Source organism: Salmo salar, chromosome 02, assembly GCF_965601325.2.
Source record: "Salmo salar chromosome 02, fSalSal1, whole genome shotgun sequence".
Lineage (NCBI taxonomy): Eukaryota > Metazoa > Chordata > Actinopteri > Salmoniformes > Salmonidae > Salmo > Salmo salar.
In genome coordinates this window covers 89,142,350-89,203,297 of record NC_138292.1, presented here as the reverse complement: position 1 = coordinate 89,203,297, position 60,948 = coordinate 89,142,350, and the positions used below count along the sequence as shown (strand labels likewise).

The window sequence follows — 60,948 nt, the reverse complement described above, 5'->3', positions numbered from 1 at the left end:
TCTCCCACTTAAAAAGATGAGAGAGGCCTGTAAGTTTCATCATAGGTACCACTTCAACTATGACAGACAAAATTAGATATTTTTTCTCCAGAAAATCACATTGTAGGATTTTTTATGAATTTATTTGCAAATTATGGTGGAAAATAAGTATTTGGTCAATAACAAAAGTTTATCTCAATACTTTGTTATACACCCTTTGTTGGCAATGACACAGGTCAACTGTTTTCTGTAAGTCTTCACAAGGTTTTTGCACACTGTTGCTGGTATTTTGGCCCATTCCTCCATGCAGATCTCCTCTAGAGCAGTGATGTTTTGGGGCTGTCGCTGGGCAACAGACTTTCAACTCCCTCCAAAGATTTTCTATGGGGTTGAGATCTGGAGACTGGCTAGGCCACTCCAGGACCTTGAAATGCTTCTTACGAAGCCACTCCTTCGTTGCCCGGGCGGTGTGTTTGGGATCATTGTCATGCTGAAAGACCCAGCCACGTTTCATCTTCAATGCCCTTGCTGATGGAAGGAGGTTTTCACTCAAAATCTCACGATACATGGCCCCATTCATTCTTTCCTTTACACGGATTAGTCGTCCTGGTCCCTTTGCAGAAAAACAGCCCCAAAGCATGATGTTTCCACCCCCATGCTTCACAGTAGGTATGGTGTTCTTTGGATGCAACTCAGCATTCTTTGTCCTCCAAACACGACAAGTTGAGTTTTTACCAAAAAGTTATATTTTGGTTTCATCTGACCATATGACATTCTCCCAATCCTCTTCTGGATCATCCAAATGCTCTCTAGCAAACTTCAGACGGGCCTGGACATGTACTGGCTTAAGCAGGGGGACACGTCTGGCACTGCAGGATTTGAGTCCCTGGTGGCGTAGTGTGTTACTGATGGTAGGCTTTGTTACTTTGGTCCCAGCTCTCTGCAGGTCATTCACTAGGTCCCCCCGTGTGGTTCTGGGATTTTTGCTCACCGTTCTTGTGATCATTTTGACCCCACGGGGTGAGATCTTGCGTGGAGCCCCAGATCGAGGGAGATTATCAGTGGTCTTGTATGTCTTCCATTTCCTAATAATTGCTCCCACAGTTGATTTCTTCAAACCAAGCTGCTTACCTATTGCAGATTCAGTCTTCCCAGTCTGGTGCAGGTCTACAATTTTGTTTCTGGTGTCCTTTGACAGCTCTTTGGTCTTGGCCATAGTGGAGTTTGGAGTGTGACTGTTTGAGGTTGTGGACAGGTGTCTTTTATACTGATAACAAATTCAAACAGGTGCCATTAATACAGTTAACGAGTGGAGGACAGAGGAGCTTCTTAAAGAAGAAGTTACAGGTCTGTGAGAGCCAGAAATCTTGCTTGTTTGTAGGTGACCAAATACTTATTTTCCACCATAATTTGCAAATAAATTCATTAAAAATCCTACAATGTGATTTTCTGGATTTTTTTTCTCATTTTGTCTGTCATAGTTGACGTGTACCTATGATGAAAATTACAGGCCTCTCTCATCTTTTTAAGTGGGAGAACTTGCACAATTGGTGGCTGACTAAATACTTTTTTGCCCCACTGTAGCTACATTTTGAAGTGTTGCATTTTGATTCAAGTGGGTCACCAACGTGGTAAGTGTAACACAGCTCTTTTTGTGTTAGTCACTTTTTGTTAAATCACTGTTAAATCACATAAATAGTACTCATCCATTTGAATACTATTACCATCCACGTCACCAACGTGTTAAGTGTAACTCAACACAACACAACTTTCAATTCAGAGCCTGGGTTTTTCCATGATGCTAATATCCATATCATTTTCAAATCAATTGATAAAGGGGCAAACATTTTGGCTTCTACATTGTGACATTATTAAAATACTCCTAGTACAATGTTAAAACATTCTATATTTTGACATTAATTCATTGATATCATGAAACAACTCCATGTATTTTCTGATATTTGATCTGAGATCTTTTATAAGATTATCTCTCTGGTCACAGCTAAGAGGTTTCTCTCCTGTGTGTGTTCTCTGGTGTTGTACCAGGCTGTTTGACTGAGTAAAACTCTTCCCACATCGATTAGAGCTATACGATTTCTATTCTGTGTGTGTTCTCTGGTGTACTGTCAGAAGGCTTGATGTAACAAAATTCTTCCCACATTGATCACAGCTAAAATACTTCTCTCCTGTGTGTGTTCTCTGGTGTATCTTCAGATGGCTAGATTGAACAAAACTCTTCCCACATTGATCACAGCTATAGGGTTTCTCTCCTGTGTGTGTTCTCTGGTGTGATATCAGGTTGCTTAGCTGAGTAAAACTCTTCCCACATTGAGTACAGCTAAAAGGTTTCTCTCCTGTGTGTATTCTCTGGTGTAGAGTCAGATTTCTAAATGCAGTAAAACTCTTCCCACATTCATCACAGCTATAGGGTTTCTCTCCTGTGTGTGTTCTCTGGTGTGATATCAGGATGCCTAGCTGAGTAAAACTCTTCCCACATTGAGTACAGCTATAAGGTTTCTCACCTGTGTGTGTTCTCTGGTGTGCTATCAGGCTGCTTAGCTGAGAAAAACTCTTCCCACATTGATCACAGCTATAAGGTTTCTCTCCTGTGTGTGTTCTCTGGTGTGATATCAGGCTGGTTGAATGACCAAAACTCTTCCCACATTGATCACAGCTAAAAGGTTTCTCTCCTGTGTGTGTTCTCTGGTGTATCTTCAGATGGCTATATTGAACAAAACTCTTCCCACATTGATCACAGCCGTAAGGTTTCTCTCCTGTGTGTGTTCTCTGATGAATTTTAATGCCTGATGAGGTGAATCTCTTCCCACAGTCAGAGCAGCAGTGAGTTCTCTTCCCTGTGGGTTTCTGCAGGTGTTTCTTGAGGTGTTCTGATCTGGAGAGACTCTTCTCTGCCTCGTCAGCATCATGAGGTTGTTGAGGCTCCCCAGAGGATCCTCGATAGTCCCGTCTCTCTCCTGTGTGAACAACAAAGTCAGACAGATGGTTAATGGCCCAAAACAGCGGAAATCCACTGTAAAAGGTGATGCCAACAGCGTTGCCATGATGTTGTACAACAATTGACGTCTGTAATGAATGTTAAAGTTATTTGACAATTGTCTTAAAATGAGCAACAATAGTCATATTTAGTCTTGTTTTCACATTATTAGTAACATCCATGATTGCAGGCTAGAAATAAGTTAAAGTTGTTGAAACCCTAAGCAGTGTGGCAGACGACTTTTGGTCTCCAATATAGGCCCCTTTCTGTGTTTGCTAAAATTGCGGCACGAGGGCAATTTGGTTGTAGAAACTCCTCCCTGCTAATGAGGAAACCGATAGTTATGGATGTACTATATCTGGTAATAAGGAAACAACTAGTTATGGATGTAGTATATCTGGTAATGGGGAAACCACTAGTTATGGATGTAGTATATCTGGTAATGAGGAAACCACTAATTATGGATGTAGTATATCTGGTAATGAGGAAACAACTAGTTATGGATGTAGTATATCTGGTAATGAGGAAACACCTAGTTATGGATGTAGTATATCTGGTAATGAGGAAACCACTTGTTATGGATGTAGTATATCTGGTAATGAGGAAACCACTAGTTATGGATGTAGTATATCTGGTAATGAGGAAACCACTAGTTATGGATGTAGTATATCTGCATGGAGCAAAAATGGTGAGCAAAGATTTTAGTTTTTCACAATGCATTCAGAATATGACAGCGCAAGATCAGGAGTGCTACTCAAGGAAACTCACATTAAGTTCTGTGTCTATTCACTAATTCACCACTGTGGGGGAAAACTCAGGGGAGTTCTCATAGGCTGACAGGAAATATTGCCTCCTTTTCCAGGTTGCTTATGAGTGCATTTCACATTACTTTGGATTATAATTGTAAGGCTCGCTTGAATCACCTGCTTAATATGTTTGTGTTATTGTCGCAAATCAACAGCTTTATACTTAAAAAACACTTCAACCAGTAAAATGCTCTTTGGCTAGCTTTGCCATCAGCCTGACAATGAGGATTTGTACACCAAGTGTTTGCCAAATTGGCCCATAACTTCACCTAACAATAACATAGACCTACTGTAGGACCCATAACTTCACCTAACAACAACACAGATCTACAGTAGGACCCATAACTTCACCTAACAACAACACAGACCTACTGTAGGACCCATAACTTCACCTAACAACAACACAGACCTACTGTAGGACCCATAACTTCACCTAACAACATAGACCTACTGAAGGACCCATAGCTTCACCTAACAACAACACAGACCTAGGACTATATATTTAATATTTCAGGTGAAACATGGAAACTAAAATGTATTTGTCATGACATTTCATAACCTGATCACCAGATAATTTTGTGAATAATCCCACTAGGCTACTCTGTAATGTGTTGTCATTCTAAATGTCCTGAATAAAGGAAAATAGCTCTGTGTGTTGTACAATAGCCTATCCATCAAGGAACAGTTCTCTACACATTATGAGCTAAGTATCTCTGTGTCCAGACAGACTAATGAGACCCTACAGTAAATCAAGCAGACAATAACACATTATAAACACCAATTTGTTAGGTAGGGCTAGGGGGCAGTATTGACACGGCTGGATAAAAAACATACCCGATTTAATCTGGTTACCACTCCTACCCAGTAACTAGAATATGCATATACTTATTACATATGGATAGAAAACACCCTAAAGTTTCTAAAACGGTTTGAATGGTGTCTGTGAGTATAATAGAACTCAAATGGCAGGTCAAAACCTGAGAGATTCCTTTACAGGAAGTGGCCTGTCTGACCATTTCTTGAACTTCTTTTCCATCTCTATCTTTTACTAAGGATCTCTGCTCTTCCCACGTCTTCCATAGGCTCTCAGAGCCCGGGAAAAAACAGAATGTCGTCATTCCAGCCCCAGGCTGAAACACATTATCGCCTTTCTCAAGTGGCCGATCAAGGGACTCTGGGCTTATGCGCATGACCCGACCGCCCCCGCCTTTGTGATTTTTTCCTCTGTTTGCCGAAAAGGAGATTCCCTGTCGGAATATTATCGCTTTTCTACGAGAAAAATGGCGTAAAAATTGATTTTAAACAGCGGTTGACATGCTTCGAAGTACGGTAATGGAATATTTAGAATTTTATTGTCACGAATTGCGCCATGCGCGCGACACTTCTTTACCATTTCGGAGAGTGTCTGGAACGCACGAACAAAACGCCGCTATTCGGATATAACGATGGATTATTTTGGACCAAACCAACATTTGTTATTGAAGTAGCAGTCCTGGGAGTGCATTCTGACGAAGACAACAAAAGGTAATCAAACTTTTATAATAGTAAATATGATTATGGTGAGTGCTAAACTTGCCGGGTGTCTAAATAGCGAGCCCGTGATGCCTGGGCTATGTACTTAGAATATTGCAAAATGTGCTTTCACCAAAAAGCTATTTTAAAATCGGACATATCGAGTGCATAGAGGAGGTCTGTATCTATAATTCTTAAAATAATTGTTATGCTTTTTGTGAACGTTTATCGTGAGTAATTTAGTAAAATGTTAGCGAATTCCCCGGAAGTTTGCATAGATCAGGTATGCTAGTTCTGAACGTCACATGCTAATGTAAAAAGCTGGTTTTTGATGTAAATATGAACTTTATTGAACAAAACATGCATGTATTGTATAACATAATGTCCTAGGGTTGTCATCTGATGAAGATCATCAAAGGTGAGTGCTGCATTTAGCTGTCTTCTGGGTTTTGGTGACATTATATGCTGGCTTGAAAAATGGGTGTCTGATTATTTCTGGCTTGGTACTCTGCTGACATAATCTAATGTTTTGCTTTCGTTGTAAAGCCTTTTTGAAATCGGACAGTGTGGTTAGATTAACGAGAGTCTTGTCTTTAAAAAGCTGTAAAATAGTCATATGTTTGAGAAATTGAAGTAATAGGATTTTTAAGGTTTTGAAAATCGCGCCACAGGCTTAAAGTGGCTGTTACGTAGGTGGGACGAATTCGTCCCGCCTAGCCCAGAGAGGATAACTGTCTTTACCAGAGTAATGAATGAAGAAGCACTTTGGTTGTTGTTGCATGTCGTGATGTTTGTCACGTGACTGTCATTCAGAAAATTATTTCCTGGATCAGCTGATGATAGTTGAACATGTGACTAACTAAACAGCTACAGTATTATGTGTAATTATTGAAGATTCGCGTTAATGACAGTATCCATTTGGGTGTTTCAATAAAGTTAAAGTGACTCTTGGTTAGAACCACTGGATTTAGCAAACTGAAATGATTTAGGATTTATTTATTTTCCCACAGGGAACAGTAATTATAGTCATAAAGTTACACTCCCTTTCAGTCGGTCAACTTCAGAACAACATACTATGGGGAAATACAATCATTACCCATGCCGACCCAAATGGATACTAAATGAAACAGCCTATGGCAGACCACCCAGACCTGACCTCTTCAAGACGCGTCAGTTTTGTCAATTTATTCATTGTCTTTTGTTTGAAACACTCCTGTCAATGTTGAGTAAAGACGCACACCTGATTACACATATAGAAGTAGGACTAGTCTACCTGGCCTGTGTGCAAATGTAGGCCTATAAATGTGCCCATTTGGGGATGTCTGATAGTATTTCTGATTGTCTTAATGCACCACCACTAATGAGTTGTGGAGCTTCTCAAAGTAATTTTTTTCTTCACCTCAAACAGCAAGTAAACAAAGTCTAATCAAAATCAACTGCGAATGACAATAGTTCCTCAAAGTATTTTCGTAAAATATTTACAGCTCTGTCCCTTTCGATAACCACTCAGCATGAAAGGGAAACATGTAATGCTCTGATCCTGTGGAAATGTCATAAAATACCTGATTACTTTTTATCCTTTGCACAAATAGCCTACAGCTGTGTCTGTCCAGAACTCACTGGAGCAGGAAACTGAGGGCCTAGAATATTTAGTAAAAAGATTTAGTTAAAAAAAATCACACATTAGTTCAACAACTGCAGAGTTTATGTCCCTGTTTTATAAGATAGTACTCACTGTATTTACTGGTGTTAATCAGATCAATGTCCCTGTTTTATAAGATAGTACTCAGTGTATTTACTGGTGTTAATCAGATCAATGTCCCTGTTTTATTAGATAGTACTCACTGTATTTACTGGTGTTAATCAGATCAATGTCCCTGTTTTATTAGATAGTAATCACTGTACTTACTGGTGTTAATCAGTTCTCCAGTCTTCTCATCTTCGTCCTCCTCTAGTGTGACAGTAATCTCCCCCTCTTCATCCTTCATTCCAAAAACGTCTTCATCTTCTTTCACTTCATCCTCCACTCCAAAGACTGCATCTTCCTCCTCTTCTTTCACTGTAACATCCTCCTCCTCTTTCACTCTGAAAGCGTCTTCCTCTTCTTTCTCTGTAACGTCTTTCTCTTCTTCTTTCACGGTAACAGTCTCACCCTCTACTTGTTTTTGTATTGTAACAGCCTCCTCTTCCTCCTCCTCTTTGACGAGAGCTTCTTTCTCCGACCAACAGACCTCCTCTTCTTTAACAGGAGGATAGTAGCTTAGTGAACTCATGGTCGGGGATGTTAGCTAGTTAGCATTAGCGACTAGACTAGTTCTAACTTAACCAGCCAGCTAGCTGACTTACAACGTAAATATTACATCAAATGGGGTAGCTAGTTGTTTCCACATAAGTATGTTTAAATCTTAGTGGCAATTAAACCACGAAATTGCCTAAAGAACTTGAATGTTCCGACTTTGTTGGCTAGCGATCTACCGAGGTGGCTGCAGTTGTTGAAGAAGCGTTCCGTCCACTAGATTATACGTCACACTAGAAACATCGCCTGAAAGACACATATCGCCACCTGCTGTCTGGAGGGAAGAAACGCAGTTGAGGAGGGACAACTTTTGTTCTTCTTCATTGAATTATAATATTATAAAGCAGTTTAGGGAAACGTTTTTTCCTCTACATTAAATAAGAATATTATATCAACACGTACAAAGAGCAACAAGTGTTGTTTGATTAGTTCCGATTTTTCATGAGAATTTAAAACAAACTCTACATCTACTCCACATCTGTATTTCTGATTCAGTCAAATAACTAAATATCAAAATAAGCACCTAGTTATTGATACCCTTGATAAATATTAGCTAAAATTAATGTATAAAATAAATAAATTAACTTTTCCCACTACCAGGATATTTTAGCCCAAAACCTGGTTACCTCTGCTAGGAGGCTGAAACTTGGCCATAAGTGGATGTTTCAGCAAGACACATCAACATCAACGAAGAAATGGTTAATTGGGCATAAAATCAACATTTTTTTATGGCCATCTCAGTCTTCGGACTTGAACTCCATTGAAAACCTGTGGTTTGAATTGAACAGGGCAGTCCATAAGACAGACTAAATAAAACAAAGACCTGGAGAGATTCTGTATGGAGGAATGGTCTAAGATCCCATTTAATGTATTCTATAATGTCATAAAACATTTCAGTGTCGTTATCCTCCCAAGGGGAGGGTGCTGGAGTATTGAAAACATGGGCGGCAATAATTCAGACCCCAACCTTTTGAGAATTACATGTTAAACTTAATCTCTTTCTCTGAGCAATTGTATTAGTATAAAATAATATAATTTCCCTTTATTTTTCACATACAATGTAGATCAGTAATTGAATTCTTTATTTTATAGAGTCGTTTTTGCTCATCTTTATCAAGGGTGTCAACAATTTTGCCCCCCACTGTACCTCCATATTGCTGCTACATGGTGTAACAATACATCATGTAGATGTATATAATGAACAGACTAGGTCTTTACTGCTCCTACATGGTGTAACAATACATCATGTAGATGTATATAATGAACAGACTAGGTCTATACTGCTCCTACATGGTGTAACAATACATCATGTAGATGTATATAATGAACAGACTAGGTCTATACTGCTCCTACATGGTGTAACAATACATCATGTAGATGTATATAATGAACAGAATAGGTCTATACTGCTCCTACATTTACATTTACATTTTAGTCATTTAGCAGACGCTCTTATCCAGAGCGACTTACAAATTGGTGCATTCACCTTATAATATCCAGTGGAACAACCACTTTACAATAGTGCATCTAAATCTTTTAAGGGGGGGGTTAGAAGGATTACTTTATCCTATCCCAGGTATTCCTTGAAGAGGTGGGGTTTCAGGTGTCTCCGGAAGGTGGTGATTGACTCCGCTGTCCTGGCGTCGTGAGGGAGCTTGTTCCACCATTGGGGTGCCAGAGCACATGGTGTAGCAATACATCATGTAGATATATACTACCGTTCAAAAGTTTGTGGTCACTTATAAATGTCCTTGTTTTTTAAAGAAAGCACATTTTTCATCCATTCAAATAATAATAAAATTTATCAGAAATACAGTGTAGACATTGTTAATGTTGTAAAAAATATTTAAAAAATAAATTAAACAAATTCACCTTTATTTAACCAGGTGGCCAGTTGAGAACAAGTTCTCATTTCCAACTGCGACCTGGCCAAGATAAAGCAAAGCAGTGCGACACAAACAACAACTTGTTCTTTAACAAAGCTTTTGTAACCAGTGATGTTGCATAACAATCAGGCAGTAGAACAACAATAATCATCACCCTCTTGACCAATCTTCCCTCCCCTTAACATTGGGGTGATTCAGACCCTGTCAGAGTACCAGGTGGACATTGGGGTGATTCAGACCCTGTCAGAGTACCAGGTGGACATTCCTGCCAGTGTACCAGGTGGACATTGGGTTTGATTCAGACCCTGCCAGGTGGACATTGGGTTTGATTCAGACCCTGCCAGTGTACCAGGTGGACATTGGGTTTAATTCAGACCCTGCCAGTGTACCAGGTGGACATTGGGTTGATTCAGACCCTGTCAGTGTACCAGGTGGACATTGGGTTTGATTCAGACCCTGCCAGTGTGCTAGGTGGACATTGGGTTTGATTCAGACCCTGCCAGTGTACCAGGTGGACATTGGGTTTGATCCAGACCCTGTCAGTGTACCAGGTGGACATTGGGTTTGAACAAGACCCTGTCAGTGTACCAGGTGGACATTGGGTGTGATTCAGACCCTGCCAGCATGGCCAGAATTGTGTTCCTAGGTCAGTAACTTATAACCACAGAACCACCCCAGACCTTTCAATCATGCATGACTAAAAACACCTAAGTATTAGATTTACTGCCATGGTCTAGTTTCTCATCGCCTCAGACACCATTCACAATGCTGGCAAAGGTACGAGTAAAACATTACATATTTTTTCCTAACCATTCACAATGCTGGCAAAGGTACGAGTAAAACATTAAATATTATTTCCTAATTGTAAAAAATTCCCCACTCCTTTAAAAAAATATTACAAATCATTTCAGACTCAAATATGTCATTTTAAATAGCTCAATTCAATTCAGCTGGGCCTTTTTAACACAGTCAGTTGTTCCTGCTGTAGATGTTATGCCTTTGTACAGATCTAGGATCAGTTCTCCTCCACAATGCATATACAGTACCGGTCAATTGTTTGGACACACCTCCAAATTCAATGTTATTTCTTTATTTTAACTATTATCTACATTGTACAATAATAGTGAAGACATCAAAACTATGAAATAACTCACATGGAATCATGTAGTAACCCCAAAAAATGTTAAACAAATCAAAATATAGTCTATACTTTATATTCTCCAAGTTTATCATTTTAAAAGGCTAATTGATCATTAGAATACACTTTTGCAATTATGTTAGCACAGCTGAAAACTGTTGTTCTGATTAAAGAAGCAATAAAACTGTCCTTCTTTAAACTAGTTGAGTATGTGGAGCATCAGCATTTGTGGGTTCGTTAACAGGCTCAAAATGGCCAGAAACAAATAACTTCCTTTTGAAAAACGTTAGTCTATTCTTTTTCTGAGAAATGAAGGCTATTCCATGTGAGAAATTGCAAAGAAACTGAAGATCTCGTACAAAGCTATGTACTACTCCCTTCACAGAACAGCGCAAACTGGCGCAAACTGGCTCTAACCAGAATAGAAGTAGGCCCCAGTGCACAACTGAGCAAGAGGACAAGTACATTAGTGTCTAATTTGAGAAACAGACGCCTCACAAGTTTTCAACTGGAAGCTTTATCAAATAGTACCCGCAAAACATCAGTCTCAATGTCAACAGTGAAGAGGCGACTCCGGGATGTTGGCCTTCTAGGCAGAGTTGCAAAGAAAAATCCATATCTCAGACCGTTTAAAAAAAAAAAAAAGATTAAGATGGGCAAAATAACACAGACATTGGGCAGAGGAAGATTGGAAAGAAGTGTTATGGACAGACAAATCTAAGTTTGAGGTGTTCGGATCACAAACAAGAACATTTGTGAGATGCAGAAAAAATGAAAAGATGCTGGAGGAGTGCTTGACGCCTTCTGTCATCATGGTGGAGGCAATGTGATGGTCTGGGGGTGCTTTGGTGGTGGTAAAGTGGGAGATTTATACAGGGTAAAAGGGATCTTGAAGAAGGACGGCTATCACTCCATTTTGCAATGCCATAACCTATGGAGAGTGCTTAATTGGAGCCAATTTCCTCCTACAACAGGACAATGACCCAAAGCACAGCTCCAAACTATGCAAGAACTATTTAGGGAAGAAACAGTCAGCTGGTATTCTGTCTATAATGGAGTGGTCAGCACAGTCACTGGATCTTAACCATATTGAGCTGTTGTGGTGAGCAGCTTGGTCATATGATACGTAAGAAGTGCCCATCAAGCCAATCCAACTTGAGGGAGGTGCTTCAAGAAGCATGGGGTGAAATCTCTTTAGATTACCTCAACAAACTGACAACTAGAATGCCAAAGGTCTGCAAGGCTGTAATTGCTGCAAATGGAGGATTCTTTGACGAAAGCAAAGTTTGAAGGACACAATTATTATTCCATTTATAAATCATTATTTATAACCTTGTCAACGTCTTGAATATATTTCCTATTCATTTTGCAACTAATTTCATGTATGTTTTCGTGGAAAACAAGGACATTTCTAATTGAGCCCAAACTTTTGAACGGTAATGTAGGTTCAACAGATTTGAGCAACACAGAATTTAGAACAGTCACATTATTATAGATGACGTCCCACACGCCCTAGAGCGTGCACAGCGTAGCAGCATAGCCTTTATGTCATCTACTAAACCACTGGCCGTGTTCGAGAGCATCAAATCCATGCTGCATTGTGGGTAAATGGTGACTGGCTGACTGATTTCTAAATAATAATGAGTAGTTATTTATGATGTAAGGTGATTTGTAGATCAGTCAGTTGGCAGTCGCCTGTAGTGTCGAACAAGCCCAATACCAAACCAATCAGGTGGTTGTTCGGTGAAATGAAGCTTCAGATGTCATTGATGACGTGCTGCTGATAAAGTGATACAGGCATCGGTACACTGCTTTGAAGATTACTGCTAAGCGATTTGGACGCAGGCCTCGTAGCTCCGGTATCAAAAGTAACATCCCTACTGACAACAAGGCACCAGAGCCTACCGTGCTAATGCGTTCCCACTAGATATCACAACCACACAGTATATGAAAGCATGAGGTGTGGCTAACTTTTGCTAGCTGGAGCTAGCTACCGAGCTAGCATACAAACTCTGTAGCACAGAGTAGATCCTCCATATGACGTTGAGAAATAGTGCATTGTGGGTAGTTTAGAAGATATCCAGAAACGAGTTAAGAAATATGTAACAACGCAAAAACATAACTGTTTGTACTTATAGGTAACCAGATCGTGACTACAACTCAGTTACTAAGTCTTTAACCACACTGTGTTGTTACACTGGTGAGTAAAAACTCATGCTTCCTACCATTTAACTTTTTGTCTGAACATTATAATATACATTTTATTCAACTGCGTTACCCACCCCAGTCAGCAGACGGCGGTCTGGGAATTTAAGGCGATGCTGTTGTTGTGACGTATAATGTAGTGGACGGAACGCTTCTTTCAACAGCAGCAACAGTTAGTCAGCCACCTCGGTAGCTTGCTAGACAAAATAGCCGAACCAATAAAGCTCTTTAGACGCTTTAGTGTATATTAGACACTGTGTTTAAAACCCACTACTGTCGTCTAGTTAGTTATCCGATTTAGTTTAATATTTACGGTGTTGTTGTTATGAGTCAGCTAGCGGGCTGGTTAAGTTAGCATTAGCCTAGCTAGCTAACATCCCCGACCATAAGTTACTCTCAAGTAGAGGGTGAGGCTGTTACCGTGAAAGAAGAGAATGACGCGTTCAGAGTGAATGAGGAGGAGGATGTTACAGTAAAAGAAGAGGAGGAAGAGGATGATGCGTTCAGAGTGAAAGAAGTAAGAAAAAAAGTTTTCCCTCCTCAACTGCGTTTCCTCCCTCCAGACAGCAGATGGCGATATGTGTCTTTCAGGCGATGTTTCTAGTGTGACGTATAATCTAGTGGACGGAACGCTTCTTCAACAACTGCAGCCACCTCCGTAGCTCGCTAGCCAACAAAGTCGGAACATTCAACTTCTTTAGACAATTCCGTGGTTTATTTGCCACTGTGATTTAAACATACTTATGTGGAAACAACTAGCTACCCCATTTAATTGAATATTTACGTTGTAAGTCAACTAGCTGGCTGGTTAAGTTAGCATTAGCCTAGCTAGCTAACATCCCCGACCATGAGTTCACTAAGCTACTCTCCTCCTGCTAAAGAAGAGGTCTGCTGGACGGAGGAAGAAGCTCTCGTCAAAGAGGAGGAGGAAGAGGAGGCTGTTTCAATACAAAAAGAAGTAGAGGGTGAGGCTGTTACAGTGAAAGAAGAAAAGGAAGCCGTTTCAGTGAAAGAAGAGAAAGACGTTTCAGTGAAAGAAGAGGAAGACTCGTTCAGAGTGAAAGAGGCGGAGCATGTTACAGTAAAAGAAGAGGAGGAAGAGAAAGAGGAGGATGCAGTTTTTGGAGTGAAGGAGGAAGAGGGGGAGATGACTGTTACATCGAAGGAGGAGGAAGAAGAGGAGGAAACTGGATATCTAGGCCCGGTTTCCCAAACGCATCTTAAGGCGTCCAATGGTACTAACGATGAACTTAGCCATAAGATGGTTTTGAGAAACCGTTCCCTGATTAACACTAGTAAGTACTGTCTTAAATACAGAGGTACAAACTGCAGTTGTTGAACTGATGTTTGGTGTTAAAGCGGAAATCTGCAATCGCTACACCCATATTGTGACTTTTAAATTATTTATGTATAGCCATTGATTCTTGAAGGATATAACACATGCCTCATGAGCTTAGTTCAACTGTTGTACCCCATCAGAAGGCCAAATATTTTACTCCAATGTCTAGAAACAATGTAAATCAACACTGCATAGCCTCAACATGGTTAAAACTATAATGTTGTTATCATGGATGGTCAGTCCTTGCATCCATAGGTCTGTCTATGAATTTGAAAGTAGTTACATTTCTCCAACCCCATCATCTTACTACCAAAACAGTGGTGGAATGACAGATTTGTTATTGTTTGAACTGCAGATTGCTGGGTTGTGTGGGTTTTTTAAACAGTAACAAAATGGCTGCCCAGAGACTTGGTTTGGTAAACAGCTGAGGGATGGGGGAAGGAGAAATGTAACCACTCTCAAATTCATAGAGAAAGCTGTTGTAGAAACCGTAACTCAACACCTAGCGACCTCTTCAAGAAGTTCAGACATCTTGGCGTAACAGTTATAAGGTGTTGGCTTGACAGTCAGTGGACCCAGGTTTGACTTCAGCTCAGGGCTACCACCTGAATTCACTACACTACGAATACAAAGACTGGCCATCCATGATGTCATAATGAGAGTTTAACCAGGTTTCTAGGATATATAGTATATTCTAGAATTCATCCATGATGTCATAATGAGAGTTTAACCTCTCTGGGCTAGGCGGGACGAATTCGTCCCACCTACGCAACAGCCAGTTGAATCCCGTGGTGTGATTTTCAAATACCTTAGAAATGCTATTACTTCAATTTCTCAAACAAATGACTATTTTACAGCATTTTAAAGACAAGACTCTCGTTAATCTAACCACACTGTCTGATTTCAAAAAGGCTTTACAACGAAAGCAAAACATTAGATTATGTCAGCAGAGTACCCAGCCAGAAATAATCAGACACCCATTTTTCAAGCTAGCATATAATGTCACATAAACCTAGAAGACAGCTAAATGCAGCACTAACCTTTGATGATCTTCATCAGATGACAATCCTAGGACATTATGTTATACAATACATGCATGTTTTGTTCAATCAAGTTCATATTTATATCAAAAACCAGCTTTTTACATTAGCATGTGACGTTCAGAACTAGCATACCCCCCGCAAACTTCCGGGGAATTTACTAAATTACTCACGATAAACGTTCACAAAAAACATAACAATTATTTTAACCTGTTGAGGGTAGGGGGCAGTATTGACACGGCTGGATAAAAAACGTACCCGATTTAATCTGGTTACTACTCCTGCCCAGTAACTAGAATATGCATATAATTATTGGCTTTGGATAGAAAACACTCCAAAGTTTCTAAAACTGTTTGAATGGTGTCTGTGAGTATAACAGAACTCAAATGGCAGGTCAAAACCTGAGAGATTCCTTTACAGGAAGTGGCCTGTCTGACCATTTATTGTCTTTCTTTGACATCTCTTTCAAAAACGTAGGATCTCTGCGGTAACGTGACACTTCCCACGGCTCCAATAGGCTCTCAGAGCCCGGGAAAAACCTGAATGTCGTCATTCCAGCCCCAGGCTGAAACACAATTCGTCCCGCCTAGCCCAGAGAGGTTAAGAATTATAGATACAGAACTCCTCTATGCACTCGATATGTCCGATTTTAAAATAGCTTTTCGGTGAAAGCACATTTTGCAATATTCTCAGTAGATAGCCCGGCATCACAGGGCTAGCTATTTAGACACCCATGGATAGACAGGCTAGAAATGTTTTAATTTCAACAACAAAAAATTAAGCTTGCCACCAAGTTTAGCACTCACCAAAATCAGATTTACTATAAGAAAAATGTTATTACCTTTGCTGTCTTCGTCAGAACGCACTCCCAGGACTTCTACTTCAATAACAAATGTTGGTTTGGTTCAAAATAATCCATAGTTATGTTCAAATATCCTCTGTTTTGTTCGTGCGTTCAAGACACTATCCGAATGGTAAAGAAGGGTGACGCGCACGACGCATTTCGTGACAAAACATTTATAAATATTCCATTACCGTACTTCGAAGCATGTCAACCGCTGTTTAAAATCAATTTTTATGCCATTTTTCGCGTAAAAAAGCGATAATATTCCGACCGGGAATCTGTGTTTAGGTTCAAAGACGATAGAAAATAAAAACATGGGGTCGACTCGTGCACGCGCCTCAGCCCATTGTCCTCTGATAGAGCACTTGCCAAAAGCGCTAATGTGTTTCAGCCTGGGGCTGGAATTACATCATTCAGCTTTTTCCCGCCTTCTGAGAGCCTATGGGAGCCGTAGGAAGTGTCACGTTACAGCAAAGATCCTCAGTCTTCAATAAACAGAGTCGAGAAGCTCAAGGAATGGTCAGACAGGCCACTTCCTGTAAGGAATCTTCTCAGGTTTTTGCCTGCCATATGAGTTCTGTTATACTCAGACACCATTCAAACAGTTTTAGAAACTTTAGGTTGTTTTCTATCCAAAGCCAATTATTACATGCATATTCTAGTTACTTGGAAGGAGTAGTAACCAGATTAAATCGGGTATGTTTTTTATCCGGCTGTGCAAATACTGCCCCCATCCCCAACAGGTTAGGTTTAAGAAATAAATCCGAGCCTCACGCTCATCACCTGTAGAAGGCGGGGCTTCCAGCGAGGCGTGGATTTAATAGTATGTTGTACCTAGTTTTCCTCCTTCAGGGAACAGTAGTTATAGTCATAACGTTACGCTTGTCATATGATGAACTTCAACTTAAATACGGGATCTTGCTGTCTGACAGTTTTTTTGTATTCTGAAATGCACTCGAACTATGTATCATTTAGTGGCTCCTTATGTTACGCTGGGAAAACAGTTTTCGTGGGCACAGAAATACTAAATAATTTCAGAGTTTGCTAAATCCAATGGTTTTTAACTGAGAGTCATCTTGTAATCCAAGATGGCGTAGCAGTAAGATGTGTTTGTTGTAAATGTTATGATTTTTTTCATCTTTTTGTATATATTGCAATATATTTCAATCTCTTTTTCCATGTTTAAATTAAATATACCTTCCGGCAACACGTCTCACCCAATGTGATACGGATCTGCTTTTTTTTAGACCTTATAGCTAGAACCTCCATCAGAAGCTAGCCATCAGAAGCTAACCAGCTAATTAGCTACTAGCTATTTAGTCATTGTTAGCCACTGCTAGCGGCCTTTACCTTTTTAGCTCAGACACCAGTCGCTTTTAACCTGGATAATACCTGCCAGTCTGCACAGCGCGATATCATCCCTGAGCATATCGGACTGTTTTTCTCCATTACATCACCGCATTTCTCCATTACATCACCGTATTCCTGCTGTAAGCTCTGGACCATTACACCAGATAATCGCAGCTTCATAGCTGCTACCGATTGGCCCAGCCCCGAAGCTAGCCTTGAGCCAGGCCCATCTCCCGGCCTGCTCAGTGGACCCTATGATCACTCGGCTACACAGCTGATGCCTCCCGGACTCTTCACTAAGACGACTAGAAGCCACTACATCACCGGATTCCTGCCGTAAATTCTGTACCTTTGCACCGGATTGGCTATAGTGGCTAATTCCCATGTCCCGAAGCTAGCACCAGTTAGCCTCGAGCCAGGTGCATCTCCCGGCTACCAAACAAAATTATTCCAGCTACAATACATCTTGCCAATTGGCCTTGACCCTTTGTCGACATGGAGCACCGCCGATCCATCACGACTGGTCTGCCGACGCAATTCCGTTCGATGTGCCCTCAACCGGCCTTTTCCAGACGTCGATGATGCCCTTGTCCCGAAGCTAGCACCAGTTAGCCTCGAGCCAGGCGCATCTCCCGGCTAGCGTATTAACGACTACCTAACGGCTTCCCTGTTTCATATATTCCTGTTCACTGGACCCTATGATCACTTGGCTACATAGCTGATGCCTGCTGGACTGTTAATTAATCCAGGTACTCCATTTTGTTTCTGTCGGCCCCAGCCTCAAACTCAGGCCCTGTGTGTAGTTAACCGACCCTCTCTGCCCATTCATCGCCATTTTACCTGTTGTTGTTGTCTTAGCTGATTAACCGTTGTCTTACCCGTTGTCTTAGCTAGCTCTCCCAATCAACACCTGTGATTGCTCTATGCCTCGCTTTATGTCTCTCTGTCAATATGCCTTGTATACTGTTGTTTAGGGTAGTTATCATTGTTTTATTTTACCGCGGAGCCTCTCGTCCGGCTCAACATGCCTCAGATAACTCGTTTGTCCCACCTCCCACACATGCGGTGACCTCACCTGGCATAACTGGTGCCTCCAGAGATGCAACCTCTCTTATCGGCACTCAACACCTAGGTTTACCTCCACTGTACACGCACCCTACCATACCCCTGTCTGTACATTATGCCTTGAATCTTTCCTACCACGCCCAGAAATCTGCTCTTTTTATTCTCTGTTCCCAACACACTAGACGACCAGTTCTGATAGCCTTTAGCCGTACCCTCATCCTACTCCTCTGTTCCTCGGGTGATGTAAAGGTTAACCCAGGCCCTGTGTGTCCCCAGGCGCTCTCATTTGTTGACTTCTGTTACCGTAAAAGCCTTGGTTTCATGCATGTTAACATCAGAAGCCTCCTCCCTAAGTTTGTTTTACTCACTGCTTTAGCAACCTTGATGTCCTTGCCGTGTCTAAATCCTGGATTTGGAAGGCCACCAAGAATTCTGAAATATCCATCCCGAACGACAACATTTTCCGTCAAGATAGAACTGCCAAAGGGGGAGGAGTTGCAATCTACTGCAGAGTTGGCCCGCATAGTTCTGTCATACTTTCCAGGTCTATGCTCAAACAGTTCGAGCTTCTAATTAAAAAAAATTCATCTCTCCAGAAATGTCTCTCGCTGTTGCCGCCTGTTACAGATCCCCCTCAGTGCCCAGCTGTGCCCTGGACACCATATGTGAATCGATTGCCCCCCCCATCTATCTTCAGAGTTCGTTCTGTTAGGTGACCTAAACTGGGATATGCTTAACACCCTGGCCATCCTACAATCCAAGCTAGATGCCCTCAATCTCACACAAATTATCAAGGAACCCACCAGGTACAACCCTAAATCTGTAAACATGGGCACCCTCATAGATATTATCCTGACCAACTTGCCTTCCAAATACACCTCTGCTGTTTTCAATCAGGATCTCAGCGATCACTGCATCATTGTCTGCATCCGTTATGGGTCCGCGGTCAAACGACCACCCCTCATCACTGTCAAACGGTCCCTAAAACACTTCTGCAAGCAGGCCTTTCTAATCGACCTGGACTGGGTATCCTGGAAGGATATTGACTTCATCCCGTCAGTAGAGGATGCCTGGTTGTTCTTTAAAAGTGATTTCCTCACCAACTTAAATAAGCATGTCCCTTTCAAAAAATGTAGAACTAAGAACAGATATAGCCCTTGGTTCCCTCCAGACCTGACTGCCCTCAACCAGCACAAAAACATCCTGTGGCGTACTGCACTAGCATTGAATAGTCCCCGCGATATGCAACTTTTCAGAGAAGTCAGGAACCAATACACACAGTCAGTCAGGAAAGCAAAGGCAAGCTTTTTCAAACAGAAATTTGCAGCTCCCAACCCCCCGCAGCTACTTGCCCAAGCCTCCCCAGCATCTCCTTCACCCAAATTCAGATAGCTGATGTTCTGAAAGAGTTGCAAAACCTGGACCCGTACAAATCAGCTAGGCTTGACAATCTGGACCCTCTCTTTCTAAAATAATCCGCTGCCATTGTGGCAACCCCTATTACTAGTCTGTTCAACCTCTCTTTCGTATCGTCCGAGATTCCTAAAGATTGGAACGCTTCCGTGGTCATCTCCCTCTTCAAAGGGGGTGACACTCTTGAACCAAACTGTTACAGACTTATATCCATCATGCCCTGCCTTTCTAAAGTCTTCAAAAGCCAAGTTAACAAACAGATCACTGACCATTTTGAATCTCACCGTACCTTCTCCTCTGTGCAATCCGGTTTCCGAGCTGGTCACGGGTGCGCCTCAGGCACGCTCAAGGTACTAAACGATATCATAACCGCCATCGATAAAAGACAGTACTGTGCAGTCGTCTTCATCGACCTGGCCAAGGCTTTCGACTCTGTCAATCACTGTATTCTTATCGGCAGACTCAACAGCCTTGGGTTCTCAAATTACTGACTCGCCAGGTTCACCAACTACTTCTCAGATAGAGTTCAGTGTGTCAAATCGAAGAGCCTGTTGTCTGGACCTCTGGCAGTCTCTATGGGGGTACCACAGGGTTCAATTCTCGGACCGACTCTTTTCTTTGTATATACCAACGATGTTGCTCTTGCTGCGGGTGATTTCTTGATCCACCTCTACGCAGACGACGAAAATTTAATGCATGCTCTTCAACCAATCTTGTCTGCACCCGCCGCCTGACTAGCATCACTACTCTGGACGATTCTGACTTAGGTATTTGTTGTTGTCCACATATTCTAAGTGTCTGGTAAACTCTCCTTCCAGACTCATATTAAGAATCTCCAATCCAAAATTAAATCTAGAATCGGCTTCCTATTTCGCAAACAAAGCCTCCTTCACTCACGCTGCCAGACATACCCTCGTAAAACTGACTCTCTTATCGATCCTTGACTTCGGCGATGTCATTTTCAAAATAGCCTCCAACACTCTACTCAGCAAACTGGATGCAGTCTATCACAGTGCCATCCATTTTGTCACCAAAGCCCCATATAGCACCCACCACTGCGACCTGTATGCTCTCGTCGGCTGGCCCTTGCAAAAAATCTAAACCTGTTTTTGCTTTGGCATTATGGGGTATTGAGATGTCATTATGGGGTATTGTGATGTCACTATGGAGTATTGTGATGGCATTGTGGGGTATTGTGATGGCATTGTGGGGTATTGTGATGGCATTGTGATGGCATTGTGGGGTATTGTGATGGCATTATGGGGTATTGTGATGGCATTATGGGGTATTGTGATGGCATTATGGGGAATTGTGTGTAGATTGATGAGGAAAAAATGTATAATATAATACAATTTTAGAATAATGGGATGCACAGATATTAAATTTTTGGCCAATACCGATATCAATATCTTCTTTGCTAAAAAAAAACGATACCGATAACCGATATTTAAAATTTTTCCTGCCTTTTAAGCATTCTAGTACAGTTAAATAGTTAGCACACACACGGACGCAGCGGTCTAAGCCACTGCATCTGTAAAGTCCATGGAGAATAAGAACACCTCCTCCCAACTGCCCACTGCACTGAGGATAGGAAACTCTGTCACCACCGATAAGCCCACTATAATTGAGAATTTCAATAAGCATTTTTCTACGGCTGGCCATGCTTTCCACCTAACTACCCCTACTGCATTCAACAGCACTGCACCCCCCACAGCAACTCGCCCAAGCCTCCCCCATTTCTCCTTCTCCCAAATCCATTCAGCTGATGTTCTGAAAGAGCTGCAAAATCTGGACCCCTACAAATCAGCTGGGCTTGACAATCTGGACCCTTTCTTTCTAAAATTATCTGCCGAAATTATTGCAACCCCTATTACTAGCCTGTTCAACCTCTCTTTCGTGTCGTCTGAGATTCCCATAGATTGGAAAGCAGCTGCTGTCATCCCCCTCTTCAAAGGAGGTGACACTCTTGACCCAAATTGCTACAGACCTATATCCATCCTACCCTGCCTTTCTAAGGTCTTCGAAAGCCAAGTCAACAAACAGATTACCGACCATTTCGAATCCCACCGCACCCTCTCCGCTATGCAATCTGGTTTCAGAGCTGGTCATGGGTGCACCTCAGCCACGCTCAAGGTCCTAAACGACATCGTAACCGCCATCGATAAGAAACATTACTGTGCTGCCGTATTCATTGACCTGGCCAAAGCTTTTGACTCTGTTAATCACCACATCCTCATCGGCAGACTCAGTAGCCTTGGTTTCTCAAACGATTGCGTCGCCTGGTTCACCAACTACTTCTCTGACAGAGTTCAGTGTGTCAAATCGGAGGGCCTACTGTCTGGACCTCTGGCAGTCTCTATGGGGGTACCACAGGGTTCAATTCTTGGGCCAACTCTTTTCTCTGTATACATAAATGATGTCGCTCTTGCTGCTGGTGAATCTCTGATCCACCTCTACGCAGACGACACCATTCTGTACACTTCTGGCCCTTCTTTGGACACTGTGTTAACAACCCTCCAGACGAGCTTCAATGCCATTCAACTCTCCTTCCGTGGTCTCCAACTGCTCCTAAACACAAATAAAACTAAATGCATGCTCTTCAACCGATCGCTGCCTGCACCTGCCCGCCTGTCCAGCATCACTTCTCTGGACGGTTCTAACTTAGAATTTGTGGACAACTACAAATACCTAGGTGTCTGGTTAGACTGTAAACTCTCCTTCCAGACTCACATCAATCATCTCCAATCCAAAGTGAAATCTCGAATTGGCTTCCTATTTCGCAACAAAGCATCCTTCACTCATGCTGCCAAACATACCCTCGTAAAACTGACCATCCTACCAATCCTCGACTTCGGCGATGTCATTTACAAAATAGCTTCCAATACCCTACTCAACAAGCTGGATGCAGTCTATCACAGTGCCATCCGTTTTGTCACCAAAGCCCCATATACTACCCACCACTGCGACCTGTACGCTCTCGTTGGCTGGCCTTCGCTTCATAATCGTCGCCAAACACATTGGCTCCAGGTCATCTACAAGACTCTGCTAGGTAAAGTCCCCCCTTATCTCCGCTCACTGGTCACCATAGCAGCACCCACCTGTAGCACGCGCTCCAGCAGGTATATCTCTCTGGTCACCCCTAAAGCCAACTCCTCCTTTGGTCGTCTCTCCTTCCAGTTCTCTGCTGCCAATGACTGGAACGAACTACAAAAATCTCTGAAACTGGAAACACTTATCTCCCTCACTAGCTTTAAGCACCAGCTGTCAGAGCAGCTCACAGATCACTGCACCTGTACATAGCCCATCTATAATTTAGCCCAAAGTACTACCTCTTCCCCTACTGTATTTATTTATTTTATTTATTTTGCTCCTTTGCACCATATTATTTATATTTTATCTTTGAACTTTCTTCAAACTACAAATCTACCATTCCAGTGTTTTTCTTGCTATACTTTATTTACTTTGCCACCATGGCATTTTTTTGCCTTTACCTCCCTTATCTCACATCATTTGCTCACATTGTATATAGTCTTATTTTTTTTATTATTATTTTTTTTTTTTTATTCTACTGCATCATTGATTGTATGTTGTTTTACTCCATGTGTAACTCTGTGTTTTTGTATGTTGTCGAACTGCTTTGCTTTATCTTGGCCAGGTCGCAATTGTAAATGAGAACTTGTTCTCAACTTGCCTACCTGGTTAAATAAAGGTGAAATAAAAAATAAATAAATAAAAAATCTCAGTGCAAGAGGCATCACTACGCTCCCTGGTTCGAATCCAGGCCGTATCACATCCGGCTGTATGATTGGGAGTCCCACAGTAGTTGTCTGTTATTGGTGTAGAGAGGACGACAAAGGAGAGGGATCACATGTGGATAGGAAGATACAAATTATCATTATTACTGGAAAATATTCATTTAAAATCCAGGAATTTTAAAACTTGAGCTCTCTAGGTCATGCCAGTAGGTTACAGTAGGTTGTAACTCTCTATGTCATGCCAGTAGGCTACAGTAGGTTGTAACTCTCTAGGTCATGCCAGTAGGCTACAGTAGGTTGTAACTCTCTAGGTCATGCCAGTAGGTTACAGTAGGTTGTAACTCTCTAGGTCATGCCAGTAGGCTACAGTAGGTTGTAACTCTCTAGGTCATGCCAGTAGGCTACAGTAGGTTGTATCTCTCTAGGTCATGCCAGTAGGCTACAGTAGGTTGTATCTCTCTAGGTCATGCCAGTAGGCTACAGTAGGTTGTATCCAAGTGGTTGCATCTCTCTAGGTCATGCCAGTAGGCTACAGTAGGTTGTATCTCTCTAGGTCATGCCAGTAGTCTGTAACTCTCTAGGTCATGCCAGTAGGTTACAGTAGGTTGTAACTCTCTAGGTCATGCCAGTAGACTACAGTAGGTTGTAACTCTCTAGGTCATGCCAGTAGGCTACAGTAGGTTGTAACTCTCTAGGTCATGCCAGTAGTCTACTCCAAAGGATTTGAATTTGTTAAAAGTCCATATTGATACAGAAACACTAAACCATGATTTAGATTTATTAAGAACAAGTTGATTGACAAAGTTCAAAAATTGAATGAACCACATTTTGGCTATAATAAAAGATTCGCCTCTGGGGTCAAAATGATCCATGTCAGAAGTATGGTTCAATGCAAATATGTAGTGGGTGTAAAGTTTGTTTTAAATTCTCACTCATTAAAAACAAATCAATCAACACATGCTTCTCTTTGAACGACTTAATATAATATTTAACTTTTCTGAAATAAATTAAAAATAAACGTTTGGTTCCTCAACTGCGTTGCCCACTCCAGTCAGCAGATGGCGATATGCGTCTTTTAGGTTCAGGCGATGCTGCCAGTGTGACGTATAATCTAGTGGACGGGACGCTCCTTCAACAACAACAGCTAGTCAGACACCTCGGTAGCTTTCTAGCAAACATAGCTACAACATTCACGCTCTTTACCCTGTTTTGGTGTATATTAGTCGCTGTGTATTATACACACTTCTGTTGTCTGTACTTGTTAGCCCATTTAATTATATATTTACGTTGTTTGTCAGCTAGCTGGTTTGCTAAGTTAGCTTAGAACTGGCCTAGTCGCTAATGCTAGCTAGCTAACATCCCCGACCATGAGTTCACTAAGCTATTCTCCTCCTGATAAAGAAGAGGAGGTCTGCTGGACGGAGAAAGAAGCTGTCGTGAAAGAGGAGGAGAAGGAAAAGAAAGATGTTACAATACAAAAACAAGTAGAGGGTGAGGCTGTTACAGTGAAAGAAGAAGAGGAAGACTTTTCAGTGAATGAAGAGGAGGAAGAGAAAGAGGAGGATGCAGTTTTTGGAGTGAAAGAGGAGGAAGGGGAGATGACTGTCACATTGGAGGAAGAAGAGGAGGTTGGAGATATGTTTAACACCAGTAAGTACCTCTGCAGTCGTTGAACCAATATGCAGTAAAGGGTTTCTACACTTTAATGTTGTTCTGTAGGAATGGCTGAAGCTACACTGTAACGTGTAGAACATCAAGAGTGGACCATCAACAAAACGTTAACAATTTATCAAATGCATCCAATGACAATGCCTGAAATACTGTAGTCCTCAATATCTCCTATTAGATTAGCCCAATATGTTCTCTTAAAGGGGCAATCAGTAGTTGTTACATCCATTTTGGGACTTATACATGAATGATATGTACCCATTGTTTCTTGAAGAAATCACTTATAAATGCCTCATGAGCTTAGTTCAACTGTCGTACCCCATCAGAACCCAAAATATAAGCTTTTTTTACTCCAATGTTTGTCAGGAAATATTAACAAACACTGTATATCCTCAAAACATGGTTAAAACTATAATGTTGATATCATGGATGGTTACATTTCTCCAGCCCCATCCCTCAGCTTTTTACTGAAATGGGCAGGGAGTACGCTTTGTTATTGTTTCTACTGCTGTTTGCTGCTTTAAACAACTTCTTCAGGATCTGTGTCCCGTCCACAGGACGGTTGAGCTAATGTATGCTAATGCGATTAGCATGAGGTTGTAAATAACAAGAACATTTACCAGGACATAGACATATCTGATATTGGTATAAAGCTTAAATTCTTGTTAATCTAACTGCGCTGTCCAATTTACAGTAGATATTACAGTGAAAGAATACCATGCTATTGTTTGAGGAGAGTGAACAGTTATGAACATGAAAAGTTATTAATAAACATATTAGACACATTTGGGCAGTCTTGATAGACAATTTTGAAAAGAAATGCAATGGCTCATTGGATCAGAATAAAGTTTGCACATACACTGCTGCCCTCTAGTGGACAAAATCTAAATTGCACCTGGGCTGGAATAATGCATTATGGCCTTTCTCTTGCATTTCAAAGATGATGGTACAAAAAAATACAAAATAACGTTTTTTTTTTCTTTGTGTTATCTTTTACCAGATCTAATGTGTTAAATTCGCCTACATTCCTTTCACATTTCCACAAACTTCAAACTGTTTCCTTTCAAATGGTACCAAGAATATGCATGCTTTTGCTTCAGGGCCTGAGCTACAGGCAGTTTTGGGCAGATTTGGGAATATCATTTTAGGCAAAAATAGAAACAAAGGGGCGGATCCTGATATGATACTTTCATATCATGTCAAAATAATTGAACACAATACTTTCATATCACATCAAAATAATTTCAAATACTTTCACATAATACTTGCATATCACATCAAAATCGGTAACCAGTAGCAACGCCCCAAACGGTCCTAGATGGCATTAGTGCCTTGTGGTCGAACCAAATTAGTTTCTCATCATCTCTCCTCCTTCCTTCAGGCTTCCTTTTCTTCTTTGGACTTTATATGGCGGTTGGCAACCAACTTTAAGGTGCATTACCACCACCAATTGGTCTGGAGTGTGGACCTCAGTTCATCTTTCAATCACCCACGTGGGTATATGCTCTTAAAAACCAATGAGGAGATGGTAGAGGTGGGAATTGCAGCGCGTCGAGAGTCACAAATAGAAGCAAGTTCTATTTTAGCGCCTGGCTACGCAGAAGCTCGTTGACACGCGCAAGCAGTGTTGGTGCAATGATTGATTAACATGTACGTGTACATTTATTTATTTTGCAATGCTCGTGCACGTGACGCGAGCACTGTGGTCAGCATGTTAGTGGTAGAGCGTGCTCACCTCCTGGACTTTGTGTTCATGTACATCAGTTCATGTACGAGACTAGGGGACGTCTGGCACGGTTTCCCTGCTAGTCCAGCCTCAAGTTCTCTTGACAATCGTGTAGCATTATTTAGGAGGCTTAGTGTTTCTGATAGTGACTTCCTCTACTTGGTGCCCGTACCTCGGCTAAGTCTGAGTTGCGAGACAGGGAGATGGATTGGGTCTTTGGGTGGATCAAACGTCTTGTCTGCCTGAGTGTGATGTGTACGATGTCTGCCCACGCTCAACCTCTTCATTCAGTATTCTGGAGATCTAGAAATCTATTTGCCGCCTTCACAATGTCAAGCTTCTTTTGATTTTTCATTAGTTTGACTAGTGCAATTTATCTCTTGCTCTATAAACACAACAAAGTCCACCTTCACTATTAGTGTCCTTCTTCTGCATGGCTTCAATGCAGACTGTGGGACATCCACTACCTTCTCTCTACTCACTCCTTCAGCTATTTTCACTGCCTGCACATAGGACACCTGCTGGATGGGCCTGATCCTAGCTACTGTGACATCCTTCATCCGTACAGGGCACTCCAGGAACTCGGGAACGTGATTCCCATAACAATTACAACAACATGCTTCATCAGACTCTTCAACTACGACATATTTATTCCTTAGACAAACACTTGCCACGTGTCCAAACTTTTACAATTGTAACACCGCAGCGGCTTGTCGTGTCTTTGGCTATGCCGGATTAAGTGATATGACATGCTAACCTATAAAATTCTTTCTTTGTAATTAATATTACCTGATTAAGCTAATCATGTAAATGTAATTAACTAGAAAGTCAGGGCACCACGGAAGAACGTTTATAGAGCCGTTATCTTCCGAATAAACTCTTAAAATACTTAGTAATATTTTACATCGATAGCAGTCAATATTAACCCTTATCTTATTTTCAGTCTCATAATGAAAGTTGTAAATTCTTGGCTATCTTCACGAACCCTGGGTTGGCCAACAGATCTTCCTGTCCTCGGAAGAATGTCTCTGGTGGTAAATTGGATACGTGGTGGTATCTTCGTCTGTTTGTTAGACTGGATCCGTCGTCCGTCCTTTCCTAGCCCACGTCTACAGCGGCCGCTGCTAACTCAACGGCTAGGAAGTATCACTTCTGTAGTGAATAAGCTCAAAGTTCATACCATTTGCCACCAAAACTCATGCCGAGGTTGGCTTAGTTCTGTACTTGATGTGTGTCCTTCTAACGTAGAGGCTGCAGACCTCACGTACTGGAACATGTGGTTATCTTTTCGTCAAAGGCTTATATAGTGGAGAGGGGGAAGGATGTGTTTCATCGTTTATAACCCCTGTCTCTTCACAGGGGTGGGCCACTGATCAAGCAGGGCACTTTCCTTATGAAAACCCAATTCTCTCATTTGGAAGCTAAAATTACATTTAATCTCCTAACAAACAATTTCAATATCAAACATTTCAATTGCATAACAATTCCATGTGACTCTGATAACTAGAGGGTGTATACTTTCCCAGGTACAGTTTATGTCGTCCTGTCATCAGTCATAATGTCTCAGATGACAACCGAGCTGACATCCATACTCATTACGTTCCAAAGCATATTTCCAACTGGTTTTATTACCAAAATATGGTTCCTTTCCCCATTTGTTTGATGTACCCAGACTCTCTATATTTAACAGGACAGCAGTCCTTCAGGACAGCAGTCCTTCAGTAGGGTCAGAAAGAGAGGGGAAGGGAGAAAGGTATTTATGGGGTGTCATAAACCTTACCCACAGGCCAACGTCATGACAGGCTTCTGTACATAGTGTCTCACCGCATATCTCATACCCAGGTTTTACATAAGATGGGAGAACCAGTTCACCAAACGACAGTAAAACCTTCCGTCTATCATTCAATTTAATGGATGTGCGAATACCTGGAATGTTTTCCCTAAACCACCCAGCCTCTATGTCCAACGCAACACCAGAGATGACACTTTTAACCGGTGCCCTACTCTGAAAGTCATAGCCTTCCACATCGTACGTCCACATCTTGTTGAGTCACAGAGCTTTCTCCTTTTGCGCTGTTGACACACGAAATCAGCATCATACCGCTCCTGGTCACTCAAACCAATTCCACTTTACCCAATTCATCCTTCACCATCTTTGAGACCGCTAACAGGTCACCCTAAAAAACATCCTTGCTGATGATTCCCACTCCAACCATAAACTGCTGTTCATTACCAACTTTAACACTTTTCACTCCACTGTTCTTCACCATCGTCCACTCATTCTCAACAACTGTACTCGCGCCAAGAGAATCCCACAATGCTTCCTCCATTGCTCCTCCAGTCATCCCCCGGACTCCCTGCTCTTTGCTGTGAAAGATGTGAGAGTTTGTTCTTGAAGTATGGACAAAATATATCACAATATTTTTTATTCAAAAAGCTGGTGAAGCAGCAATTGTACTGGAATGCGAACAATATAGATGCATATTGTTCGCATTCTAGTACAGTTGCTGCTTCACCAGCTTTTTGAATAAAAAATATTGTGATATATTTTGTCAATATCGCCCAGCCCTACCTAGCCTAGCTAGACTAAAGAGCCTCCTGACTAACGTTGGCTAGCATGCATAACTTCTGGTGAATGAAGCTTACTTGTGTTCCCCTGGGCTTTATAAAGGGATTCTGTGACAATTAGCTTAGGAACTGTGTGTCACAGCATCACAATGTGAAATGCGATTGGTCAACAGTCTCTTGGACGGGCATTATACGTTTTGATATTTTATGGAAAAGTTTTTATTTGAAAAGTGTTTTGTTTACTAGCCTGCCTATTGAATTTGGAATGCACTGTACTGTTCATCTTTGAAACTCACTGAGATAATTCCTTTAAGTAGCAATACAGGAATTGAACATCTACAGACAAGACAGGAATGCTTATGGGGGAGGTGTTACTGTATACAGTGCATTCTGAAAGTATTCAGACCCCTTGACTTTTCCACGTTTTGTTACGTTAAAGCCTTATTCGAAAATTGATTAAATTAGTTGTTTTCCTTTCATTTAGGTAATTTAATTGGCACACCTGCATTTGTAGAGTTTCTCCATTCTTCTCTGCAGATCCTCTCAAGCTCTGTCAGGTTGGATGGGGAACATCACTGCACAGCTATTTTCAGGTCTCTCCAGAGATGTTAGATCGGGTTGCATTCTGGGTTCTGGCTGGGCCACTCAAGGACATAGAAACTTATCCCGAAGCCTGCGTTGTCTTGGCTGTGTGCTTAAGGTCGTTGTCCTGTTGGACGGTGAACCTTTGTCCCAGTCTGAGGTCCTGAGCACTCTGTAGCAGGTCTTTCATCAAGGATCTCTCTGCACTTTGCTCCGTTAATATTTCCCTGGATCCTGACTAGTCTCCCAGTCCCTGCTGCTGAAAAACATCCCCACAGCATGATGCTGCCACCACCATGCTTCACCGTAGGGATGGTGCCAGGTTTCCTCCAGACTAGAGGTCGACCGATTAATCGGTATGGCCGATTAATTAGGGCTGATTTCAAGTTTTCATAACAATCGGAAATCGGTATTTTTGGCCACCGATTTGCGTTTTTTTTTTTTTTTTTTTTTTTTTTAACTAGGCAAGTCAATTAAGAACACGTTCTTATTTTCAATGATGGCCTAGGAATGGTGGGTTAACTGCCTTGTTCAGGGGCAGAACGACAGATTTTTACCTTGTCAGCTTGGGGATTCAATCTTGCAACCTTAGGGTTAACGAGTCCAACGCTCTAACCACCTGCTTTACATTGCACTCCACGAGGAGCCTGCCTGTTACGCGAATGCAGTAGGAAGCCAAGGTAAGTTGCTAGCTAGCATTAAACTTATCTCATAAAAAACAATCAATCAATCATAATCACTGGTTAACTACACATGGTTGATGATATTACTAGTTTATCCTGTTAGGGCTAGGGGGCAGTATTGACACGGCTGGATAAAAAACATACCCGATTTAATCTGGTTACCACTCCTACCCAGTAACTAGAATATGCATATACTTATTACATATGGATAGAAAACACCCTAAAGTTTCTAAAACTGTTTGAATGGTGTCTGTGAGTATAACAGAACTCAAATGGCAGGTCAAAACCTGAGAGATTCCTTTACAGGAAGTGGCCTGTCTGACCATTTCTGGAACTTCTTTGCCATCTCTATCTTTTACTAAGGATCTCTGCTCTAACGTGACACTTCCTACGTCGTCCATAGGCGCTCAGAGCCCGGGAAAAACCTGAATGTCGTCATCCCAGCCCCAGGCTGAAACACATTATCGTCTTTCTCAAGTGGCCAATCAAGGGACTCTGGGCTTAGGCGCGTGACCTGACCGCCCCCGTCTTTGTGATTTTTTTCCTCTGTTTGCCGAAAAGGAGATTCCCGGTCGGAATATTATCGCTTTTCTACGAGAAAAATTGCATAAAAATGGATTTTAAACAGTGGTTGACATGCTTCGAAGTACGGTAATGGAATATTTAGAATTTTTTTGTCACGAATTGCGCCATGCGCACAACCCTTATTTACCCTTTCGGATAGTGTCTGGAACGCACGAACAAAACGCCGCTATTCGGATATAACGATGGATTATTTTGGACCAAACCAACATTTGTTATTGAAGTAGCAGTCCTGGGAGTGCATTCTGACGAAGACAGCAAAGGTAATAACATTTTTCTTATAGTAAATGTGACTTTTCTGAGTGCTAAACTTGCTGGGTGTCTAAATAGCTAGCCCTGTGATGCCGGGCTATCTACTGAGAATATTGCAAAATGTGCTTTCACCGAAAAGCTATTTTAAAATCGGACATATCGAGTGCATAGAGGAGTTCTGTATCTATAATTCTTAAAATAATTGTTATGTTTTTTGTGAACGTTTATCGTGAGTAATTTAGTAAATTCACCGGCAGTATTCGGTGGGAATGCTAGTCACATGCTAGTTACATGCTAATGTAAAAAGCTGTTTTTTGATATAAATATGAACTTGATTGAACAAAACATGCATGTATTGTATAACATAATGTCCTAGGGTTGTCATCTGATGAAGATCATCAAAGGTTAGTGCTGCATTTAGCTGTGGTTTGGGTTTATGTGACATTATATGCTAGCTTGAAAAATGGGTGTCTGATTATTTCTGGCTGGGTACTCTGCTGACATAATCTAACGTTTTGCTTTCGTTGTAAAGCCTTTTTGAAATCGGACAGTGTGGTTAGATTAACCTGTTGGGTCTAGGGGGCAGCATTTGCACGTCTGGATAAAAAAAATGTACCCGATTTAATCTGGTTACTAATCCTACCCAGTAACTAGAATATGCATATACTTATTATATATGGATAGAAAACACTCTAAAGTTTCCAAAACTGTTTGAATGGTGTCTGTGAGTATAACAGAACTCATTTGGCAGGCAAAACCCTGAGACATTTTCTGACAGGAAGTGGATACCTGATGTGTTGTATTGACTTTAAACCTATCCCATTGAAAAACACAGGGGTTTAGGAGTATTTTGGCACTTCCTATTGCTTCCACTAGATGTCACCAGCCTTTACAAAGTGTTTTGAGTCTTCTGGAGGGAGATCTGACCGAACAAGAGCCATGGAACGATGATGGCCCATTAGACACCTTGCGCGCGAGTTGATGTTGGGTACCCTCGTTCCAATACGTTATAAAAGAGTATGCATTCGTCCACCTTGAATATTATTCATGTTCTGGTTAAAAAAGGCCCTAATGATTTATGCTATACAACGTTTGACATGTTTGAACGAACGGAAATATATTTTTTCCCCTCGTTCATGACGAGAAGTCCGGCTGGCTTACATCATGTGCTAACGAGACGGAGATTTTTGGACATAAATGATGAGCTTTTTTGAACAAAACTACATTCGTTATGGACCTGTGATACCTGGAAGTGACATCTGATGAAGAGAATCAAAGGTAATGGATTATTTACATAGTATTTTCGATTTTAGATCTCCCCAACATGACGTCTAGTCTGTATCGCAACGCGTATTTTTCTGGGCGCAGTGCTCAGATTATTGCAAAGTGTGATTTCCCAGTAAGGTTATTTTTAAATCTGGCAAGTTGATTGCGTTCAAAAGATGTAAATCTATAATTCTTTAAATGACAATATAATATTTTACCAATGTTTTCTAATTTTAATTATTTAATTTGTGACGCTGACTTGACTGCCGGTTATTGGAGGGAAACGATTTCCTCAACATCAATGCCATAGTAAAACGCTGTTTTTGGATATAAATATGAACTTGATAGAACTAAAAATGCATGCATTGTCTAACATAATGTCCTAGGAGTGTCATCTGATGGAGATTGTAAAAGGTTAGTGCATCATTTTAGCTGGTTTTATGGTTTTGGTGACCCTGTCTTTGACTTGACAAAACATTACACACAACTCTTGTAAATGTACTGTCCTAACATACTCTAAATTTATGCTTTCGCCGTAAAACCTTTTTGAAATCGTAAAACGTGGTTAGATTAAGGAGATGTTTATCTTTCAAATGGTGTAACATAGTTGTATTTTTGAAAAATTTGAATTTTGACATTTATTTGGATTCAAATTTGCCGCTCTTGAAATGCACCTGCTGTTGATGGAGTGCACCACGGGTGGCACGCTAGCGTCCCACCTAGCCCCAATTTAACGAGAGTCTTGTCTTTAAAATGGTGTAAAATAGTCATATGTTTGAAAAATTGAAGTTTTTGCATTTCTAAGGTTTTTGAATAACGCGCCACGGGATTACACTGGCTGTTACGTAGGTGGGACGATTTGGTGCCACCTATCCTAGAGAGGTTAACCAGGTGAAATTGTGTCACTTCTCTTCGGTTCATTGCACGCAGAGTCAGGGTATATGCAACAGTTTGGGCCGCCTGGCTCGTTGCGAACTAATTTGCAAGAATTTTACATAATTATGACATAACATTGAAGGTTGTGCAATGTAACAGGAATATTTAGACCCATTAGATAAAACACGGAATGGTTCTGTATTTCACTGACAGGAAAAACGTTTTGTTTTCGAGATGATAGTTTCCGGATTCGATCATATTAATGACCTAAGGCTCGTATTTCTGTGTGTTATTATGTTATAATTAAGTCTATGATTTGATAGAGCAGTCTGACTGAGCGATGGTAGGCAGCAGCAGGCTCATAAGCATTCATTCAAACAGCACTTTACTGCATTTTGCCAGCAGCTCTTCGCAATGCATTGCGCTGTTTATGACTTCAAGCCTGTCAACTCCCAAGATGAGGCTGGTGTAACCGATGTGAAATGGCTAGCTAGTTAGCGGGTGCACGCTAATTGCGTTTCAAACGTCACTCGCTCTGAGACTTGGAGTGGTTGTTCCCCTTGCTCTGCATGGGTAACGCTGCTTCGAGGGTGGCTGTTGTCGATGTGTTCCTGGTTTGAGCCCAGGTAGGAGCAAGGAGAGGGACGGAAGCTATACTGTTACACTGGCAATACTAAAGTGCCTATAAGAACATCCAATAGTCAAAGGTATATGAAATACAAATGGTATAGAGAGAAATAGTCCTATAATAACTACACCCTAAAACTTCTTACCTGGGAATATTGAAGACTCATGTTAAAAGGAACCACCAGCTTTCATATGTTCTCATGTTCTGAGCAAGGAACTTAAACGTTAGCTTTTTTACATGGCACATATTGCACTTTTACTTTCTTCTCCAACACTTTGTTCTTCCATTATTGAAACCAAATTGAACATGTTTCATTATTTATTTGAGGCTAAATTGATAGTATTTATGTATTATATTATGTTAAAATAAGTGTTCATTCAGTATTGTTGTAATTGTCATTATTACAGTGGGGGGGGGGGGGGGGGGGAGTATTTGATCCCCTGCAGATTTTGTACGTTTGTGTCACATTCTTCTTTGTCAGATGATAAAGAAAAATCATTGTCGGACCAAAACGCAGCAGGGTTATGTGCACTCATCTACTTTTATTGAATTGGCAAAGAAGGAGAACCAAAATAAACACGTACACAAAACACAATGACGAAATAACAGGCCGGTAAGTCATTAAGACTATACCTAGCACAATCTCCCACAAACTACCAACACAAACACATACCTATATATAGGACTCTCAATCAGAGGCAACTAGGAAACACCTGCCTCCAATTGAGAGTCCAACACCCAATGACCTAAACAAAGAAATACTAATACTAGAATGAACATAGCCCAAAAACCCATAAATAATAAATCAAACACCCTTCTAAACAACCAACCACCCCGAACCACATAAAACAAATACCCCCTGCCACGTCCTGACCAAACTACAATACAAATAACCCCTATTACTGGTCAGGACGTGACAGTTTGCCAACTTACAAAGAAATGATCAGTCTATAATTTTAATGGTAGGTTTATTTGAACAGTGAGAGACAGAATAACAACAAAAAAATCCAGAAAAACGCATGTCAAAAATGTTATAAAATGATTTGCATTTTAATGAGGGAAATAAGTATTTGACCCCTCTGCAAAACATGACTTAGTACTTGGTGGCAAAACCCTTGTTGGCAATCACAGAGGTCAGACGTTTCTTGTAGTTGGCCACCAGGTTTGCACACATCTTAGGAGGGATTTTGTTCCACTCCTCTTTGCAGATCTTCTCCAAGTCATTAAGGTTTCGAGGCTGACGTTTGTCAACTCGAACCTTCAGCTCCCTCCACAGATTTTCTATGGGATTAAGGTCTGGAGACTGGCTAGGCCACTCCAGGATCTTAATGTGCTTCTACTTGAGCCACTCCTTTGTTGCCTTGGCCGTCTGTTTTGGGTCATTGTTATGCTGGAATACCCATCCACGACCCATTTTCAATGCCCTGGCTGAGGGAAGGAGTTTCTCACCCAAGATCTGACGGTACATGGACCCGTCCATCATCCCTTTGATGCGGTGAAGTTGTCATTTCCCCTTAGCAGAAAAACACCCCCAAAGCATAATGTTTCCACCTCCATGTTTGACGGTGGAGATGGTGTTCTTGGGGTCATAGGCAGCATTCCTCCTCCTCCAAACATGGCGAGTTGAGTTGATGTCAAAGAGCTCCATTTTGGTCTCATCTGACCACAACACTTTCACCAGTTGTCCTCTGAGTCATCAGTTGTCCTCTGATGTTCATTGGCAAACTTCAGATGGGCATGTATATGTATTCTTGAGCAGGGGGACCTTGCGGGCGCTGCAGGATTTCAGTCCTTCACGGAGTAGTGTGTTACCAATTGTTTTCTTGGTGACTATGGTCCCAGCTTCTTGAAATCATTGACAAGATCCTCCCGGGTAGTTCTGGGCTGATTCCTCACCGTTCTCATGATCATTGCAACTCCACGAGGTGAGATCTTGCATGGAGCCCCAGGCCGAGAGGTATTGACAGTTCCTTTGTGTTTCTTCCATTTGCGAATAATTGCACCAAATGTTGTCACCTTCTCACCAAGCTGCTTGGCGATGGTCTTGTAGCCCATTCCAGCCTTGTGTAGGTCTACAATCTTGTCCCTGACATCCTTGGAGAGCTCTTTGGTCTTGGCCATGGTGGAGAGTTTGGAATCTGATTAATTGATTGCTTCTGTGGACAGGTGTCTTTTTTACAGGTAACAAGCTGTGGTTAGAGCACTCCCTTTAAGAGTGTGCTCCTAATCTCAGCTCGTTACCTGTATAAAAGACACCTGGGAGCCAGAAATCTTTCTGATTGAGAGGGGGTCAAATACTTATTTCCCTCATTAAAATGCAAATCAATTTATAACATTTCTGACATGCGTTTTTCAGGATATTTTTGTTGTTATTCTGTCTCTCACTGTTCAAATAAACCTACCATTAAAATTATAGACTGATCCTTTCTTTGTCAGTGGGCAAATGTACAAAATCAGCAGGGGATCAAATACTTTTCCCCCCCACTGTACAAATAAATAAATGTTAAAAATCGGCCAATTAATTGGTATCGGATTTCTTTTTGGTCCTCCAATAATCGGTATCGTTTTCGGCCTTGAAAAATCATAATCGGTCGACCTCTACTCCAGACATGACACTTGGCATTCAGGCCAGAGTTCAATCTTGGTTTCATCAGACCAGAGAGTCTTGTTTCTCATGGTCTGAGAGTCTTTAGGTGCATATTGGCAAACTCCAAGCAGGCTGTTATATGCTTTATACTGAGGAGTGGCTTCCATCTGGCCACTCTAGCATAGAGGCCTGATTGGTGGAGTGCTGCAGAGATGGTTGTCCTTCTGGAAGGTTCTCCCATCTCCACAGAGGAACTTTGGAGCTCTTAGTTGTTCTAAACTTCTTCCATTTAAGAATGATGGAGGTCACTGTGTTCTTGGGGACCTTCAATGCTGCAGACGTTTTTTGGTACCCTTCCCCGGATCTGTGCCTCGACACAATCCTGTCTCAGAGCTCTACGGACAATTCCTTTGACCTCAGGGCTTAGTTTTTGCTCTGACAACTGTGGGACCTTATATCGACAGGTGTGTGCCTTCCAAATCATGTCCAATCAATTGAATTTGCCACAGGTGGACTCCAATCAAGCTGTAGAAACATCTCAAGGATGATTAATGGAAACAGTATGCACCTGAAAGCAATTTTGAGTCTCAGAGCAAAGGGTCTAAATACTTATGTAAATAAGGTATTTCTGTTTTCACTTTTTCATTATGGCTGAAACAATGCATTCAGAAAGTTATGTTTTATAATTTAAAAAATTTAACGTTTATTTAACTAGGCAAGCCAGTTAAGAACAACTTCTTATTTACAATGACTGCCTATAACGGCCAAACCCAGACAACGCTGGGCCAATTGTGCACCGCTCTATGGGACTCCCAATCACGTCCGGTTGTGATACAGCCTGGATTCGAACCGCTTAGACCGCTGCACCACTCAGGAACCCCAAAATCATGTTAAAGTGCTGTCCCCACCTAAAATATATCTAGGTCAACCAAGAGTCATCTGTTCTTTCTACCAATCGATTGAAAAATACACGTTATAAAATTTCAACCAATTTATAGACACATCCCATGTGTTTTAATAAAATGAACTATATGTACTGAACTTGTCTGATGCTTTAAGCATGCGCAAGTAACTAAGACACACAAATGACTTGAGGGAGCCAGTCATCAATATAACCTAACCAGAAGGGAAAAAACCTCTTCCCGACTTTGTTTACTTGCTGTTTGAGGTGAAGAAAAAATGTATTTGAGAAGCTCCACAACTCATTAGTGGTGGTGCGTTAAGACAATAAGAAATACTATCAGACATCCCCAAATGGGCTCATTTATAGGCCTACATTTGTGTGCAGGCCAGGTAGATTATGTGTAATCAGGTGTGCGTCCTTACTCAACATTGACAGGAGTGTTTCAAACAAAAGACAATTAATAAATTGACAAAACTGACGCATCTTGCGAGTAAGGTCTGGGTGGTCTGCCAGGGGCCGTTTCATTTAGTGTCCGTTTGGGTCGGCATGGGGGAATGATTGTATTTCCCCATAGTATGTTGTACCGAAGTTGACCGACTGAAAGGGAGCGTAACTTTATGACTGTAATTACTCTTCCCTGAAGGAGGGAAACGAGGTACAACACCTGTTTGGCCCCGCCTGTTCCTGGGTCGGTGAAGAGCGATATTAAATTGAATATGACCTAAGGCTCGTATATCTGTGTTTATTATATTATAATTAAGTCTATGATTTGATATTTGATAGAGCAGTCTGACTGAGCTGTGACTGAGTGGTGGTAGGCAGCAGCAGGCTTGTGAGCATTCATTCAAACATTCATTCAAACAGCACTTTCCTGCAGCTCTTCGCAATGCTTGAAGCACAGCTCTGTTTATGACTTCAAGCCTATCAACTCCCAAGATTAGGCTGGCAATACTAAAGTGCCTATAAGAACATCCAATAGTCAAAGGTATATGAAATACAAATGGTATAGAGAGAAATAGTTCTATAATTCCTATAATAACTACAACCTAAAACTTCTTACCTGGGAATATTGAAGACTCATGTTAAAAGGAACCACCAGCTTTCATATGTTCTCATGTTCTGAGCAAGGAACTTAAATGTTAGCTTTTTTACATGGCACATATTGTACTTTTACTTTCTTCTCCAACACTTTGTTTTTGCATTATTTAAACCAAAATGAACATCTTTCATTATTTATTTGAGACTAAATAGATTTTATTGATGTATTATATTAAGTTAAAATAAAAGTGTTCATTTAGTATTGTTGTAATTGTCATTATTACAAATATATATATTTAAAATCGGCCGATCTAATCGGCAGCGGACTTTTTTGGTCATCCAATAATCGGTACCGGCGTTTAAAAATCATAATCGGTCGAACTCTACTACGTTATTGTTTGTTAAACACTTAGTGTACAAACCCTCTTTGTCAGGCTGATGGCAAAGCTAGCCAAAGAGCATTTTACTGGTTGAAGTGTTTTTTAAGTATGAAGCAGTTCATCTGCGACAATAACACACAGAAATTAAGCAGGAGATTCAAACGAGCGTTACAGTTATAATCCAAAAGTAATGTGAAATGCACTCATAAGCAACATATAAATGGAGGCTATTTTTGCTGTCAGCCTATGAGAACTCCCCTGAGTTTTCCCCCACGGTGGTGAATTAGTGAATAGACACAGAGCTTAATGTGAGTTTCCTTGAGTAGCACTCCTGATCTTGCGCTGTAATATTCAGAATACATTGTGAAAAACTAAAATCTTCGCTCACCATTTTTGCTCCAACCAGATATACTACATCCATAACTATCGGTTTCCTCATTAGCAGGGAGGTGTTTCTGCAATCAAATTTCCCTCGTGCTGTAATTTTAGCAAACACAGAAAGGGGCCTATATTGGAGACCAGAAATTGTCTGGAACATTGCTTAGGATTTCAACAACTTGAATAACTTATTTCTAGTTACTACTAATGTGAAAACAAGACAGAATTACTTGTTGCTTACTTGACTGTCTTAATTGTCAAATAATTTAACAGACGTCAATTGTTGTAAACTTCATGGGTATGATCTGGGCATCACCTTTTACCTCAAATAAACAGTGGACTTTGTTGTTCACACAGGAGAGAGACGGGACAATCGTGTATCCTCTGGGGAGCCTCAACAACATCATGATGCCGACGAGGCAGAGAAGAGTCTCTCCAGATCAGAACTCCTCAAGAGACACCAGCAGAGACCCACAGGGAAGAAATCTTACTGCTGCTCTGACTGTGGAAAAAAATTCAACTCTTCAGTAAAACTTAAAATACACCAGCGAACACAAAGGAGAGAAAACTTATAGCTGTAATCAATGTGGGAAGAGTTTTACTACATCTGGTCATCTGACTTTACACCGGAGAACACGCACAGGAGAGAAATCTTATAGCTGTGGTCAATGTGGGAAGGGTTTTGGTCAATCTAGCCAGCTGACATTACACCAGAGAACACACACAGGAGAGAAACCCTATAGTTGTGATCAATGTGGGAAGTGTTTTGTTCAATCTGACCAGCTGACAGTACACCAGAGAATACTCACAGGACAGAAACCCTATAGCTGTGATCAATGTGGGAAGAGTTTTACTACATCTGGTTCTCTGACTGTACACCAGAGAACACACACAGGGGAGAAACCTTATAGCTGTGATCAATGTGGGAAGAGTTTTGGTCAATCTAGCCAGCTGACATTACACCAGAGAACACACACAGGAGAGAAATCTTATAGCTGTGATCAATGTGGGAAGAGTTTTGTTACATCTAGCCAACTGACTGTACACCAGAGAACACACACAAGACAGACACTTTTTAGCTGTGATCAATGTGGGAAGAGATACTCTAGTAAAAGATATCTGATTAAACATCAGAAAATACATGAAGGAGTTGTTTCATGATATCAATGAAATAATGTCACAATGTTGAATGTTTTAACATTGTAGAAGGATTGTGTGGAATGTCAATGTAGAACCCTGTTTGCCCCTGTATAATTGATTTTAGCCTCAGGGGGAAAATCCAGGCTCTGAATTGAAAGAGTTACTGTTTATGTGATTGAACAAAAAGTGACTAACAAAAAAGAGTTGTGTTCCACTTACCACGTTGGTGACCCACTGGAATCACAATGAAACACTTCAAAATGTAGCTAGCTGTTTACCACGTTGGTGACCCACTGGAATCACAATGTAACACTTCACAATGTAGCTAGCTGTTTATCACGTTGGTGACCCACTGGAATCACAATGTAACACTTCACAATGTAGCTAGCTGTTTATCACGTTGGTGACCCACTGGAATCACAATGTAACACTTCAAAATGTAGCTAGCTGTTTACCACGTTGGTGACCCACTGGAATCACAATGTAACACTTCAAAATGTTTAGGTTTTCAATATATCCAAAACTGTTTCTGCATATTGGTTATTGATTTGGACATGTTACAATGGTGTTTTGACATTGCACTATTCCCATTTAGCAAAATGTCATTCAAAAGACATTGAAAATAAGATTATTCCAATATATGTTCGGTTGTAGTTGAAAGTTTAAAAGATGTATTTTCTGGTCGTTTTTTCAATGACTTCAAAACAGCTTAATTTCAACGTACAATCAATTTTATTAACAAACTTACATCACTCCAGTATTTCTTGACAACATTTAAGTGCTAATTGTCTTTATTCCACTACTGAAGAAGCATGTCTCAAATCACCTCATATTTCAAACATCCAGCCTGACAAAAGATACATGTTTTATTATTCCATGCCTCACCGTTAAGTTAATTATTGCCAATACATATTAACAAAGGGGTGTACATTTGGTTTTGATATTTCATATTATACAATTATGTAACATTTAGTAATCATAGTTATTCATGCAACCAATTGACAATTTTTGGGTACAATTATATTGGAATTTTTACCCTGCTTTTATATCCAACAACATGCCTATCTAGTGAACCCTGAAAAGAGAGAGAAGCTCCGCAGTGAGGTGGAAAGTTACTATGGATATCGCAGGAGTTTCCTCTTGAAATCAGACATGTCCGTGGTAAGGACAACTTGGTTGCTGATTATCTCAAGGGTGGGCAGTCAAAAAGATTTGTGTTTTGCGTTTAGCCTGTGTGTTACCATGGATCACAATTTATTTTGACACGTTTTTCCGTGTTGTAGATGAGTTTTATCTCTTATTCTTATCCATATTTTTTTTAAACTGCACTGTTGGTTTGGGGCTCTTAAGTAAGCATTTCACTGTTTTGTCTACACATGTATTCAGCGCATGTGACTAATGCAATTTTATTTGAGTTTTGTTTGGGCTCGTTCCAAGGGGATGAGAGTTCTAGAAGGTAGTGAGTTTTAGGATTCTATGGAAAGAAAAATGTTTTTTTTTTAAATAATACGATTGTATATTATTATTTAGAAATACGTGTTTTTAATTGTTGACAGCCAGTAGACATCATGTTTATATTGTAGAAGGTGAAGCATTGTAGATGATTATGTGAAATGGAAGTTGTAGAGATACTCTGAATGATTGGCTATGAAAAGCCAACTGACATTTACTCCTGAGGTGCTGACCTGTTGCACCCTCTACAACCACTGTGATTATTATTATTTGACCCTGCTGGTCATTTATGAACATTTGAACATCTTCTACACCTGCATTGCTTGCTGTTTGGGGTTTTAGGCTGGGTTTCTGTACAGCACTTTGTGACATCAGCTGATGTAAGAAGGGCTTTATAAGTACATTTGATTGATTGATAGTACAACTGAAATGTGTCTTGGGTACATATTGGTGTCACCTCGTTAGTCAGTATGTGTTACACCTGTGCTGGCTTGTCCATCTCGTTAGTGGGAAGGTGTTTCACCTGAGCTGGTCCAGGTTCTATTTAAGAGTGTCTGGCCCAGTGCTCCAGTTGTCTTGATACATGTGGAGAGTCAACACCTTTAGTTGCTCCACCTTTTTGGTTTGCTTCCTGTCTTTAAGTTTGGTGTGGGTTTTTCTTTTCTTTGCCTCTTCTTGGGCAGATTTAGTGGGTCTCATGGTGGGTGTCTTTTAGGTCCCAGTTGTTGTTACTAGTCAACTTTCAGTGGACACCCCCATAGTGTCTTTCAGAACCCCTCCTAAAACCCCACCTGTTTAGTTGTGGTTGTTGTCAGTGACTCATTGTTAGTTCCTCTTCTGTTTGAGCAACATTTTAGATTTTTCTTGCTGGGAAACGTAACAACAAACAATGTAGTAAAACAAGCTTATATTTTGGGTTGGATGTTGCATCCAATTAAAATATGAACAATCAATGGCATTTCCTTAGAATGTTAGTCTTGTTTTTTATCATATGTTTGTTGTGGTAAATATTTGTTTATTTTCATTTATTTGTTTTTTCCTGTGAAGCCATTGTGTTGCATCCATGTCTGAAATGTGCTCTATAAATAAAGCTTGATTTGATTTGAACATATTGAAAAACAAATTAACCCAATGACTGACCAATCAACAGACTTGCAAAACCAATGAACAAATATGTGCAAAAGCAACACATATCTTGGTCCATCTTAGTATAAAAAACATATCTTCAACTATGTCAAAATAGTGCATGGTATGTACCTTTAGTATCACTTTTCAACCAACCCAGTTCATTTGTTGAAGATGAAAAATGTTGAAATCAACAATATGTTAAAGAATTCAACTACTGGAAACTGAAACAAACAAATGGATCAACTTCACTTTTCCAGCCTGCTGAAGGCATGGTGGAGTGGTAAACACCACCCCCGGCTCTACCAGGGGTTTGAGGTGGTCTCCCACAGCTCTGCTTATGTCATGTTCTGTGGCTTTGCTGTTCCATTTCTTGACTGCCCCTGCAACACAGAAAGAAACACATTTAGTCATATTATATAAAACACTCAAAGTAATGGATATGGAGCATCAATGGCCTCAGTTACACCTGGCAACTAAATGTGACTTCTGTCATCCGATCACTCCAAGCTGCATTAGGTTCAGATCTACCAGGATGGGCCTTTGACAGTCTGGACGCAGTCAGGCCACCTAATATGCATAAGTAATGTAAAGAGATGGGGTGAATGAGTGGGGAAAAGTACTTTCTACACAAATGACCTTCATAATATCAAAGAACAAATGTGTGTGCCTGAGGGGGAATTAACTTTCATACAGCCAAAAGGGGTGAGAAATTACACCAATATCAGTGGACAATTTGCACTAATGTAAATAAACATAGATGATGGAACATATTCCATTTTGCTGACGTGATGAACCACTAAGGGGACATAAATATTTACCATCTAAACCATGTGTGACCTCTCACCTCTCTGGCTGTAGAAGTGTTATTCCTAACCAGTCCCTCAACAGCTCTCTGACTGAGCTCCACCCTCACTGGGTCTTCAGAGGAGAGGAATGCTGAGGAGGGATGGAAGGATGAATGGATCAGTCACTCAATGAAGTGTAGAGCTGCTGTCTGACAAAATCACTATTTTAGTAGTTCATTAAAGTAAATAAGGCTTTATGACTGCTGAATACCAACTATCAATCACTTAGATCATGTATTTACAGGTAGCCCATTAAAGTTGACATTTAAAATGGTTAAGGTTAGGGTTTAGGGTAGGGATGTCCCAAGGATCCCAGATAGCATTGACCATTGTGCATTCTTCTGTCTCTTTTACATAGCAGGTGATGGGTTCTGACTTCTGAACTTTTAAATATGAAATATCCTTATTATGTGAAATTGAATGAAACAATAATGTATGTTGATGCTAATATGATGTACAATATTCCATGATGTTTCTATATGATAACAATAGAGTAATATATTTAATATGATGTACAATATTCCATGATGTTTCTATATGATAACAATAGAGTAATATATTTAATATGATGTACAATATTCCATGAAGTTTCTATATGATAACAATAGCGTAATATATTTAATATGATGTACAATATTCCATGATGTTTCTATATGATAACAATAGCCTAATATATTTAATATGATATACAATATTCCATGTTTCTATATGATAACAATAGCGTAAAATATTTCATATGCCATATACAATTTTTTTAAGTTTCACTAATTCATTTTAATTAACTTAATCATTATGATTCAACATCAGTTCACCGTCTCACCTCATACTGTATTGGAGCAGCAGCAGCTGACTGCCCGGTTCAACATCAGTTCACCGTCTCACCTCATACTGTATTGGAGCAGCAGCAGCTGACTGCCCGGTTCAACATCAGTTCACCGTCTCACCTCATACTGTATTGGAGCAGCAGCAGCTGACTGCCCATTTCAACATCAGTTCACCGTCTCACCTCATACTGTATTGGAGCAGCAGCAGCTGACTGCCCGGTTCACCGTCTCACCTCATACTGTATTGGAGCAGCAGCAGCTGACTGCCCAGTTCAACATCAGTTCACCATCTCACCTCATACTGTATTGGAGCAGCAGCAGCTGACTTGATCGTTGATGCTAATCATCATGTTTGAATCTGAGAGTAAATAGAGCCGACTACACTCTAAAAATGAAGGGTTCAACTGGAGTTGTTCTCAGATCCCCTAAGAACCGTAGGGTTCTTGGTCAATGAAAAACAGCCCCAAAAGGTTCTTCAAAGAACTTGTTAGAAGGTGGGTTCAACGAGGAACCACCGTTTTTGCTGGACTTCTTCCGGGAACTTTGCAATTACAACTGAAAACGATGGTGACAAGTTTGGATGCGACAACAGTTAAAAAGGTTAAGTTGGGTTGATGTTTGGCTCTGAATATGTCTCGAAATAATTTATATAATAATATAACATACTTACAATGAATAACGAAGACAATGATGGTTTTCTGTGAATATCTTCCATAACGTTACTATAGTTAATGAACGTAAATATTAGTAAGCCGGGTTTGACTGTCGGCGTTGTATGAGCTACAGTACAGTACCGTCAGCTAGCTAGCTAACGTTATGTCCTAACTAGGCACAACTAGGTTTGGATTATTTCCTCAACTATATTCTTTCCCATATATTGTATATCGTTTCCACAAAGCCAACACGGCTTTACACTTCATTAACGTTTGTTTCCAATCTATAGCAGTTCTCGCTTTTGTGATAATGAACTAGCTAACGTTAGCTTCGTTAACTAACTAAGGATGGTGACCTGTCCAGACGAGATGTTACAATGAACTGGATCGTCAATGGAGGTCTTCCTCTTTATATAGCCTGCTACAGCATGCAATACTATTAATTCACAAGGGGGCATAACGTTACATGTACAATACTATCCCATTTTGGAAACGTTACATGGACAATACTATGCCATTTTGGAAACGTTACATGTACAATACCATCCCATTTTGGAAACGTTACATGTACAATACTATCCCATTTTGGAAACGTTACATGTACAATACTATCCCATTTTGGAAACGTTACATGTACAATACTATCCCATTTTGGAAACGTTACATGTACAATACTGTCCCATTTTGGAAACGTTACATGTCCGCCCCCTTGTGGAGGGAAATTAATATCTTAGATGGTAGTTGTAGATGGGATTCAAATGCATAATGGTATTAATACAGTGTCTAGACTACCTCTTTTGTATAAATGCCCTTCAGAATCCTAACACAGTATTGCCACGCAGCAAAATGTTGCGTATAATCTTTCAAGTCAGCCTGATAAAATATTGAACAATTTGTGTACAAAGATATCTTGAAATGTGATATTAGGCCTGTATGGCAGTACTGTTACTGTATGGCAGTACTGTATTGGCTAGTGCTTTCTCCAATATGTTCTTCTATTTTGCATTACATTGTATGTTGATGCCATTTATCTTTCAATATTTATTTATATATATGTTTTAATACTTGTAAGACTATTCTTTGACACATTTTCTCTTCCTTTGATATTCTTATAGGATTGTTGCGGTTCATTTCCTTGTCAATCATTGGCTCATTGGTGAAAATTAGCATTATGACAATATCTTTAATAAAATCATTCAAAACCTTTATTAATGCAATGCAGACAGAAGTTGCCAACAGGAACATAACGCATGTTTCCGAGTAAGTTCTGCAAAAAAGTAAAAGTCCCAAGTTGCTTTTATTAAACCCGAAGTCCAGCCATTACATCATTACCTTCTACTCATGAGACCAAGCCCATGCAGCCACACAGCTATACAAACGTAGAGTTTCAGTGTTATCTAAAAGCTTAGCAGTAAATGTCCAAGTTGATTTATAGTGGAATGTCCGACTAGTGTCTTACACTCCCCTGCAGAGTCCTGTCTTCACAGTCACACATTTCTCAGACAGTTTTGTTATAAGAGGCAGTAGAAAAGTACTGTGGAACAATATTAAACCTCATAATGTATATATATATATATATATATATATATATATATATATATATATATATTGTTAATCTGTAGTCTAGGAGCCTATAAATGTAAGGAGGGAGGGGTCTTATAACCCCTCCCCTTTCATTAATACAACATTAGCATAATCAATTATTATAATACATCAAACATTTGGTGTTGCCCCTATCGTGAACCTCTAACACCCCTTAAGAGAATGCTCACCACCAACAGAAAACAACTTCTATTTCACATTATAATCAACTACAATGCTTCACCTTCACCAATATAAACATGGTGTCTACTGGCTGTCAACAATTAAAAACAAGAAAAAAACATTTTTTCCCCCCACTAGCTTCTAGAACTCTCGTCTTCCTAAAACTCACTAGCTTCTAGATCTCTCGTCCCCTTGGAACGAGCCCAAACAAAACTCATCTCCAAAACGGAAAAATGTGCAGTCAAAATAAATTGTGATCCATGGCAACTCACTGGCTAAACACAAAACTTTTTGACTGCCCACCCTTGAGACAATCAGCAACCAAGTTGTCCTTACCTCAGACATGTCTAATTTCAAGAGGAAACTCCTACAATATCCGTAGTAACTTTCCACCTCACTGCGGAGCTTCTCTCTCTTCTCAGGGTTCACTAGACAGGCATGTTGTTGGATCGGGGCCCAGTCCCCAATGTCATGCTCTAGTACATTTGGGTTGGCACATCTGAGAATGTACCCTGATATTCTAAAAGCAGGGCAACAATGTCAATATAATTGTACCCAAAAAATGTCATTTGGTTACATAAATAATTATCATTACTAAATGTTACATGAAATGTAAATATGAAATATTTGGTTGCATAGTCTTATTTTCAACAGCTTTTCAATTACATTTTGCTAGGTGGGATAGCCCCAACGTCAAAACACAGTTTTAACGTGTCCAAATCAATAACCAATATGCAGAAACAGTTTGGGATAAATTGAAAACCTAAACATAAAATGTGCTATATACACAAACATCTGCCACAATAATCATATTACTTGTATTTTTTTTAAACAAGCACCGTATAAACTGCACAAGCACCAAAAACGCTGTTGTTTTGACAAGTAGCAATAAATCACTGATATCGATTAGGGAAATCAGGTTGCATGTGCTGTTGAAACTAACACAACAACTAAAAAAACACATGGAAATGGGAGATATATTTTACCTCACTGGTTAGAGGACAACCTGCAGAAGACAGTCAGCTACATTTTGGAGTGATACATTTAAATGTAGGGGTCGCTAAACAAAGGAACACAACACTTATTTGTCATCACTCATCGGTATCATGTTGAAATCAGTTGTGCGACAGGAGGGAGATGAGGTTGCACGTCCTGTTAAAACTAACAGCATAAAAACCACAGAATCTGGGTATAATGTGTACATCACTAGTTAGATGACAATTTATAGAAAACAGCTCGCTACATTTTGAAGTGTTGCATTTTGATTCAAGTGGGTCACTGTGGGAAGTGCAACACAACTCTTTTTTTGTTAGTCACTTTTTGTTAAATCACATAAATAGTAACTCTTCCAATTCAGAGCTTGTATTTTTCCGTGAGGCTAATATCCATATCAGGCTGAAATCAATAGAACAGGGGGCAAACGTTTAGGGTTCTACATTGTGACATTATTAAAATACTCCTACTACAATGTTAAAACATTCTACACTGTGAGATTATGAAAACAATTCCTTCATTTATGTATTTTCTGATGTTTGATCAGAGATCTTTTAACAGAGTATCTCTTGTCACATTGATGACAGCTATGAGATTTCTCTCCTGTGTGTGTTCTCTGGTGTGCTATCAGGCCACTTGACTGAGTAAAACTCTTCCCACATTGAGTACAGCTATAAGGCTTCTCTCCTGTGTGTGTTCTCTGGTGTGATATCAAGGAGCATGACTGATTAAAACTCTTTCCACATTGAGTACAGCTATATGGTGGTTTCTCTCCTGTGTGTGTTCTCTGGTGTGATTTTAAATCACTTGATCTAACAAAACGCTTTCCGCAGTCAGAGCAGTGGTAAGGTTTCTCTCCTGTGTGTGTTCTCAGGTGTACTTTCAGGCAGCTTGCCTGAGTAAAACTCTTCCCACATTGAGTACAGCTATAAGGTTTCTCTCCTGTGTGTATTCTCTGGTGCACGATTAGGGAGCTTGACTGAATAAAACGCTTCCCACATTGATCACAGCTATATGGTGTTTTCTCTCCTGTGTGTGTTCTCTGGTGTGATTTTAAATTACTTAAGCTAATAAAACTCTTTCTGCAGTCAGCACAATGGTAAGTTTTCTCTCCTGTGTGTGTTCTCAGGTGTACTTTCAGGCAGCTTGCCTGAATAAAACTCTTCCCACATTGAGTACAACTACACGGTTTCTCTCCTGTGTGTGTCCGCTTGTGTAATATCAGTCCATTTGGCTGAGTAAAACTCTTCCCACATTGATTACAGCTATATGGTTTCTCTCCTGTGTGTATTCTCTGGTGCATAACCAAGGAGCTTGACCGAGTAAAACTCTTTCCACATTGAGTACAGCTACATGGTTTATCTCCTGTGTGTGTTCTCTTGTGTACCTTCAGAGAGCTAGATGTCGTAAAACTCTTCCCACATTGAGTACAGCTAAATGGTTTCTCTCCTGTGTGTGTTCTCTGGTGTACTGTCAGAGAGCTAGATGTAACATAACTCCTCCCACATTGATCACAGCTATAAGATTTATCTCCTGTGTGTGTTCTCTTGTGTAAAGTCAGATAGCTAGATGTAACATAACTCTTCCCACATTGATCACAGCTATAAGGTTTCTCTGTTGTGTGTGTTTTCTGATGTTTAGTCAGATTGGAAGATGTAGTAAAACTCTTCCCACATTGAGTACAGCTATAAGATTTCTCTCCTGTGTGAATTAGCAGGTGTGTTTTCAATGAATATGATCTAGAGAAACTCATTCCACAATGAGAGCAGTGGTATGGCTTTTCTCCTGTGTGGATTCTCCGGTGTATTTCAAGTTCTGATTTAGATTTGCAGTTCTTCTCACAGTCAGAGCAGCAGTAAGGATTATTCAATGTGGGTCTCTGCTGGTGTTTCTTGAGGTGTTCTGATGTGGAGAGACTCTTCTCTGCCCTGTCAGCATCATGATCTTGTTGAGACTCCCCAGAGGACCCAGGATCGTCACATCTCTCTCCTGTGTGAACGACAAAATTAAACAGATGGTTAAAGTCCCACAACAGCAGAAATCCACTCTTTATTTGAGGTCAAAGGTGATGCCCAGAGTGTACCCATGAAGTTGTACAACAATTGACGTCTGTTAAATTATTTGACAATTGTCTTAATACAGTCAAGTGAGCAACAGTAGTCATATTTTGTCTTGTTTTCACATTAGTAGTAACATTACATTTTTTTTTTACATTTTAGTCATTTAGCAGACGCTCTTATCCAGAGCGACTTACAGTTGTGAATGCATACATTTCATGCATTTTTTTTTTGCCCCCCGTGGGAATCGAACCCACAACCCTGGCGTTGCACACACCATGCTCTACCAACTGAGCCACAGGGAAGGCCATCAATAACTACTGGAAGATCCTAACAGTAACACACACGTACTGTAGGACCGATAACTTCACCTAACAACAACATAGACCTACTGTAGTACCCATAACTTCACCTAACAACATAGACCTACTGTAGGACCCATAACTTCACCTAACAACAGCATAGACCTACTGTAGGACCCATAACTTCACCTAACAACATATACCTACTGTAGGACCCATAACCTCACCTAACAACAACATAGACCTACTGTAGGACCCATAACTTCACCTAACAACAACATAGACCTACAGTAGGACCCATAACTTCACCTAACATAAATCTACTGTAGGACCCATAACTTCACCTAACAACAACATAGACCTACTGTAGGACCCATAACTTCACCTAACAATAACATAGACCTACTGTAGGACCCATAACTTCACCTAACAACAACATAGACCTACTGTAGGACCCATAATTTCACCTAACAATAACATAGACCTACTGTAGGACCCATAACTTCACCTAACAACATAGACCTACTGTAGGACCCATAACTTCACCTAACAATAACATAGACCTACTGTAGGACCCATAACTTCACCTAACAACATATACCTACTGTAGGACCCATAACTTCACCTAACAACATAGACCTACTGTAGGACCCATAACTTCACCAAACAACATAGACCTACTGTAGGACCCATAACATCCCTTAACAACAACATAGACCTACTGTAGGACCCATAACTTCACCTAACAACAACATAGACCTACTGTAGGACCCATAACTTCCCCTAACAATAACATAGACCTACTGTAGGACCCATAACTTCACCTAACAACAACATAGACCTACTGTAGGACCCATAACTTCACCTAACAACAACATAGACCTAATAACAGACTCTAAAGGAGTCTTTTAAAACCCACAACCACTCTTGAATCAAAAGAATTTGCAAAAAACTATTTGACAGAGGAGAAGGGGTACAAAAATCAATAAATGATCTCTTTCAAGGACAGTCTCACAAAAACCAAGCATTCTTGCATTCTTACTAAACTCTGATTTACCTCCCCAAAATATCTCTGCACAACATCTATTTACACCTCTTCTGGATGGAAACTACAAGTGTAATGGCTGCGCTCAATGCAATGGCACTTATAAATGTAGATCCTTCAAACACCCCAAACAGGGAAACAGATCCTAATCAAAGGTGTTATCACGTGCACCACTAAGGCAGTTATTTATCTTAGAACTTGTCCTTGTTCTAAAATCTATATGACGTATCCAGTTGCGACCCACTTTTTGGAAGTGAACCCCTTGATTTCGTCCCTACATTATATCAGCATCGAACACGTCACCCTCCCTAGGAGAGGGGGTGACCTCGACAATTTATTGTTAAAAACAAGAGGCTGCCTGGATCTTTAATTTAAAGACCTTTGCTCCCGTCTGTCTCAATGTAGCCATTATTGAAATATTGCTATTCATTGTAAATGTTTCTAGGTCTATGTAGCCAAATTGTATCTATGACCGTATGCTATCCATTTATGTTTTATATGTTCTATTTATATCTGTAAATGAACCAATGATATCAGGCCACACTCAGACATGATTACAGATACCTGTGTGTGTCCTTTGACACAATATAAACCAGTTACCTGCAGTGTTTGTCATTATACCGTGATGAAGACAGCTTGTCTGTGAAAACGTTGGTTATTAGGTTATTAAATTATTGCATCTGAGCTCCTAGAGTGTGAGGTTCTCCTTCAGGCCACCGGGGTCTGACAACTTGGATGGAAAATTACTGAGGAAAATAGAGGACGACATTACCACTCCTATTAACCATATCTTCAATATAAGCCTACTAGAAAGTGAGAAAACCCTACCTTGTCACAACACAACTGATTGACTCAAACGCATTAAGTAAAGACATTTCCCAAATTAACTTTTAATTATACATTTTTCTGTGACAAACGGTGAATTAGTTATTGATTTATACCGATTTAAATTGAATTTTATAGATGATGTATTTCTATAAAATCGAAACTGGAAGTTTTATTCAAAACAAAGGTTGTAAAAGTATGCTAGACATTTATATAATAAATCATACCTAGTTTAATGTTTCTGTAACAATCAATTAATTAGTTATTGATTTTTACAATTTTAATTATTTTGGCCAATGTCTGAATATAATTCCAACTTTAGCTCGGTCAGAACTTTCATTGTCTAGGTCTCATTTTTAGCCATCTTATTCATTGCTATAACCAGGACATTGTGATTAGGAAACTATGAGAACCACACAAAGTCCAGGGGGTGATCACGCTCTACCACTAAGGGTCAGTTTAGTTGGAGCAACGTAAGACAGTCTCGTGTTCCTAATTGTATGTTTTAGTAGCATGAATTGTTCCTGTTGACACCGAGGTGAAGAGTGGAATAATGGAAGGAATGAATCCCAGCCTGACGCTCATCACCTATGGAAGGCGGGACTTCCAGTCAGGCGCGGATTTCATTGGCCTTTTCAGGTGTGATTTTAGATCCTTCAACCGAAGTCGCGACTCCCCATAGTATGTTGTACCAAAGTTGACTGACCCTTAAGGGAACTACACTGCCATAAATACAAGGAAAGTCAAGTAGTGTTTTATTTTAAAATATATATACAAATCCGGCAAGGAACCAACTCTGAGAAGGGTTTAAAACAAAGGTTTCAAACAATTCATAAATGTTAATGAATGTAGGTATGTTTCGCCTTTAATGTAATGGAATTGAAAACAATGAAAAAAGGCTTATAGCTGTGTTTGAATACCCATACTAACATACTGTATACTACATACTTAATGAGTATATACTACATACTATTAGTTAATTGTAGTATACTGTAGCTACATACTTAATGAGCATATACTACATATTATTAGTTAATTGTAGTATACTGTAACTACATACTTAATGAGTATATGCTACATACTATTAGTTAATTGTAGTATACTGTATACTACATACTTAATGACTATATACTACATACTATTAGTTCATTGTAGTATAATGTAACAACATACATAATGAGTATATGCTACATACTATTAGTTCATTGTAGTATACTGTAACTACATACTTAATGAGTATATACTACATACTATTAGTTCATTGTAGTATACTGTAACTACATACTTAATGAGTATATACTACATACTATTAGTTCATTGTAGTATACTGTAACTACATACATAATGAGTATATGCTACATACTATTAGTTCATTGTAGTATACTGTAACTACATACTTAATGAGTATATACTACATACTATTAGTTCATTGTAGTAAACTGTAACCGAACCGTTTCCTTTCAGTTGAGCACTCTTCTCCTGTCTACCGGAAGTTTATGCTGTTGCTATGCAACCTCTTGCTACATTTACATTTTACATTTTAGTCATTTAGCAGACGCTCTTATCCAGAGCGACTTACAGTAGTGAATGCATACATTTCATTAAAAAAAAATTCTGTGCTGGCCCCCCGTGGGAAACGAACCCACAACCCTGGTGTTGCAAACACCATGCTCTACCAACTGAGCTACAGGGAAGGCTAAAGTGCTAGCTAGTTAGCATAACACATTACTAGTTAGACATTTTACGACTTCAGGTGTGTTTTTAAATTCAATCTTGAATACCAGAGTGCTTCATAAATTCAGACCGTTGTCAGGTTGTCCGTTTATAAATTCAGACCGTTTCTCTCTCGGAGCCACTGGCCGCTCCGGCCGAGGAGTTGGGTTGATTTGACCGTTCTGACCTTAGCTTGCTAGCTACTTCCAGACACAATTGAGACTCTGACCATTTTACTCGCCCTAGCAGAGCTGGTTAGGCAGTTTTCATGTTATCCAGAGTGACTGTAACTGTGCTGCTGGAAAACATTTAATTACAATTTTTGCCTACGTTTACTGACACCTGGACATATTCAACGGGTGTTGAGTGCTAGTAAATTCATTATTCTGCTCTCTGGTACTCAGACGAGAGTGCTCTGAAATCAGAGTAGATAGCCAGAGCGAATTTATGAAAGCACCCAAATGTCCATTGAGAACGCACACGACTATACCATTTAGCTAAGCTAAGGATGACGGGTATGTCATGACGTTGCCCTCTTTGAGTACAGGGAGGACAGTTGATCCCCTCCCCCTTGCACCATCCCCCAACCTACCTCCCCCACCCAGGCCCTGTGTGAAGGGGTGGTAAAATTCTAGAGGAGAATCTCTTGCCACATGGCCCAGTTGAGACACAGAGGGGTTTCATAGAGAGACAAAGGAAATTCTTCCAACTCACAGAATTGGGGAACCGAACGACATTTATGTTCTGGAGAAGGTATAAAAGATTGGTGAAGAATCCAGCTACGAACTGGTCCGCTTGGTACAATTTTGTGATACTCAGAAGAGACAATATTACCATAATACTGTTTATATAATAGCCTCAGCTATGGGACTTGCATCTAAATGGTTGTATAAAATGTATTAATAAGGATAAAGCTATTTGTAATACATTGAGATGCCATGTACTGATGTTAATGTGATAGAATGTATTTCTGTACCAGATTAAATCAGTCATCGGCACACCCCCAGGGACACAGACAGGACCAGGCATCATGTGACAAGCCTGTTCTATGTTCACGTATAAAACCCCACCCTGATTTACTTTCTTTAGACCAGCTTACCTCAGAAGAGAGAGCCAAGGTTTGACCCCCAATTCCTCTACTGAAAGTTAACTATACCACATGGTTAAACTTTTAGACTATCGAGACCGACAGAATAAGAACAAGTCTTTGATATTAATTATTAGTCTGCAGCTAAGTAAATTATATAATTGAACGCGAAGACCAACTTAACATCCATTCTATAACGACATTAATGAATGTCGCTTTGAAAGATCCATTCTAACCGAGAGAGAGAACTCTCCAACAGAACGACTCTCCAACAACGATCCCGACGACACACTGAGCGTAAATATATATTGATTGCAATTGTTCCCGAATGAGTGAGCGTTCATGTGCAAAGGATTAGCATATCAATTGTTAATATTAATGAACTCTGTGTGCCTCCTCAGCTGCCCTTTTATGACCCTTTGTTTAACAAGACACTAGCCATGCCTGTTTAGCCCACAAGGGCACATTACTCTACCAATTCTTTGTGACGATAATTACTGTTTGTATGCTTTCTGTGAATTACTTAGTTTAGTAAATAAATGATTTTAAGACAATTGATGTATGGATGACTTTAGTAAAGGCTGGATTCGTGCAGATACAACAATTTACGACGTTTGGAATGAGACTGGACGCGAGGTAAAATACACCATTTAAACCAGAAGATAATCGGCCTATACTATAATATATAATGTTATAATATAAGAAAGTTATATTAGGAAAATTATAACTTTGTCATCTGAATATTTTCCTTGGTGCCCCGATCTCCTAGTTAATTACAATTAAATGATTAATCAGTTTAATCGCGTGCTAATAATTACAGGGAGTTATTTGATAAACATGTCTTCGGTTTAATGGTACCCCAAAGACACGTCAGGTACAATCAAGTCAATAAACGTTGGGTAGTTAGTTAGATAGAATATAGTTAATATACTGGCAAGTTTGATGTATAAGTAGCCAACTAACGTCAGGTAGCTAGTTAAAACCTCACTGGGGTAGGGGGCAGTATTTTTACGTCCGGATGACAAGCGTGCCCGTAGTAAACTGCCTGCTACTCAGGCCCAGAAGGTAGGATATGCATATTATTAGTAGATTTTCTAAAACTGTTTGAATGATGTCTGTGAGTATAACGGGGGACCGGTACGGGAAAAAAAAAAAATGAAATGAAATGTATGCATTCACTACTGTAAGTCGCTCTGGATAAGAGCATCTGCTAAATGACTAAAATGTAAATGTAAAATGTATAACAGAACATATGGCATGCAAAAACCAGAGAAAAAATCCAACAAGGAAGTGTGGAAATCTGAGGTTTGTAGTTTTTCAAGTGATTGCCTATCTAATATACAGTGTCTGTGGGGTCATTTTGCACTTCCTAAGGCTAGATGTCAACAGTCTTTAGAACGTTGTTTCATGCTTCTACTGTGAATGGGGAGAGAATAAGAGCTATTGGAATCAGATGACTGAGAAAATGACATGAGCTCAGTGGCACGCTCCAGTGAGAGTTCGCTGTGTTCCTTTTCCTTTATGAAGACAAAGGAATCGTCCGGTTGGAATATTATGGAAGATTTATGATAAAAACATCCTAAAGATTGATTCTATACATCGTTTGACATGTTTCTACGAACTGTAATATAACTTTGACTTTTCGTCTGAACTTACTGCGCAAGCACAGTGCATTTGGATTACTCGACTGGACGCGCGAACAAAAAGGAGGTATTTGGACATAAATATGGACTTTATCGAAACAAATTAACATTTATTGTGGAACTGGGAGTCCTGGGAGTGCATTCCGATGAAGATCATCAATGCTATTTCTGAGTTTTGTTGACTCCACAAAATGGCAGGTTTGGTTTGGTGACTGTGCGCTGTACTCAGATTATTGCAAAGTGTGCTTTCGCTGTGAAGCTTTTTTGAAATCTGGCACAGCGGTTGCATTAAGGAGAAGTGTATATATAATTCTTTGAATAACAGTTGTGTATTTTATCAACGTTTATGATGAGTATTTCTGTAAATTGATGTGCTCATTCACTGGAAGCTTTGGGAGGCAAAACATTTCTGAACATTACACGCCAATGTAAAATGGGGGTTTTGGATATAAATATGAACTTTATCGAGCAAAACATACATGTATTGTGTAACATGAAGTCCTATGAGTGCCATCTGATGAAGATCATCAAAGGTTAGTGATTCAGTTTAGCTGTATTTCTGGTTTTTGTGACGCCTCCCCTTGCTTGGAAAATGGCTGTGTGGTTTTTCTTGTCTAGGTGCTGTCCTAACATAATCTAATGCTATGCTTTCGCCGTAAAGCCTTTTTGAAATCGGACACTGTGGTTGGATTAATGAGAAGTTTATCTTTAAAATGGTGTATAATACTTGTATGCTTGAGAAATTTGAATTATGAGATTTTTGTTGTTTTGAATTTGGCGCCCTGCTATTTCAATGGCTGTTGGCGAGGTGAGACGGTAGCGTCCCACCTACCCCAGAGAGGTTAACATGTCGGTACATACTGCTGTAATAACATGCAAGCAAATTGTCAGCCAAAATATCGTGTACGGTAACTTACTTGAAAAGTAATTACTTTATTACATTGCTTAACATGTTCTTAACATTTGTCATAATTAGTTAAAGCAATTAATTTGTTTCGGCTCTCGGACTTCGGCTGCATATTTTCCGCCATTTTCTTCAAGTCTGAAAATTATGTGAAGCCACGCCCATTTCCTGAAGAATTGCATTATGGGCCCTAAAGTACTGCGTGTATACGTCATATTTTGGCGAATTTAGTACGACATCCGGGAGCTTTTGGCATACTAACTACATCAACGCCATCGATAAGAGACATTACTGTGCAGCCGTATTCATCGACCTGGCCAAGGCTTTCGACTCTGTCAATCACCACATTCTTATCGGCAGAATCGACAGCCTTGGTTTCTCAAATGATTGCCTCGCCTGGTTTACCAACTACTTCACTGATAGAGTTCAGTGTGTCAAATCGGAGGGCCTGTTGTCCAGACCTCTTGCAGTCTCTATGGGGGTGCCACAGGGTTCAATTCTCGGGCCGACTATCTTCTCTGTATACATCAATGATGTTGCTCTTGCTGCTGATGATTCTCTGATCCACCTCTACGCAAACGACACCATTCTGTATACTTCTGTCCCCTCTTTGGACACTGTGTTAACTAACCTCCAAACGAGCTTCAATGCCATACAACTCTCCTTCCGTGGCCTCCAACTGCTCTTAAACGCAGGTAAAACTAAATGCATGCTATTCAATCGATCACTGCCCGCACCTGCTCGCCCGTCCAGCATCACTACTCTGGACGGCTCTGACTTAGAATACGTGGACAACTACAAATACCTGGGTGTCTGGTTAGACTGTAAACTCTCCTTCCAGACTCACATTAAGCATCTCCAATCCAAAATTAAATCTAGAATCGGCTTCCTATATCGCAACAAAGCATTCTTCACTCATGCTGCCAAACACACCCTTGTAAAACTGACCATCCTACCGACCCTCGACTTTGGTGATGTCATCTCTAAAATAGCCTCCAACACTCTACTGAACAAACTGGATGCAGTCTATCACAGTGCCATCCGTTTTGTCACCAAAGTCCCATACACTACCCACCATTGCGACCTGTACGCTCTCGTTGATTGGCCCTCGCTTCATACTCGTCGCCAAACCCACTGGCTACAGGTTATCTACAAGTCTCTGCTAGATAAAGCCCCGCCTTATCTCAGCTCACTGGTCACCATAGCAGCACCCACTCGTAGCATGCTCTCCAGCAGGTATATCTCACTGGTCACCCCCAAAGCCAATTCCTCCTTTGGTCGTCTTTCCTTCCAGTTCTCTGCTGCCAATGACTGGAATGAATTGCAAAAATCTCTGAAGCTGGAGACTCACATCTCCCTGCCTAGCTTTAAGCACCAGCTGTCAGAGCAGCTCACAGATCACTGCACCTGTACATAGCCCATCTGTAAACAGCCCATCTATCTACCTACCTCATCCCCATACTGTGTTTATTTATTTATCTTGCTCCTTTGCACCCCAGTATCTCTACTTGCACATTAATCTTCTGCACATCTACCATTCCAGTGTTTAATTGCTATATTGTAATTACTTCGCCACCATGGTCTATTTATTGTCTTAACTTACCTAATTTGCACTCACTGTATATAGACTTTTTGTTTTCTTTTGTTCTACTGTATTATTGACTGTATGTTTTGTTTACTCCATGTGTTGTTGTATGTGTCGAATTGCTACGCTTTATCTTGGTCAGGTCGGAGTTGCAAATGAGAACTTGTTCTCAACTAGCCTACCTGGTTAAATAAAGGTGAAATAAAAATCATACTATGACCAATAAGCATACTATATACTCAATTCACGTCACAAATAGTATGGTTAGTATGAGTATTCTAACACAGCTAATGACTTATCAACAGCTCTAACAATTTGACCCCCACAGGAAATCTACACTGGCAGTTATAGAAAGACCCATTTACTATATAACCATTGATTCTTGAAGAATATAACTTATAAACACCTCAAATATTTCAACTGTATTACCCCATCAGAAACCAAAACATAATCTCATAAAACGCCACTGTTTGTCAACAAGCACTGTATAGCCTTGAAATCTTGTTTAAAACTATAATTTTGACCTTATGGATGGCCAGTGCTTGTATTCATAGTGTAGTGAATTCAGGGGGTAGCCCTGAGCTGGACTCAAACCTGGGTCCAGCAACTGTCAAGCCAACACCTTATAACTGTCACGCCAAGATGTCTGAACTTCTTGAGGAGGTCGTTAGGTGTTGGGTTACGGTCGCAACAATAGCTTTCTCCATGAATGTGAGAGTGGTTACATTTCTCCAGCCCCCATTCCTCAGCTGTTTACCAAACCAAGTCTCAGGGCTGACAATTTTTTGCTGTTTAAATCCTAGGTTACCCCTATAAAATAGCGTCACATCTATCAACCAATCTGCAGTTCAAACAATAACAAAGCTGTCATTCCACCACTAGTTTGGTTATAAGATGATGATGGGGCTGGAGAAATGTAACTACTCTGAAATTCATAGACAGACCTACGGATGCAAGCACTGACCATCCATGATATCAACATTATAGTTTTAACCATGTTTTGAGTGTTTGAGTGTTTACAGTGTTTGTTTATCATTTACATTGTTTCTAAACATTGGAGTAAAAAAATGCTTATTTGTAGTTCTGATGGGGTAAACAATTGAACTAAGCTCATGAGGCATGTGTTATATTCTTCAAGAATCAATGGCTATAAATAATTTAAAAAGTCTAAATATGGATGTAGCTATTGCATATTTCCCCTTTAACATCAAACATCAGTTCAACAACTGCAGAGTTTGTGCCTCTGT

The 60,948-nt window shown here is 40.3% G+C and overlaps 2 protein-coding genes and 1 long non-coding RNA gene across 3 annotated transcripts in view; 1 reads left to right on the top strand and 2 right to left on the bottom strand.

Moving 5' to 3' along the window:
* Positions 1 to 1,534: 1,534 nt before the first annotated feature.
* On the bottom strand, positions 1,535 to 7,792 carry LOC145864038 (uncharacterized). The gene is made up of 2 exons (XM_082968971.1): positions 7,202 to 7,792; positions 1,535 to 2,954 (listed from the first exon to the last, which is right to left on the bottom strand). Exons 1-2 carry the CDS (start codon positions 7,563 to 7,565, stop codon positions 2,077 to 2,079), a joined length of 1,242 nt encoding a protein of 413 aa, XP_082825097.1. The 5' UTR covers positions 7,566 to 7,792; the 3' UTR covers positions 1,535 to 2,076.
* A 16,958-nt stretch (positions 7,793 to 24,750) lies between these two features.
* On the top strand, positions 24,751 to 43,442 carry LOC145864075 (uncharacterized). The gene is made up of 2 exons (XR_014382649.1): positions 24,751 to 25,273; positions 40,099 to 43,442. It is a non-coding gene; the product is annotated as an uncharacterized LOC145864075 (long non-coding RNA).
* A 3,955-nt stretch (positions 43,443 to 47,397) lies between these two features.
* LOC106606993 (uncharacterized) overlaps positions 47,398 to 60,948 on the bottom strand; it is a 14,219-nt gene continuing 668 nt past the window's right edge. The window contains exon 2 of the mRNA XM_045711838.2: positions 47,398 to 50,529. Coding sequence (XP_045567794.2) covers positions 49,058 to 50,529 — 1,472 coding nt within the window. The 3' untranslated portion in view covers positions 47,398 to 49,057. The remainder of the gene's footprint in view (positions 50,530 to 60,948) is intronic.

Coding starts and splice junctions, on each gene's coding strand:
- LOC145864038 (XM_082968971.1), bottom strand. CDS start 7,565: ATGAGTTCACTAAGCTACTATCCTCCTGTTAAAGAAGAGGAGGTCTGT. Junction 2,955..7,201: donor TGGAGAACTGATTAACACCA/GTAAGTACAGTG, acceptor TTGTTCACACAG/GAGAGAGACGGGACTATCGA.